General features: G+C 33.3%; 1 protein-coding gene across 1 annotated transcript; it reads right to left on the bottom strand.

Annotated features, from left to right (window-relative positions):
* Positions 1 to 28,209: 28,209 nt before the first annotated feature.
* On the bottom strand, positions 28,210 to 50,556 carry LOC149541528 (chromatin remodeling ATPase BRAHMA-like). The gene is made up of 7 exons (XM_089796753.1): positions 49,871 to 50,556; positions 32,505 to 33,605; positions 32,245 to 32,341; positions 30,668 to 32,136; positions 30,081 to 30,488; positions 28,847 to 29,024; positions 28,210 to 28,750 (listed from the first exon to the last, which is right to left on the bottom strand). The coding sequence occupies exons 1-7, from the start codon at positions 50,099 to 50,101 to the stop codon at positions 28,428 to 28,430; spliced, it is 3,807 nt and encodes a 1,268-aa protein (XP_089652879.1). The 5' UTR covers positions 50,102 to 50,556; the 3' UTR covers positions 28,210 to 28,427.
* Between the last annotated feature and the right edge of the window lie 21,533 nt (positions 50,557 to 72,089).

Below are 72,089 nucleotides of genomic sequence, written 5' to 3'. Positions count from 1 at the left end.
ATATAGAAACATGTGCATAACACATACATAAGTTACATAAAAGATGAAGACATCAAAAGATCAATAAAATAGACGTCTACATTAAAAGATCAATAACATACATGTGCATATATCTAGAGAATATAATGTACCCATATTAAATGTATAAAAATAGATCATGTAGATCAAATGTCTGGAAATAACATATATAAAACATCAAAATCTCCATATAAGCATGTATCTTGAAATAACATATAAAACATCAAAGTGTCCATATAAACCATGTATCTGAAAATAACATATAAGACATCAAAGTGTCTGGATATAAAATCATATGGAAATAACATATAAAATATCAAATTGTCCATATAAATATGTATCTAGACATAACAAGTGTGTAGTAAAATAAAAGGCCACATATGATCTAATCAGCTACATCCCCCCTCCTGATCCTGGGCCTTGTCCCCAAAAGGGTCTATTAGCTGCATCTGAACCCTGTGTCAAATGATAACAAGTGAGCCATTTAATTATGTGTACAGACAAATTATATCAAGATCTACATTTATATAAATCAAATATATATATATATATATATATATATATATATATATATATATATATTGTAACATACCTGGGACTCACGACGTGTAGGATCTGTCGGCACTGTCTGCAGATCAGCAAAACGTAACATACTATCAGTCAAACCCTATAACACATACACAAACACACACATATACATTAATTTAAACATATAGACATATTATTTACTATAATCAAAATAAATCTAAACATATAGAGATATTTACCGTAGCATTATGTAATGCTCTGCCGATCTGACTGATATTTGAATCATGTAATGAAAAAATAGTATCAGCATCCAAGTCAATAGTGCGGCCCTGATCTGAAATCATGGAAGTAAATAGACTAGGCTGTATGGTGCCACTGAGATCCTGAGTAGGGGGGGGGTGCTGTAGGGTCCTTAGTAGCTGGGGCTGGTGCTGTAGCCTAGGCCTGTGTAGCAGTAGGAGTAGTAGAAGGTGCAGGAATGTCCTCCTGCCTCTGGGATTGTTGTACATGACCAAATATGTCTAATCTGAGAGCTCATGTCACGAAGTGGAATCCCTGAGAGTGTAGATAATGCTCGATATGCATCTAAAAGATCAGATGCTAAATATGATGCCAAACGATGCAATGCATCCACCTCTAAGACTGCAGAAATGTCTACAGGAGAAGGTATGTCTGCAACTCCATAATCATCATCAACAGGTGTGCTAGATGATGCAGCTGTGGGAGTGGTACCTCGAGACCGTAGCATATATCGACTACATCGATAAGAAGAAATCTCGTGTAACTGTGTGGCGACGGTGGCGATGCTCGAAAAAATCTGTGTCCTAATTGTGTCATCAGGAACACTCTCACCTGCAGTAGCCATCTGTGGACCTCTCGGCATAACCAAAAGGTTTGGACCCACCATTGCCCGTTTGTTAACAGGCGCAGGAGTGTCCGCGGGTCTAAATCTATCAGAAAGTCTCCCCTGACCCTACCCAACATGCCGTGGATAATCTGTATAGTCAACATCATAGTGTAAATGAAATTCTGCAAACAATTGTTTGCAGAAATATAGGGGGAACTCATCCTTCTATGGCCATCTATGATGAGTAGCCAACCAACGAGGATACATCAATGGTGCAACGAGTGGATCAGTACACTTCGTCGCAGAGTAGCCTCTGACTCTACGACGATGTGCATAAGATGGAAACATAGTTTTCACCATGCTGGTGGAAACCTCAGTATCAATCTGTGTGTACTTCACAGTGCCAGTGACACTGTGAGATAAAGAAGAATAAAATGTCTCAATGCTTATATCATCAAAAGGGTTGTATGATTCAACTGTTTGAATCATACGAAATAACTCCTCTCGCATCGCTATAACCTTCTCCCTATTAGGGAGGGTGGTAGAAGAGGAAAGCGAGCTATCCAAAACCTGCATAGCATGAGATAATCTCGCCATTGTATCTCTAAATAACTGTTGTCTATCATGGGTGGAGGTCGCTCTACGTGCTATACCAGACTCAACATTCTGACCCCCACCACGAACACTAGCATCCCCTGAGGATGCAGGAGCACGATCCCCAGAATCGGATGCCATAGTGTATATGTGAAAACAAATATGAGAATATGAATGTGAAGCTACAATCTAAGTGATAAATATCTAGAGATCTGCACATGCATATATATACAAATATAAACATACAAGTCTATTTAAATTAAAATAATTAAAAGTTAAATTTAATTTGAAACACATGTACATATAAATACACAACATTAAATGTATGGTGCTAAATGAACAATCATGTAACATACATATGTATTTTAGAACAAATTATCTTAGAGACCATATCTAATGTACATTGTAACGTGCTCATGCAAATGTGAAAAATAAATATTCGTACATGTACATGTATATGCAATAAAAATAAAATAAAATTTCTTGATTAAATGATAACTAAGTGCACACATGTACATACATGCAATAAAAAAATATAATTCTTGACTAAAATCTAAATTTTGATGTAAATGCTTTGATGATTATGGGGAGTGTAGATGAGAGTTAGGACATAGGGATAGAAAAATGTGTTACTAGATAAGTAAATGAGTTTAGTTAGCAAATGTTAATTTACAATTTAGAACTCATGACTTAATTTACTAGTTTGAATTAGAGTTAAGAATGTTAATAAAGTAAATGGGATATAGTTTTATTAAGGTTGATAGTAAGGTCAGTCTATTATGTGCTAGTTTAAACATATGAATACCTATTACAACCTATAACAGACGTAATGACCTAGTAGGAGTCCCTAGGTCCCCTTAACATATATATGGATAAACATACCTAGAAATGTATCATGAGGTCCTATTACGACTCCTATGTCCCCTTAAGACACACATGTATCGATAACGTATTGAAAAACACAGTTGACATAAGTGATCAAGTAATGTGTTGTTTGGTAATGTAAGACTCATTATTACCTGACAATACCTATTATGTGCTAGTAAACATATGAATACCTATTACAACCTATAACAGACGTAATGACCTAGTAGGAGTCCCTAGGTCCCCTTAACATATATATGGATAAAAATACCTAAAAATGTATCATGAGGTCATTATGTGTCATATGGTAATGTAAGAATCATCATTACCTAATAAGACCTATTATATCCTAATAATACATATTAAGATTTATTAGAACCTATAAAAAATAGTATGATCTATTATGACTCCTATGTCCCCTTAAGACACACATGTATGGATAACATATTGAAAAATGCAGTTGACGTAAGTGATCAAGTAATGCGTTGTTTGGTAATGTAAGACTCATTACTACCTGACAATACCTATTATGTGCTAGTAAACATATGAATACCTATTACAAGCTATAACAGATGTAATGACCTAGTAGGAGTCCCTAGGTCCCCTTAACATATATATGGATAAAAATACCTTAAAATGTATCATGAGGTCGTTATGTGTCATATGGTAATGTAAGAATCATCATTACCTAATAAGACCTATTATATCCTAATAATACATATTAAGATTTATTAGAACCTAAAAAAAATAGTATGACCTATTACGACTCCTATGTCCCCTTAAGACACACATGTATGGATAACGTATTGAAAAACGCAGTTGACGTAAGTGATCAAGTAATGTGTTGTTTGGTAATGTAAGACTCATTATTACCTGACAATACCTATTATGTGCTAGTAAACATATGAATACCTATTACAACCTATAATAGACGTAATGACCTAGTAGGAGTCCCTAGGTCCCCTTAACATATATATGGATAAAAATACCTAAAAATGTATCATGAGGTCGTTATGTGTCATATGGTAATGTAAGAATCATCATTACCTAATAAGACCTATTATATCCTAATAATACATATTAAGATTTATTATCTAACCTATAAAAAATAGTATGACCTATTACGACTCCTATGTCCCCTTAAGACACCCATGTATGGATAACGTATTGAAAAACGTAGTTGACATAAGTGATCAAGTAATGTGTTGTTTGGTAATGTAAGACTCATTATTACTTGACAATACCTATTATGTGCTAGTAAACATATGAATACCTATTACAACCTGTAACAGACGTAATGACCTAGTAGGAGTCCTTAGGTCCCCTTAACATATATATGGATAAAAATACCTAGAAATGTATCATGAGGTCATTATGTGTCATATGGTAATGTAAGAATCATCATTACCTAATAAGACCTATTATATCCTAATAATACATATTAAGATTCATTAGAACCTATAAAAAATAGTATGATCTATTACGACTCTTATGTCCCTTTAAGACACACATGTATGGATAACGTATTGAAAAACACAGTTGACATAAGTGATCAAGTAATGTGTTGTTTGGTAATGTAAGACTCATTATTACCTGACAATACCTATTATGTGCTAGTAAACATATGAATACCTATTACAACCTATAACAGATGTAATGACCTAGTAGGAGTCCCTAGGTCCCCTTAACATATATATGGATAAAAATACCTAAAAATGTATCATGAGGTTGTTATGTGTCATTTGGTAATGTAAGAATCATCATTACCTAATAAGACCTATTATATCCTAATAATACATATTAAGATTTATTAGAACCTATAAAAAATAGTATGACCTATTACGACTCCTATGTCCCCTTAAGACACACATGTATGGATAAGGTATTGAAAAACGCAGTTGACATAAGTGATCAAGTAATGTGTTTTTTGGTAATGTAAGACTTATTATTACCTGACAATACCTATTATGTGCTAGTAAACATATGAATGTACCTATTACAACCTATAACAGACGTAATGACCTAGTAGGAGTCCCTAGGTCCCCTTAACATATATATGGATAAAAATACCTAAAAATGTATCATGAGGTCGTTATGTGCCATATGGTAATGTAAGAATCATCATTACCTAATAAGACCTATTATATCCTAATAATACATATTAAGATTTATTATCTAACCTATAAAAAATAGTATGACCTATTACGACTCCTATGTACCCTTAAGACACACATGTATGGATAACGTATTGAAAAACACAGTTGACATAAGTGATCAAGTAATGTGTTGTTTGGTAATGTAAGACTCATTATTACCTGACAATACCTATTATGTGCTAGTAAACATATGAATACCTATTACAACCTATAACAGACGTAATGACCTAGTAGGAGTCCCTAGGTCCCCTTAACATATATATGGATAAAAATACCTAGAAATGTATCATGAGGTCGTTATGTGTCATTTGATAATGTAAGAATCATTATTACCTAACAATAACTAGTTGTTAAAATGAACATCATCAATATCTAAGTGTGGTTCATTCGATTAGTAGAGGGCCTATGTTAGGGTTAGAATGTGGTATGGGTTATGATTGTAGTTAATATAAGGTTATGTTAGAAGGTATATTTTTGTATATTTTAACCTAATGTTTTTGTATATTTTAACCTAATGTTTTTTTATATTTTAACCTAATGTTTTTTTATATTTTAACCTAATGTTTTTCTACACTTTTAACTAATGTTTTTCTATATTTTACCCTAATGTTTTTCCTAATATTTTTCTACACTTTTAATTAATGTTTTTCTACATTTTTATCTCATGTTTAACTACATTTTTGCTAACAAATTAATTTAAATACCATTCTTAAATAATCTAAAATAATTTAAATAATTTAAACATATTAAAAAATAAATAATTTAAAGCATTCCACTCACAAAATACGTAAAAAAAAACTATTTTAAGTACGATTAACATCTACTAATCAAAAAATACATTTAAAACTATTAAAAAATAGGGAGGGAAAAACCACCAACCAGTTATGACCGAAACCCTTAACCCGCTCTCCAAACATTCAGGAACCGCAACAGTAACAATGATAGCCGCTAGAGGTTTGCGCCGAGTTTTATTCCGTGTCGGGGTTTCGGCCGTAACCCTTTCGATCGAACCAGTTTTGGCCGAAACGGTACATGGCACGTAGACACGCGAAATCGCCACGTGTGTACGGTCGGATCTGTTACGGCCGAAACGTTACAAGATATCACAAAAGGTTACACAAGTTTGTGCTTTTACCCCGTATGGCTACCCATAACCCACCATATAGCTCTACTACTATCGTATGACCTGCTCCAATCTACCATACGACCTATCCCAAACTACTGTACAACTTCAGCCATCACCATATGGACATCCTTCTTGGACCGTATGGTCACCCCTTTCTCCTCCTGATTCCACTGTAACTAATGTACTAACTACCTGAGGCATTGGAAAAACTACTTGAGGCACGCAGGAGAACTACCTGAGGCACTAGAAAGACTACCCAAAGCATGGAGGGAGAACTACCCAAAGCATTTGCTAGTGAGAGCACACGACAAGGCTACCTAAGTAATTTCCTATAGATCGAGATCACCTACAAGCCGAGTTCACCTTAGGAACATTACATCAAGGGTGTTACCTTTAAATCAAAGCATCCACTTCCTTTTAGATAACTCTTTTGAAGCAACTAAACCAAGTATGAATTGGAAGAAATCTAAGCTCTTATTCCAAAATTCTCAACAAAGTATATAGAGAGGTATGGTAAAAAAAATTGACTTAAACAAAGCAAACTTCTCTATGAGATTTCCAAATATCACTCTTTGCTAGGATTAAGAAGAAATGCTACTAGGAGAACTTAATTAATAGTTGCAAAAATAAGAAGGGGCTATGAAATGTAAATGACTCACATCAGTCAAAAGATTATTAACATTAAAATTAGTTTGTCAATTATCCTAGTGTTGTTAGAAATAGGAAATACTAGGGGGAGGGGGAATCAATATTGCAACACTCTATATATTTCAAAACTTAGCCATATGCATCCACAAATAATAGTATTGAAAAGTAAAGAATGCAAAAATAAGAAAATCATAACACCATAATTTGTTTTTGAGGAAACCTTGGCCAAGAAAAAATCCCAATAGGGATGGTACCCACAACAATATACTATTCAGAAACTTCTTTGTTAGGAGTTTAGGCCGTCCTAGGAGTTATTACATACATCTAGTACATTATTCCTTGCAAAAGGACTAGACATTGTTAGAGGTCTCAACCCTATTAGGAGTAGCTCACAGCTCTACAATGATATTTAATGTCTACAATGAGGAATAGATACAATACTTTGAGTGATTGTATTGATATCTCAATATCTTATTAGTCCTTTGTATATCTTGCATCTAATTATGGTCGTACAAAAAAATCTCACATGTAATCATCAAAATATCACCACATCATCATCCATAAAGCTCACATAGCATCAGCATATCATTAGCATACTTTACATGTGAAAATTGATCCCTTTATAAACCCTTTCAAATACTTTGTCCACTCGACCTTAATGATGAAACGCATGGAACATTTTTGAAACTAATTATCAAACCTTGCTAACTAAGGGTTAACATCTAGGATGTCATCCCTAAATTTCCAAGTAATTAAATTAAAACGGCAATTCAATTCCTTAGGCTAGAATTTATGATTTTTTTCATGTATCATGTATCTTGTGATATGAACCTATCTCCATATTCTTAAACCAAAATATGTGTCAACTACTATATTAACACAACAAAACATACTAACATCGTATTCATACTTCATTCTAACTACATTTGAAATTGTGGCTAATAAAACTTACCATGCTAAGTTCACCAAACAAAATAAGTTGACTATCAACAATTTTCCTACTACATACTTAATCATTTTTCATACTTAACCAAAACTGAAACTAATGGTGACTTCAAATGACCTTACTAGATTAATATGTTTCCATCAATGGAAACATTCATGCCCTTATACTTGGTCACTTGCCAACAATCTCCCCCTTTAGCATTTATGACAACACTTAGTGAACATTTGACAAAGTGTCAATGCCAAAACATCCTTCTAAAATACTAATTCAAAAAATTACAAAAATTTGATTTGTACATGCTATGAATGCTTATATCATGTTCCTCTTATTCCTTCTACTTTTATACTTCTATTTTTCACCTCTATACTCCCCCTCTTGACATCAATAGAAAAGGCGAGAACAAAATAAACCATGTACAAGTCAAAATTTTGTTTCCCTATCTAAATTTTTTACAAAAACCTTAAAACATCTACAAAATTTATTTTCAAAGCTACCAAGTCTACATCCCTTGCCTTTTTCATACTTTCTACGACTTCAATTACACAACAGATAGCATATGTTACTACGCATATTACATGAAGGTTTGTTGGCCTGAATGTTTCATAGGTCTTTGTTAAAGCCTCTAACAAATGTATTAGATGTTACATAACCTCTAATTTAGGTGATTGCAAAAAAGAAAATTTTTGTACACTCTTTCTTTCCCCTTCTAAAGTACATCGATTGCCTAAAATATTTTTCTTATTGAGTTGCATGTTTCCACAACAAATTCATTTTACTTAGCACACTCTATGATATTGCTATCAGTATTTAACTGTGTGATTTTTGAGTCAAACTCATTGATTGATATTTCATGAGTAGTGATTCAACATGAATCCGTCTCTCATGAGAATAAATGGAATGCTTAGCACTCATTGGATCTAGGTTGCAAGCTTTGGGTTTAACCATAGAGGAAACTTCATAGTTAAGCACACTCAAGTTGGAGTAGTACTGGGATGGGTGACCTCCCAAGAAGTCTTGATGCTTCACCATTGTGATCATCACCTAGATCTAATGAGTGCTAAGTGTTCCATTTATTCTCATGAGAGATCGATTCATTTTGAATCACTACTCATGAAATATGGATCAATGAGTTTGACTCAAAAATCACATAGTTGAATCCTAATAGCAATATCACAATTTGACTTGCTGTGGAAATTATCTCCTACTTATCAATTGATGAGCTTAAGGGGCTTTCTAATGAATGGTTCATAAGGCAAAACACTTGATTAAAGTTTTTCAAATGGGGTTTCAAGCTTTGGGTTTAACCATGGAAGAAACTTTGTAGTTAAGCATGCTTAGGATGGAGTAGTATTGGGATGGGTGACCTCCCGGGAAGCCGGGAAGTCCTAGTGCTTCACCCTTGTGAGCATCACCTAGATCCAATGAGTTCTAAGTGTTCCATTTATTCTCATGAGAGATGGATTCATGTTGAATCACTACTCATGAAACAGATCAATGAGTTTGACTCAAAAATCACATAGTTAAATCCTAATAGTAATATCACAATTTGATTTGCTGTGGAGATTATCTCCTACTTATCAATTGATGAGCTTAAGGGGCTTTCTAATGAATGGTTCATAAGGCACAACACTTGGTGAAGGTTTTACAAATGGGGTTGCAAGCTTTGGGTTTAACTATGGAGGAAACTCCATAGTTAAGCGCACTTACCCTGGAATAGCATTGGGATGGGTAACCTCCTGGGAAGTCTCGATGCTTCACCCTTGTGAGAATCACCTAGACCCAATGAGTGCTAAGTATTCTATTTATTCTCATGAGAGATAGATTCATGTTGAATCACTACTCATGAAATATGGGTCAATGAGTTTGATTCAAAAATCACACGGTTAAATCCTGATAGCAATATCAAGATTTGACTTGTTGTGGAAATTATCTCCTACTTATTAGCACATTCTTCTACAATCTTTTCTAATTTTATTTCTTTCTCCTTAATTCCTTTGTCCACATCTTTTATATATTTCACAAAATTGGTACAAATAGTATACAATTTATTACCTTCTTCAACAAATTCCATGGTGTCTTTGATGTTCTCGTCAATGACTTAACATCATTCTCAATATTAGCACAAACTTTCAAAAAAATCTCTACAATATATTCCTATTTTGCCTTATCCCTAGAAGATTCTTCAATCGAAGTTAAATGTGTATCAAAATTATCAATAATAATTCTAAAATTATCTACAACATTATTTCCTTCAAATGTTCTTTTACTAGGAAATGCTTTCTACAATATGTCAACTGCCTTACCTCAGATCCCCACGTTTTCTAATTTCTTCTCCGATCTTTCATTGGCTTTAGAAAAATCCATCAGTCATATCTTCATTAGTGCCTCCTCATCAAAATTGTCATTCTTATCCATGATATCAATTGCACTTCTCTTATCACTTGCCAATGGATAAAAGCACAAACCTATGTTACACTTTTATAAAGGAAAATGTCGACAGCAAACAAACTATTCAACTTTAACGATAGAAAAGAGGCATTTTTGCTTAGAATTTGAAGATGATGTAAATAAATGAAATGTGTAAAATTGGATGGATTTTATGCCTATCACTTTTTAAAAAATTGAGCAAGAATTTATGCATTTTTCTATTTTTTGAAGTCCATTTTTAATTGTTAAAAATATGGAGTGTAACTCCCATCAAACAAGAATATGCAAATAATTTTTTTTTTTTTAATTTTAAAATATATTATAGATAACATGCATAGCTAGTGTAGAAAAAAAGAAATATTAGTTTTTTATTTATAGTTTCTTGATTGTAAGTACTTGAAGTCTAACTTATCAGAAATCAACATTTTTTCTCTTGTCAAAACTCCCTTACCAAATCTACACTTTTTGAGAAAATTATATATTCTTGAAGAGGAATCTCTCCTCTAGTGCTGACAATATCTTTTTAAGTTTTAATATGATTCACCAATTTTGTTTCCTTTTTTGAAGTACCATCTTCTCGAATGTTAAAATACCTACTTGCAATATTTTGAAATTATAACATATTATAACTAATCAAAGCACTATGAAATTTATATGATAATGATCTTGAATCTATGATTTATAAAAGGGTATATTTAGTTTTTGAAGAATGTTGAGTTTTGGTGGAAAATGAGATTTGGCCAATGCAAGTTGAAATATCCTCTATTGTGACACAAATATGCAATTTTAACCAAGCAATGTTTGTATAGATGAAGTGGGTATAACTGCGATAATATCCAATACCTTATCCTTGATCTTTGATGTGGTTGTGATAATATCTTGAGTTATGGTGCCCTAGTCTAAAGGTGTGACAGATAGAATGTCACCTTGAGTATTTGTATCAATCATGATAAATCAAGGTTTACCTTAATTAATCATGGTTCTAACCTTTGCCTCGGTAATAATATCATCATTTTTTTACTCTTTCATTTCTTTATCTAGTTCCTCTTATTCTTGAATATCTTCTACTTTTGTGGTAGCTTCCATCATTATACCTTGTATATTATCTTTTGTTAAAGAGTTGCCCATATGATTACCATGGTCTTGATCCTTCTCTTCTAGAGTTGCATCAAGTGTGATGGGTATCTTGATACAAATAAATTGGGTTGCCTCACTATGCTATAAAATTGGTTGACATCTTTTAATTCTTATTATGGTTGTATGATCTACTTTGTGATTGTGATTCCAACTAGTTTATGTGTTGTTACAACTTTCACCTTCTCAATATGTTCATCAAAAAAGAAATTATTGCTTTATCTATCTCCTTTGCAATTTCTTCATATAATCCTACGATGATTTTCACCATTCTTGTCTTAGTTCTCATCGTTGGCCTTGCTTTCTCTAGAATTCTTTTTATTTCTTCAACTCTTACAAGTCTGCATAGCGTGCATAGTCTTTTCTTTGATTCTCTAGACTTCTTCCAATGCAAATTTCCTTCCTACATCAAGCTTATCATAAATAGAGTTTGGTATACGAACATTAATCTCTAATGAGTTTCTTTGAAATTCAAAAGATATATGATAATTATATTCTCAATATTTGCTTGATCATTTTCTTCATACCTATTATAATACTTATCAAGTTTATCTAAATCACCTTCCTTTTCAATCCTTGTGATGATCTTCTTTAAACATAGTTTCCACTTTATCATTTCTTCCTTAATATTGATATCTACAATTTTTGTAGCCTCTTTCTTTGCTATCTCTGTTTCATCCTTCCTCTTCTCTGTTTCTTACTTTATATATCAATCTTTTGATTGGAGATTTTAGCTTTCTTAGGACTAGACCCTTGTGCTTTGGTCTTTTTCCTTGTAGATTTGTTTGCTGCTTGTTGAACTAGTTTTTTAGTCTTAATTGTAGGAGGGGTCCTCGTGGATCTCCTAGTGGCCCTGCAAGGTTGAGATGTGATCTTTACCTATGATATCTCAACTTTACATGTATTAATAACCTCTATATTCTCTTCCATTCATTCCTTTACATGTTCTTCACTTGCACTACCGATCCATGCTTTAACATTATCATTGCTTCCCTTCTTGAGCGTTGTCTACTACTCTTTAGTGATACCTTCTTTTTCTGCAATTTTCTGAACAAATTTCTCAACTTCTCTCTTTCTGGATCCTTTATACAATTCTTCTCTCACCTAATTGAACTTCTCCTTGTGTCTGCCCCATCTCTCTATACTTTTGGTGAAGCCAACATAACATTTACTTATTGCTTAATCATTTCTAAAATAAACTCATAAGTGGTTGACCCCATTTCTCTCTAGGTTCTAGTGCTTCAAGAAATATAAAGTTAGTCTCTACCATAAAATGTACAATATTTGCATACTTCTCACTAATTGATCTTGGAATTCTAACTCTTTGCTTCATCTCTTTGTAAAATCCATTAAACAGTCCAAACAAGTCACTTGTGATATTACCTTTGTATTGCATATGATATTATTTTGTAATCTATTCCATTGTACATTTGTCACTTGTCTAAGCATGAGGATACATGTTTGGAAATTTGTGATTGATATGAAAGAACATATGAAATATCAGTGATCCCAAACTAAAGGGTTGTGATTTTTCATGTTCAATTATCCTTAAGCTTTCCATCAAATATTGTCAAATATATCAAAATGTTCATGTCCCACTACCACCTTTAGGTTGTTTGGACTACTCTTGATAATACTTAATTTTTCCTATTGCCATAGTATATATTGTATCCCAATATCTATGTAATCACTCTAACATCTTGTTGTCTAATATCAGACAAGGTCCTAACACATTTGTCCCATTTAGTTCATGTGTTAATCTCTACTTCTTAACCATTTTGGTCATCACAACTAGTACTAACCTTACATTATCTAGGCATATGACCACATGTATCAACTCATTAGTAATCATAATTAGTTCACCTCCAATATAATAAAACTTATCATGAATCTTACTCAATACTACATTAAGCCACTCTAGTTCATCAAATTCCTCATAACCCATGTACTACAATATGTTTAAGCTCTTTAAATTTTGAAATTCACTTTTAAGGGTTTCATTGTGGTTGTATATCTTAGTCAAATATTCCAAGATATGTTCATTCCACATTGACTCAAATTTATAGTGAATATAATCTCTTATATCCTCAAAATGTAGCACGCCCTCTATGTTTGTGAGAACACACCCTCAAGTTCTTCCTCCATAGACTTAAATGGATGACATTTAAAGTGAAACCTATGTCTATATTTGACATCATAAACTTATGGCTTATCCATGGCTTATCATCTTAATGTAGCAACTATAAATACTTAATAAGAAAAGCTCACAGTTCATTTAAATTTTGTATGATGATCAAAGTAGGACTTGTACAATTTACTTTGAAATCCCTCCACAAACTCTCTAATCTCCTTCTTCAATCTCTCTGAAATCTCTACTTGCTCAAATGGTGAAGATTAAACAAATTTTACCCTTTAAATCCTTCCATCCTATTACAAATGTGTTAGGTCGCATAGTACAAAAGCTGACATGATTAACAATATGTGCTCAAATGTGTAGAAATCACCTATAATATCATATAAAATTTTGTGAACATAGATACATGGTCACATATTTACCTCCCATACCTTATACTAAGCTCATGTACCTTATTAATGTACTTTCAAGGTTTGAAGATTTTATTGGTGAAGTGTTCCATGTAAGGTTATAATGCTTAATGAGGTTGATGACGAGGGTTTAGTTCTTGCAATTGTTTCCCCTTTGTTCTCTACACTAATTTGTGTTTTTTCTTTCAATACCTTTCTACTTCCAATATTATTCTCCTTTATAAATGTTTCATTTATGTTTTCATACTAAGTTGTATTAATGGTACTCTTATTCCCCTTTCCAACCTAATTGCTTCTTTTGACATTAGGTGTAATGCCTCACTTAGGAACCCAAAAGAAATAAACCTAATATGTTATAAAATTTACTGAACTGTTTTTTTTTCTAAAGTTTATAAAACATAAAAGTAACAATGCAGAAGCAATATACACAAACGTAACATTTACACATGCAATTACAATATAGATTTCATTTCTTAAGGGTTCCTTCATGTTCAGTCACATTTAAGATTTTATTATTATTTGTTTAAGTCTTAAGCACAATGTCCATAATCATAAAAAAAGATAACATCTTAATCTCATAGAAAATGCATGAATACAACTGATATAATGAAGTACATCTAATGAATAACATCCACTACAGATGTCGCAAAGTATGCAAGAATAGATACAATTACATTAGAATACAAGATACATGATCATACATATAATTACATCAACTAAATAGAATTCTCCAAGATAGGGATAAGAATGATAAAAGTAAAACTGCATCATTAAACTTCCAACATTTGTAGATCTGAAGGGTACCCAAATGGTAAGAAGTCACTACCACCTAACCACGTGGTTACCTAGTCAAGCTTCCACTCCCACCATGCAAGAAAGGTAATAAATGATCCACATATAGAAAATCAAACCATAAAACATTCCTAGGCAAGGAATCCTAATAGCCAAATCTACCTCAAAGGTAAGACTAACTACTCAAGACAAAAAGATAACCAAACATGAAAGAACACTCATTCAAAACCAACACCACATACCAAGTCAACACACATATATCAAGTATATATCGAGTACCAAAATCACGAGGTAAACTCCACAAAAGATATCCACCTCAATTCAAAAGTACAATCACCATGAATCACCAATCACCATCAATGAAAGTAAAATAAATCCAATCACCATCAATGAAAGTAAACACCAACATTAAATACATCCAACAATAACTACACCACTAGAGGCAAATACAAAAAAAAAAAATATGAAGGAAACTCAGGCTACATAGTATGGAGTGTCATCACATGAGCCAACTCTAAGGTTGCCCTGGTAGTCTCTTAGGACCCCGACCCCCTAGTGACTCTATGCAGAACCAGAATACCCTCTTGTGAAGACAAGGAGACTAGTCATACCTCTCAAGGTATCATCTCATTCTCATCCTTAGTTTATACAAGCACTCAAGGCATGGACAAGGAAAAATCTCTAACTTATCTTTTTAATTTATCTCAAGGCATGGGGAAGGAAAGTATTTTAATTACTATGTCATCACTTGTTACACAACTTACAATGAGTTACCTTGGCAACCACTTTGGGCCCCGACCCTTTTCCAAGCCACTCCTACAGACATGCACCTAGACTACCTTCCTAAAACTCACATAAACCATAGTTGTGTCCCATATCACAACACTCATAATGATCAAATTTGATTCCTTAATAGGCAACCCAAAAATAAGTTGGTTCTCAAAACCCAAGTCACCATATATGCTCACCAAATAAAAATCTCATAAGCATACGCCTCAATTTTGAATCATAAAGTACATCCTGACATCTAGTCAAATAACCATCATAAAAGAAAACTTAAAAAGACATCTCTAGTGCACATTCTAGTTTGGCCAACTAAGTAGTTCACATAAAATTCATCACAAAATAAAACATCGCATTAAAATTTCCAAAATCCATCACAAAGCAAATACCACAAAACCTCAAATAAACACAAATCAAATAATACAAGGTTCCATCAAATGATTTGGATTATATTATTTTCAGAAGTTTTGTTTGATTATAAATAAAGGTTATTTAGTATTTTAATTATCTAAAAAATTTAGAATTAATTATTATATGTTAAATCAATAATATTTAACAATAAAGATAAAACATTATCAAAGTTCATAACATTGAATTTTTATGCATTTTCTCTATGTAAATCAACTGGTAATTAATATGTTATAATCTCATATGGAATGATACGAATCTGCAACCTATATCAATGGAAAGATAATTAAATTTCACATATCTTTCATTACTAATAGTCCTAAAGAAAATTTCATATGAATGGTGTAAAATATGAATCTTCCTAACAACACTATTCAGATTTGAAGGTTGCCAGTTTAGAAGAAAGAGCATAACTTTTGTTTGAATTGTTGGGTCTTTATTAAAATCAAGAAAATTATTCATAATAAACTTATTTATAATCACAAAGAAGATATTTTCCTAACTGTATATTTTGCAAAAGTCATAAGTGATTGTTCGTGTGTCTCTAATTGCAAAATCAAGCTCAAATAGGCTTAGTTTTGGCATGACAGCCAATATTTGACCATGTCTATACAAAACAATCATATATGTTAATAAAATCCAAATGGGTGTCTAAAAGTATCTTTGCATTTTTGATAAAATATACTAAAAAAAATTATAGCAAAATCACATGCTTCAAACCCTCAAGCTGACACACAAGTATCTGCAAACAATTTTTTTCATAATCAAGAAAACAAAAAGAAGACAATCTTTCCAACAAAATTCAAAAAGAGATTTTAAAACCCCTACCTTCAAACACCAATTTGATTTGTTGAGAAGAAGAAGAAGAACCCAAATGTAGACTTTACTCCCAAGCTTTTTTAAAAAATCTTTTATTTCAAAATCTGAATGCATAACTTGTAACTTGTCTTCTAAAATCTCTGTTCTAAATTATCTTCTTGTTCTCCAAAATTCTTCTTCCCCCAAACAGACCAGAATGACCTCTTAATAAATAATAAATAAATAAAATAAAACTAATAAGACTAAAGTTTCTAAAATAAGTAAACTTACAAAAGAAGGTAACTCAACTAAAATAAAATAATAGGTTTTCTTTATTGTTTTATTTTTTTAAAAATAAATAAAATCACTTTAAATCGAGTCTTTTAAATAAAATAAATAAATATTTAATTAATTTAATTTTTCAATTAATTATATATCTTGATATAATAATTCTTCCTTCGATTTAAATAATATTTAATAATTCCAATGGTATGTGATTGATCTAAATATCACAATTAAACCTTTTACGAAATAAATAACATAAACAAATCCACATAAGCAAACCCATTCATAACCCAAACTCAAACAACACACGCAAAGATAAAATCGTAGGTTTAAAAAGGGGTAGAGAGTTAGTTCTGAGTCCTCCTTACAGGACAAGTATTTAGGCAATGGCTAGAATTAGACCTTATCATTATCTTTCCATTCTTACCATTGAGTTATTACAATAGGGCACACTCACCCTAGCAATTCAAGGTAGTCAATGCCCAGCACCTGCATCCTGCATAAAAGATGAGCATGTACATATGCATATATAACTAGACTAGGCAAGCAATGGCAGGGAGTGGTACATCATGTAGATCCCAACTAGTAGGTGGCTATGACTCCCTCCCTTAACCACATCAGACACGTTAGACAAAAAAATAAAATAGACATGCATACCATACACATACAAGTATGGGGTAAGTACCATAATGAGTCACAAGTCAACTCATCAAATGCTCAAATGTAACAATGCATTACTATGAATGTAAAAGAATCATCATGAAAGACATATCATCTGACATCATTATGAAAGCAATCACATTTACTAACTAAAAATTATTAAAATAACAATAACACGTAAATAATCATAATCATTAGACAACACGTGAAATATAATCAACTATGTAATCATAAATGATATTTTCAACTAGTCAAATAACATCATACCATATATCTCTAAAACTAACACGTGTATGAAATAGGCCTAAAAGAGTTCAACATATATAATATAAAGCAAACTACGGGTGGGCATTACATTAAGTGTTCTCACATTGTTTACAAATTCATTTAATCAGTAATGTCTAGTTGTGTGTCCCTATTATTGCAATAATTATAACATGTAGCAACAGAGTTTCCATACCTTGGTCCATTTGGATTTACTTGCAATCTACAATATCAAGTTATGTGTCCCAAGTTATTACACTTGTAGCATGTGAAACCATTGGTTAAAACATTATTGATTCCCAAATGTCTTCTTACAATCATATTAGGCCTTCTATTTGTTCTTCCATTAGGTCGTTAATTAGTTTTCTTGTATTCATGTGATTTATGTCCATAAAGCCAACATTTGAAATAATATCTAGTAAATGGGTTAGCATCTATAATACATTTACCATCTTTCTTCGTGTGCTCATATTTGTTGCATGCTTAACATCTTCCCTAGAATGATCTCTTATGTTCTTTTGGTTCTTTAATATGATATGAGGTTTGATTAGGATATTGCATAGGATCTTGTATAGTTTATATTTTACAATTCCTTAAAATATTCACCTTCTACATATCCAACTCATGTCATGTCTCCTTTAGGATTTTATTGCATTAGTTTCTCATCAATTTTGCTAGTACTTATTGCATAACTTCTCAAGATGTAACTTAGTCTCAAAAAAGATCACATTTGATAATATTAGTGTATTTATCAAGTTCTTTGTACTTAATCTTTGAATCATCAAATTCATATTCTACCTTTCGAAGTTGATCATTCAAATCTTTGCATTCATTGGTTTTACCTTTCAAATCATCTTTAGCTTTTTCTTATGAGATTTTCCTTCTTCAAATACCTTGGCCAACTGAAGAGATTTGACTTCAAGTTTAGGTTTAAGTGTTGTATTTTCCTTCTTGAGTTCAATAATCAAATATGATCTTCACTGTCTAATTTGGACTCCTTGATCTAATCAGCTAGATCCTTTCTTTTTAACTTGAAATGCAAATATGATCCTTAAGCTTCTTAATATAATCTTGTGCATCTTTGAACTTCATCTTTAACCTTTCCTTTTCTTCATTAGCATTGTCTAGATCTTTAAGTGTTGCTTTAAAGTTTCTTTACAAATCATTTGTATCCATCCTCAAGCTATGACACTTCTTTTGAGTAACTAAGATATGATACCAATTTTTAGAAATAGACAATGTTGAGGGGAGGGAGGTGAATCAATATTGCAAGACTTTTACACCAACTAAATATTTTAAAACTTAACAATAAGAATCCACAAATAGAAGTACTAAAAAGTAAAGACCACAACAATAAGAAACTCTCAACATCATGATTTATTTTTTAGGGAACCCTGGCAAAGGGAAAACCCTAGTGGGGATGGTAGCCACAACAATGTACTAATTTGAAAGTTCTTTGTTAGGAGTTTAGACCTTGTTAGGAGTCATTAATTACACTTAGTACGTTAGTCCTTACAAGAGGACTAGACCATGTTAGAGGTCTCAACCCTATTATGAGTTGTAATACAATGGTAGCTCACTACTCTATAATGATATTTAATATATAGAATGAGTAATAGATATAATGCTAAAAGTGAGTGTACTAATATCTCAATATATGGTTAGTCCTTTGTGTATCTCGCATCTGATTTTGTCCATACAATAAAAGCTCATATCTAATCGCCAAAACATCATCATACCATCATCCATAAATCTCTCATAACATTAGCATACCATTACCATACTTCTAATGTGAAAATTGACCACTTTATATATACACTTTGAAACACTTTTAATGAGAATCGTCTTTAACCTTTTGTTTTTTTCATTAGCTTTGTCTAGATCTTCAAGTGGTGCTTCAAAGTTGCTTTGCAAATCATTTGTATCCTTCGAGATTATCCTCCAGCCATGAAACTTCTTCTATGTAACTAAGCTCTGATACCAATTTTTAGAAATAGACAATACTGAGGGGAGTTGGGGTGAATCAATATTGTGGGAATTTTACACCAACTATATATTACAAAACTTAACCATATGTATCCACAAATAATAGTACTAAAAAGAAAAGCATACAACAATAAGAAACTCACAACATCATGATTTATTTTTTAAGGAACCTTGGCAAAGGGGAAACCCCAATGAGGATGGTAGCCACAACAATGTACTAATTTGAAAGTTCTTTGTTAGAAGTTTAGACAATGTTAGGAGTCATTAAATACATTTAGTACATTAGTCCTTGCAAGAGGACTAGACCTTGTTGGAGGTCTCAACCCTGCTAGGAGTTGTAATACAATGGTAGCTCCCTACTCTATAAAGATATTTAATCTATTGAATGAGTAATAGATATAATACCAAAAGTGACTATACTGATATCTCAATATGTGGTTAGTCCTTTGTATATCTCACTTCTTATTGTGGCCATACAATAAAAGGTCATATCTAATCACCAAAACATCATCATATTATCATCCATAAAGATCTCATAACATTAACATATCATTACCATACTTTTCATGTGAAAATTGATCCCTTTATATACCCTTTCAAATACTTTGTCCAATCAACCTTAATGATGAAACTTGTGGCACATTTTCAAAATTGATTATCAAAACTTTCTGATTATCAAAACTTTCTAACTAAGGGTTAATATCTAAGATTTCATCCTCACTTTTCCAAGTAGTTGAATTGACAAGGCAATTCAATACCTTAGGCCAAATTTCCCAATCTCTATCACTTATCATGTATACTGTGATATAAACTTGTCTTCATATTCTTTAACCAGAACATGTGCCAGCTACTATATTTATGCAAGTGAATATACTGACATAATATTTAGACTTCGTTTTGACTATATGTAAAATTTTGGCTAATAAAACTTACCCTACTAAGCTCATTGAATAAAACAAGTTGATTATTGACAATTTTCCTACTATACACTTAGTCATTTTGCATACTTAACCAAAATCAAAACTGATTGTTACTTCAAGCAACCTTACTAGATGAATATGTCTCCATCAATGACAACATGCATGCCCTTAAGCTGGTCACTTGCCAACACATGTATTATATGTCATACATGGGAATTCCTAAGGTGATGGAGGACATGTTAATATGTATCATAAGGAAGTTTTTTTGGAGTAGAATTAAGGAACAACATAAGTGTTCTCTCATATCATAACATTCAATTTGCACTCCTTAAGAGGTTGGGAAGGAAATTATTAGACAAATAAACATAATGAATCTTGTGGGATTGAAACAAGTTTTGAATTTATATACCAAAGGAGAATATAAATGTCTTAAGAAGGAAATGTCTTGACTCAAATGATCCAATACACATTCTCACCACTAGGGACCTTCCCAAAACACTCCCAAATGCTTGAAAATTTGAAACTACATCCTAAACTATAGAGGAATAGTCCCAAAGAATATCGTGTGGGAATTCAAAACCAATACAAGTGCTAGATTAATAAGATTCAACTCCATTCCTAAAGGACTGTTAGACATTGTATGTGATTTTTTTTAAAGATGTAATAAGCATACTAAAAGTTGTGAAATTGACAAGAATCAACATAAACAAATAGACACATAATTTTAAATCACACTATAATTGTATATCTAAGAACAAGATACAAAAAAGCAACCTATGAATAAAATCTAAGCCTAAAAGTGTCATATTATGACTCTAGGTTCTTTAGTCTTACAAGTATTCTTATCAACTACAATTTTGGGTTTCTTTATCATAATGTCATACAAATAACTCCCCCATCCCCCAATAAATAAATAAACAAATCCAAAAAAAAAAGAATATGAAGCTAATTAGATTAGTATTAGTATTTTTGCTTGTTTAAAACCTATGATTCCATGTCTCAATTTTCTTTATACAATTATGTCACTTTCAATAGTCATATTTGTAACCTAAATGTAAATGTTTCATTATATAGGGGCTTTCCTCAGTCAAATCTCAAGTAGGTGTTCTCGCTAAGTTACTATAACAGTGTTAGATGAAATAGATCTTACCCATAGTACTTAAGAGGCAAAATATGAGATAAAATACTTGAATTAAAATGATATTACCTTAGGAATTGATAATGGTGGTGTTGCAATGCTATTTGAGTAATTCGCTCAATGATTGATGCAATAACATGGCATGGAAAGACATAAAAACAATCAATTATAAAAGTATAGTTGCATATAGGTTGTTGTATCTTGCTACACCATAATACTCAACTCTAGATCAATAATACTTTCTCTAGGATGTGCTCAAAATTTGTTAGCATATGATTAGGTAAAAATGGATTGGAAGTAATACTTTTATATAAGGATACCAAGGTATTTCCTATTTTAGGTTAACATCTAACAATCATATCAAAATATATTGATCAATTAGAAGTGGTGAGAGATGACACTTATACACATTTGATTTTGGGCCTTTGTGGGAGGACTGTGGCATTAGACACCCTTTTCCACTAGGGTTGTGGTGCTAAGCACCCTAGTCCACCCAAAGATGGAGCATAAATGGATTTTTGTAGAATAGAAGGTCCTAGGACATATAATCTAGCCACCTCATGAGAATACAATATTATTTTAGTTGATAAGGAACAAAACAACTTAAAATGAGTTAAGAGAGTAGTAAAGCTAAGAAACATATTGTGTTATATTCATTGTAAGCATGTTAGGATTGAAAGCATCTTAAGAGAGTTAGAATAATAGGTTAAAAAAAAAAAGAACATGGTCTAATAATGATCTAAATGACATGTTGGGAGCCATTTGAGAAAGGATCGAAGTCATTGAGACATTGCCAAAATGAGAATTTTTTTATAGGATCTTAGTGGATGAGAGAATGAATCGTGAAGAATGTGAAGATGCATTTATAAGTTTGAAGGATGAACTCAAAAATGGTAAATTCATCTATCCTTGGTTAAGATAGGACGAAAATGAAGACTTTATATATTGAAAACTAAATAAATGAAGATTTTATATATTGAGATAATAATCAATCTTAAAATAGTATGTTTGACCTTTGAGTCAAGTATGTTTTCTATGTTTCAAATAGTAGATAACCCTATGGATGTTAAGTTTTTTTTTTTTTTTTTTATGAATTTGAAGTGGCATGTTGCACTAGGATTACATCTATGATTTTGTGTGTAGGGATAAAATATATAAAATCTCCTAGTGAGATCATGTGGTCACCAATCTAAAGGGTGAGTTCTTATTTGTCAACTGCGCATTGGACTTATTCAAAAGGATCCATAAGTTACACAAATGGGAAACATATGTGAAGGAAAACATTCAAGAGTTGTATTGATTAAATATCCATATTAGTCACATGGAGGATGATATACAAAAAATATTAGTCACTAAATTAGTTTGCATACCTTATTCTAGGATAGGGTTTATTTCATTCCATAGAGAACAAAAAATAACTCACACTCATCATAAAGGATAAGTTCAACTATATATAGTAGAGCATTCACAACAAAGGTAAAGGTGGAAAGAAAAAAGTTATAGAAAAATAAAAAATTGTGCGGAAGTAAACCATTAAATCCAAAGTAATTCGCAAAGCTTAAAGGATGAGTAGACCCCCAAAATAGGTGGATGAAAAAGAAGGGGTCTTGACAAATGTTTTGATAGTGTGATTCATTTTTTGAGTATGCAATTCCAAACTATTCCTACCCATTATTTTTGGTTGATATGTATAAATTTATATATTAAACATATGACTACAGAGATGTACTTGTGAATTATTACAAGCAATACTAATAATTTTTAAATATAGTTTGTTGAATTTATTGGTATTTTGAAGGTTATCCAATTTCTATAATTAGATGCACTATTTCATGCCAGTCAGTTTATTTATATAAATAGTGACAACATTGAGAGCCCGATTCAAATTTCAAAGACTTGGATATTTTTGGGTTTTCTCAAACATACATCTATATTTAGAGTGTCATACCCTTTTAAGAAGAGTTGGGGTATTTTCCAAGGCTACCAACACACTATTTATTTATTGTTGTTCTAATTGTAATGTCTTGTAATCATTTTTAGTCATAGCCAAACCGTTTTTGAGGTTATTAATAATAACCAACTTACTACATAAAAGTTATGTATATTTATTGTAGGATTAATTTTGGCATTTTATGGATTGAAGTAGCCTTAAGCTATTACTTTCAAGTTCTAGTTAAAAAATTGTATAATTGAAGTTTTGTTAGTATTGTTGTGGTATGTTGAGATTGTGAGTAATTTTTTTAATAGAAATTATAATTAATTCTAGTCAGGGTTGTTTAGAAATATGAATCTAATGGGAATCATTTATACTATAAAACTACATATTTTCATGTCAATTTTATTTTATGTTTACAATGTTATTTTCCATTTTGACATTAGTCTAGAATCTACTTGTTAAGTGTCAATTTGTCATGGATTGGTTTTGTTGTTGTCTACACTTTTAACAATTATCAAATTTGCTTGTTAACAAATTACTTTAGTATTGATTAGATATGCTTGTAATCTACTAATAATTTTGATCAAATTTGCATACTTCTCCTGAAAATAATGGAAAACGTGTTGCTAATGAGTTTTAAAATGTTTATTTACCAAGATCTTGGCAATTAAAAAGAACTTTGATTTGGGTTGTTTCTATTTTTTGGTGAAATTCAACGAACATTTATACTTGAGACATGAAGACATTTATTCATGTATACATCATAATTATATCAAATTAGTGCATCAACTAACATCAACAACTATAGTAATCTAAACCAAATATACATCTTGCAAACTAATTGACACATCTTTGATTTTTTTTGAATTATTGAGTCAATTCTAGGTGTTTGACTATGGTCAAAATCACGCCACAAAAAATCCAAGAATATCTTTATATGCCACCAAGTTTTCTTAGAGAAGTCAAAAAAAGTTTTTAAGGATTAGAAATGTCTACATCAAAGCAATAGAAAACTACGTTCTCCAAATTATCTAATAGTCCTTGTAGAGGTGACAATTTTAAATATAATAATCAAACACTAAATTTGATCATAAAATAATAACACTCACATCACAAACAAAATAAAATATACATACTCTCTTTGTTAATTTAATAATCTCATCAAATTAAATTAATACAACTTTTTAATCTAAAATATAAAAAAACATTGCTGCTTAATTTTATTTATTTATTAGTCAATACACTTATTATATAGGAGGTTTTAACAAGAAATATAATGTCTTACCTAGAAAATAGAAGAGGGTAAAAACAAAAAACACATTTACATCTTTACACTTGTGGTATTGCTATCAGGATTTATCTGTGTGATTTTTGAGTCAAACTCATTGACCCATGCTTCATGAGTAGTGATTCAACATAAATCCATCTCTCATGAGAATAAATGGAACACTTAGCACTCCTTGGATCTAGGTAATGCTCATATGGGTGAAGCACTAGGACTTCTCGGGAGGTCACCCATCCCAGTACTACTCCAGCCTATAGATCTTCACACTTGTGAATCTATGATCCATTTCTATCCATATCTGCCCAACCCTCATTTCGTGCCAATGTCATCCCTATCAAACATGTTGACATCATCATGTACAAAAATGCCTAAGTATCAAAATATTTCCCACAATTGACACTCTAGATGGTAAAGCACAATTGAAATTTGAATAATAAATACGAACCTACCCAAACACAAAAGAATGACAGCTCAACCATATGACATAATGTTAAGAGCAGGAAAGAAAAAAAATAGAAACCCACCCAATATTGCAGTTGCTAAATAGCGTTGGAGATCTCCCGTGCAAATCTAATGCCGTCCCTTGTGCACTTCAACTATACAGTTGTTCCCCTTGGGCTTTCCATGTGGACACATGTGGCTAATTGATTGGCTATGTGTTGTGTCGTGTTTGTATGAAGCCTCATGTTTATTGCATTGCTGAATTATTGATGGTAAAGAAGAAAGGTTCTAACTCTTTAAGCAACAATAAAATAATTTATTTAAAAAAACCTAAATTAATTTATTCATTTTGAGTTTTTAAATAAAGCTTGGAATTTTTTTGAACGAAAGTAAGTTTAACTTAGTAGTTAAGATTATAATGAATAAATGATTGCTATAATTTAAGAATAAACTTTTTACATTTAAGAAATCAAAATTATTATTATAATTAAATATGCAACAAATAAAAATTAATAAATCCTAGGATTTATTTCGTAATAGATGAATAATTAATTACAATACAGTAGGCAAAAGTTAGATATTTATTATTGGATGTTGTGAAGTAACAAAACAAAAGTTATCTTGACACGAGTGATGGTAAAATGAAGTAGGAAAGAAAGAAGAAGAGAAAATTAAAAAAATAAACAAGAAAATTGTGATAATTTATATTTAAGTGTTGGTATTCTAAATTAAAATATTATGTTGAGCATCCTCTTTAAAATCATAATACAAATTACTTAAAAATTAAGTCGAAGTTTTACAAAAGAGATTTCCAATGGATTTGATATCTTACATTTACTTTGAATAAGAACCAACCTAAATACATATATGTCACAAATGAAAATTCAGAAAACATTAACTCATTTTTTTTAAAAAGAAGACAAAGAAGAAAAAAGAAAAGAAGAATAAGGTAAAGGAGAAGGAGGAGGTGAAGATGAAGGAGAAGGAGAAGATATTGACGGAGGAGGCGGCATATGAGAAGATCAAGAAGAAGGGGAAGATGAAGTAGTAGAAGAAGAAGAACAGGAAGGTGAATGATAAGAAAAATGAGGAGGACGAGGACGAGGACAAAGAGACCAATACAAGAAGCCAAAAAAGGAATGAGGGGGAGGCAAGAAGAAGAAGGGGATAGAAAAGAAAGTAAAGAAAGAGAAGAAGAAAGAGTAGGAGAATACAACAAAGAAAGAGAAGACATGGAAGGATAAAGTGATGAAGGAGAAGAAGGGGAAGAAAAATATAATAAAAAGAACAAAAGGAGGAGGAGGAGGAGGCAAATTTAAGGAGAAAATGAAGAAAATGACATACAATAAGTAAAAAATTGAGCAAGGAAAAGGAAAGAGAATAACGAGGAGTCAAAGGAGATTAAAGAGACAAAGAAGAAGAACAAATAGGAACAAAAGAAGAAAGGCAATACATCATTTCCTCTTTTTAACTTTATAGTATATTAAAAAAATCTTACTATCAACATAACCATTGCACATTTTTTAGGTACAAATACTAATTCTTAACTTAATTTAAAAAGGCACCACTTTATAATTGAACAAATGCTGAAATTTCTATTAATTATATAACAATGCATATACTAAAAAAATTAATAGAACATGAGGTCACTCATAATTATTATAGACAAATATTTTAAACATATAATAAGAGCCCCAAAAAAATAAATTATTATAATATTTATGCCTATGTTGAGTACTATAAGGAGCTTGAAAATACTTTTTCAAGTCAATGTTTGCTTAAGTTTCAATTTGCATGCAAACCATCCTATCATTAGAGTTCTACATAGCCCCATTTTCCCCTAATTTACCACTTGTGGGGATTCCCATAGGAAATTTGCTTTCCCTTTAGTGAAGCTCTATATTATTTTGTTTTTAAACATCCTATTTAATAGTAAAATTCTAACTTTCTAGGTTGTCGAGAAAATATTGTTGAAATATAAATACTTGATGGATGTCTACATGCTCTTGCATTTAAGATAGAAGATTCCTTTTAAATGATCTTAGTATGACATCATGATGCACTTAATCTATTTATGTAGATATAAGTCTAGGATTATCTATGCATGACATACAAGTTGCATTAGGCTATTCCCATTTTGGTATGGTACTATTCAATGGTAAAGTTTAAATATTCTTTTCATTTACTTTTATGTGTATTTTAATGAATAAGTATTTTATATTGTCCCTCCAGAATAAGGTACATTTTAAATTATAATATTTAAAAAATTAATAATTAATTTATTAAGTTATGCTCATACTTATGAGATTTAGTTTAGTCATTAAGGTCCTACTCATTAATTATTAGTTTTTTTAATCTACAATAATTACTTCTTCATAATCTTGTTTTTCATCTAAGGGTTGAATTTCATTTGTGATGTACGAAATTGTCAAAATTTAAGTAGATAATTTTAGCTATTATTTGGTAAATAAAAAACATCCTTATTTAGAGATGGTGTAGTAGAAGGTAGGTTTGTCAAAATCCACTATGAACACTATGACTTTGGATGTGAGGAAGAATTAAAGTAACTATGAGAATCATGTCTATGAGTAATCCACTAGAGTGCCCTCGTGGCTATGGCTATGCAGAATAAGTTAGTGGAGAGAATAAAAGCAATCTTGATGTCCCCAAAACACCTGATCTAAATCACATAATTTCACATTCTATTTATCAAAAAGATACATACGGTGATCAAGACCCTTAATTTAGAACCAAAAAATCAATAGGATCTACTTTCATGTCACATGCATCACATATTTTACAATTGCAAAGCCTCCCAATTCCTAAACTTTCCAGATATGTAAACCTTTTAGGTCAATGCAAAAAAAAGTATCACGAATGCAAAATGTTCTCACACTAATCACTGAAGACTATGTCTCCTATGGCCAACACCAGTCCTAGGCTTCTTTGAATGGATAGGCCACTGAAGAAAGCATAGAGATTCAAGCTCACTGATTTGCCTCTTTTTACAACAAGAAACTTGACACGGGCAATCAAAAGACAGTCCAACCAATGAGTCGCTAGTATTATGCACCTTAGGAAATATCTGAGCGTTGATCTCGTCTTCCCCTAAATGCTTTTGCGTCATTTTACCAGTAACAAGCAGTGTAGTAGAAGGGACCTCTCCAGCTTCACTAGCTTTCCTTTCCATCCTCTTTTCTGGCATAACTGCTTTTTGACCGTCTGTTCCACTCAAGTCATTGTAATCAAAGGTGCTTTCAAAAGGTTTCAGATAACCAGAATCAAAAACTAAATGATAGTCTTGTTTCATTGATGTACCTTGAAGCTGCTCAGAAAAAGAACTTGAGTGACAATGTGCATATGGAGCAGAAAGGGGACTTGAGTGAGAATGTGCATATGGACTTTGGAATTTTATAGAACTAATATTCAGATCTGGAAAGTTATGAGCCATTTGCTGGGAAAACAGTTCTTGCGATCTTGTCACTTCTGCCTGCATCTGTTTTCAAGAAATAATAATAAACAATATATTAATCCCAGATAAAATCTGTGCATTACAGATATGCACTTTAACAAAATATTATGATACCACTTCAGAATTTTTATGATACCAAATAACATTTTCAAGTATCAACCGCACATCTGCCACAAAGTTTAAAACACTGACATATTCATAGTGATCAAGCTGTTGCATGATCAATTGAGCAATAATAGAATTGGTAATAACCCTGGACCAGCCTGGATTCTTGTCCCCCTCAAACAACTCCAAAAAGCTAGGTGCTTGTTACCTTGCATCCTTTATAACAGATAGAGGAAATGCATTTGCAGGGCATTAAATTGCACGATTGACTCCAACAGAAAATTAGCAATGAAGTATATAACACTGTTAATAACTAGGCAACATCACAATCTATTTTCTCGGTTTTCATCAGAAATACAAATAGTCATCAGACTGTATTACTAGTCACTCAAATCAGAGATCTACATGATATTTATATTTATATATTATGTACAAGTATATACTATATAGATGTACATTTACATAGATATGCGCCAATGCGTGCGAGCACACACAGGCATTCAAACATGAATATCTATCTATCCTGAAAATTGTATATGAAGAAAAAGCTAGATGCTGAAAAGTCCACGAAATATTGCATCAATAAAAGTAACGAACTTGTCATGACATTGGTTGAGACTCCCATCTTTAAGCATCTTATATTGACTAGAAGCATTCCTCAATGTTTCAAGCAGAAACGCAAAACAAATTGTGCAAATGTCTTGTGCAATACAAGTTTCAGTGGAAAAGCTTTTGCAGAAAAGAATTGTCTGGTCGATGTATTTTGCAGAGAGAGGAAGTTAGCTCCATCATTTTTTAAAATGTATAAAATATTGAACATTTCAGTGAGAGATTAACAAAGCAAACCCATGTTATTACCTAATAATTTGGCAAGAAGAATCAGTTTTCAAACATGTAATGCATTAATTTGTATTTGTGCTGAATTTTCTTGCCAATCTTAAGCATCATATTTTACCAGTAGATAATTTACTCTACCTTTTGAGAGTTCAAAAACAAAAGCATTTCACCAGCACAGCTTGAAGACTCGGCAAGTTCTAAGGGTCCATTGAGCTCATAGGATTTATCCATGCAACATGATTGGCAAACTGTATGTCCATCCAGCAACTTGTCTTCACATGTAAAATGTTGCTGCCCTATTAGATTCACATCACATTCATCGGATCCATTATTCAAGGGTTCTCGAATAGAAATTTCTTTCTGGTTAAGTACTGTGTGAAAGCCACAATGAATGGATCTCCAACTCAGATTATCATTTAATTTCCCATAGAAATATGGGCGTAATTTCACTGCAGACCACCTACGGCAATGTGATCCACACCTCTTCCGTTTAACTTTTGTCGGTAAGACTACCCTCTCAGCACTATCAGGTGCCTTTTCATATACCTAAAAATCAAACTTGGTCACAATCCATAGCCAAATGTCCTCCCACTTCTTGACATAAAATTTTAGCTACAGGCAATATGATTTAAATCACAATGAAATACTATAAGTATATATTAATAGTAAATACATTACTTACAAAGAGAAATTCTAGTACTACTATTGGAAACATTAAATCTTACCTTTAATTGGTGGGAGTCTGGCTTTACTTCAAAGGCTGCCAAAGATATGAATTTTTGAGATGATGCTGGTCGACACGACACATATCCTGCATTTGATTTTTCATATTGAGATGATACTTCTGATAAAATATCCTCTCCATCCTTGACATCTTCTCCAAAGAGTAAAAACTTATCATTTGCACCCCAACTTGAACATTTCATAGCTACAGACTTTTGTCTCTGACTTTCCTTGTAAGCGCAATTTATACGAGTCTCTTTAAATACTGCTTCATCACTTGGGTCCTCTTTGTCTATGTAATCTACTGATTGCCTCTCTTCCTTACCTACAGATAAAGCATCCTTCTGTTCTGCACTTGTTTTGAAATCCTCTTGGCATTGATCCTTCATATATTGCCCATTTATATCTTTATCAGGCAATTGCGGCTTATAGTAGTCTCGGACATTGCCAGACAATTGAGTTTGCTGTTCCAACATTTCACAGTAATGGTCAAGATCATTATTTTTCAAAGCTTGCATTCCCTCATTTTGGTCTTTGTCCATCATTTTTGAATACTCCTTCAACATTCTCTCATGGTATTTGGCAAGCCCTCTGTTACGAATATACCTAGCATCTCTACACTTCAAGCTAGTTTCCAGAAACTTTTTACGACCTTGAAAAGCCTCCTTCAATTGTTTTTCATGAATTGCCTTTCGAGAGACTGCAACATTTCTGGCAAGTTTGGTTCTTATACGTTCACAAAAATGCACAAATTTACAATATGTCCTGTCAGACATCAACATAATCTGCTGCTGTTGCTGATCAATTTCATCCCTTAAATGCTTCTGAACATCTAATAGGCGGAGCATGCGTTCTACAATTTGGAGCTTTCGAACAAATTCAACTCTAATTTGCCATCCATTCCGTTTCATTTCCAGCAAATAATTCACTTTCCTCAACTTATCTGCTCTTCTCTTTTCAAAAGCACGAAAGCCTTCTTCGGACAACAATTCCTTTATGTCATATCCCAAAGTAAAAGGACCGTATACATGAGTAGATATTGGAACAGATTCATCTTTTCCCCTACATTGTGGAAAGTCAAAAAGTGGACCAACATATTTTCTTACATTATTTAAATTCATTGGATGTTTTTCAATAGAAGGCCTGGTAAAAATTTCAGTCTGATCAGGAACAGCTATGGAAGAAAATTTCGACATGATAAACTTATTTTCTCCCATATCAGAATTGTTCCCCCTTACTATGTCTAGCTTTGTGACAGCTGGAACATTTTCCTTTGTTCTCAATTGAACATTACCGATCTCTTCTTCTTCATGGCCATTTCCACTAAATGCCATTCCCAGCATTTTCTTCTTCTCACCACAATTAACAGAGAGCTTTTCTGCATTTTTCCTATTAAGCACGATTTGGCTTCTATCTAAATGCATGCGTAGTTGAGCATAGCTGAATTTTTGAGCGGTGACATTCCTTGGCTCTTCAAACAAAAGTAGACTCTCTGGATCAGTTTTTGCTGCAACCAAAATTTGAACCTTTGTTCCATTATTTAAAGCATTTGTTAGTTCTCTACGATGTTTTAACTTACCAGTTGATAGTATTTCGGAAAGAACTTGATCTTCATGTTGAGTAAGAGGCAGTGGCCCAATATGACCAAGTACATCTGTTGGTAAAGTTTGTTCATGCTATAGAAAATTTTTACAGAGTCAGGAAACTAAAACAATAGAATAATTTGCTGTCTTCTATATATGATCGATTTTGTCACATTAGGCATTGAAAAATAATTTTTCGAAAACACAAATGACATTGTTTATTCCTAATTATTTTTAAAAAAAATCATGATCTTACTTTTAGTTGTTTGAATACCAATATCTGAGCCCAAAGAACATTGAGCTGCTGATTTGTGAAACCATAGCCCTGATGGTGTATTTTAACACAGTGACCGAACTGCACTGCCCTATTTCTATTAACCAAACTAATAGGAATTTGATTCAGCAGTTCTGAATGACTGAAACTTTGCATTTCTGGAGTGCCTTGAGGCAGATTGTTTCCAAATGAAATAACTTCTTTAGGAGACAAATCAGGAGAAGGGAGCAAATGATGACCAAAAGATGTTATAGTATTATCATATGCATCAAAAGGCTTGTTGGAACCGAGCCATGTGTTTTTTAAATCACAATCCCCAGCTTCCGGCACAAAGTGACAATCAGCCAATGCAAGATTCCCCATATGTGGAAAGGATTCAGGCATACCACTCGCCACAGAATTCGAGTACATGGCATGATTTTGAACATGCGATGAAGATGAAATATTTTGTCCAATTTGCAACCTGTTACTCTGTTTTTCTGTAATATTTCTGTCAGGATCCTTATGTCTTGCTGCTAGATTGGCTTGAATATCAGGAATAGATAGAGAAGCCTTGACATTTATATCCTGTTCCAAGGCAGAATATACCCGAAGATCTTGTGATTGGGTGGTATTCATCAATTGGGAGGGCATATTGTTTTTCAATTTATAGCAATTTTGTATGTCAAGTAACTTTTCAATGTTGTTGCCCACTAATGGTGTCATCTGTGTCTGTGGAGACTTCAGAAGACTACTTCTACTGGGATCTTGTAGGTTGGTTTGTGTTTCAATCTGCAAAAAGTGGCCTGGTGAGTTGCTAAACATGGACAAGTGTGGAGAAAGTTGACTCACATCATGTACACTAAAATTATTGAGGTGGATGCTCTCGGATGCATTTCTCTGAGCATCCAGGAAAGCCCATTTCAGGTACTCTTCATCTTGCAAACTCTGGATTTTGTCTTTGTGCAAATACTCTTGGGGAGCTGGCTTTGAAGACATTGCCGATGGCTGCATTGGAACACCCTCAAAACTATCTTGGAACTCGTCCGCCTGATGAGCAGGTTGCTCTCGAATTTCTAGTGATTGCCTTATAGGTTGTAGCAACTGCACCACAAATATAAAATTTTAAACCCAAATTATCTCCAGGAAAGCATCACTATGTTTACAGGCTTCAGCTGATTAGGATAATATGATCTCAGCATGGGCATGTTGCCATTTAGAATATAATTTAAAGAACACTTTACATGATCTAGTGTATTTTTGCAAATTCCATGTAAGCCCTTCCAAATTAATTTAACTCATATGGGCTAAACAGTAAAGAATAAAGGAATCTGAGCACATCACAGCATCAGAGCTTCATAATACAACCATCTACAATTGGCAATGAATACTGATACAACTCCAGATATGGATACAGCCATTTTTAAGACCCCCAATATGGATATGGTTAATATGACATTCATGGAAAACATACGCATATATTTAACACAATTTTCATAGTTATTAGATGAGTTAATTAATTTAAATGCAATATAAACACATATTGGTACATAAATGATTATAGGCTGATTTAGCAATTTGCAACATACAAAGATTATGCAAACAATAATGTCAATTAAAATCCAAATTAAAAATAATAATAATAATAATTTTAAATATATTATAATGTTCAAAACACATCTAAATATGTTAAAAGTTTAAAATTTATATATCAAGAACTAAATAAACAATAAAAGCTAAACATCCAAAATAAAAAAAATTCACTGAATAATTTAATTTTAAATCTCCAATTTTTAAACAACATATGAATACAAAATAAAAAATTCATTATTGAAATGTGTAAAATTAAAACTTGCATTTACCTAAAATTCATTATTGAAATTTGTAGTTTTGTTCTTAAAAACAATTCAAAATTGCATGGTTTAATTTCTTTAAGTTTCACATCGAATTCTCAAACTTTTAAAAATCAGATCACAGCATCCAGAAGGTTGGAAACTCAGGGTTTTTTTAGCACATGAAGATATGGTATCAGGCATTTATCCAAGATGTATTGTACCCATATCTGTATCAAGAGCAAGATACATGTGTATGGGGAAGTGCAGGGGATGTGTCTGGATACTCTGACTAACACGAAATCAAGGAATCTCAGAAGAACATCACAGAAATCAAAGCTTCATAATTCAATCATCTAGTAGAGTGGAATCAGAAAATCTTAGAAGAACATCACAAGCATCAAAGCTTCATAATTAACTGTCTCCTACTTGTTAACGTGTGTTTCATGACACTCACCAACATTGAATAAAAAACCAAGTATTATCATCTCTTGAACAAGAAAACTTCAAATGCTAAACAATGTAAAACTAGGTTTACACTGCGAACATGCGATTTGGTGTTGGATATAGACTCAATGAAATGATGCGATATTGTTGATAACACACAAAGGGACTTCCACAATTATTCCTAGAATTTATCAACTCATTCCTCTTAAATAAAAAATGATCTTGCTATAGGGCTCTTCAAATAATCCTAATAAAGATTGTGTTGAAATAAAATGTAAAAGAGATGGGTTTAGGAATCTAATCTACTTCTAACAATGCAAGAATCTATTGCTCACTTAGTGAGACCATATCAAGCTTTGCTTTTCCATGAGAAAATTATGCAAAGATGATGCAATCTCCCAAGGAGATGAAGGGTATTCCCCTTACCCAAATACACACAGCAGAGAATTAAACAAAAAAATTGCAAGATGTAAGTGCTTACTTTTTATTATCTTCAATGAAATGACATTACAACATTCTAGAAATAACCAACAGTTCCTTAGTTCGATTTCATGACTAGATGGATTTTTTTATGGAAACTTGAGTTTTGATGGCACAAATACCAAAAGCCATAACTTTTGACGCAAGTGTCAGAAAATATCATTGGAAAGCTCTCGAAGAGATATAAAACAACAAATATATCAAAGATCTATTTGTCAGTATTTTGAACATTTCTGAAGTCTCTAAGGTCTACAATTTTGAATTTTAAGCTTCATTGGAGAAATTGCTCGGGATGAAAACGTTGATATCTTTCACACCATGGAAGCAGTAATCTGCAAAAAACCTTGATCATACCCAATTAATCTTGAATCCTGGAGCTAGCCATTTTTGCATTGAAAAAATCGTTGACCTAGCTTCTAGTGACCAATATGCATTAAAATCACATTAAAATCCCTAGAAAATGGCAAAAAATGTAAAAAATCATTACAAAAACCTATGAAACCCTGCAAAAAACTCATGAAGTCAACAAATCACTCAAAATAGGGTGATTTCAGGATGGAACTAAACTCTACATGAAATTGGCATGTAATCAATTTGTTATTCTGTCCATCTAGTTTTCTTTCCAACCTCTAAAAAACCCTAAATGGAGAAGCGGGAAGAGCAATGGCAGTCATCATTAAAATTTGAAAAGGCCTCAATCACTCTAAGTTGTAATGGCATGTGAAATAATGCCGAGCAGCTAATGGATTTGCTCTAGACTGTGGTTTCAATATGACCAGAGCTCTACACACGCCTCACCCAATGGATTGTAATGCAATCATATATATAATTAATATTATACACATTTTAAAATTATAACCATTATGCACTTTTATAGATGGCCCTTTAAATAAGAAGCAACGAGCCCCGTAATTTATAATTAATAGCTTCTCAAATATTGAACTATCCCTACAAAACTCCTTTGCCTCAATCACAATGAAAGTCTTCAATCACTTAAAAATGTTTTCCGTTTTTGATAAATTCCTAACAGAGCTAGATTGTTGTCTGATAAATTTTGATCTCAGTTACTTCATAGTTAGCTAATATTTGATCTCAGATTTAGACAATTATTTTGAGACTGCCTTCTTTAAAAGTCTGAAAAGTTTTGATCTCAATTATTTCAGACTTGGCTAATATTTGATCTCAGACTTAGACAGCTATTTGGTGACTGCCCTCATAAAAAGTTAACTGAATATTTGCCTATGTAATCAGCAATATGAATATAAACGAAAAACTGCAATTCATTTTGATCTCAGGCACTTCATAGACTTGGCTAATATTTGATCTCACATTTAGGCAACTATTTGATGACTGCCCTCTTAAAAAGTTAACTGTATTTTCCTATGCATTAAAAATTTGAAAACAAATCACAAAAACTATATTCTACAATTCATCTCAAGTTTCAACCACTCATTCTTTTGCCTCTTTATCTCATCCACTCCTTTTGCCTCTTAAAAGACATGAGCACATGGATCAACCAAAGCTTAATCTCCACCATTGCTTTGAGTTAGATTCTTTTAATTACTCTCTATATCTCTATGCTATCAAAATACCCTTAAGTTTTTGAAAATAAGTCTCTCTTTTTCTATCAATTTTTACACTTATTTGAAAATCCAAATTCTGTTCTTGATTTTTCCCCAATTTTTCTATAAACCTTATAACTTTGGTTTACTGATTAATTTGCCAAAAGATTGGTGTTTTTATCTTTCAAACCATACATGATATTTGGATGATTCCTTCGCCAATCATCTTATTTTTCAATTTCTCTCTTTGGGACCAATTTTCATGTCTATATGACCCTGAATGAGCAAAAGACCTAAAAATATAGCACAACTATTTCATGTTTGTGTCATAGTGCAACTATCATAACGAGATCCAAGAAAACTAAAGAAAACCACAACAAAAGGAAAAATACAATATTTCTTTTTGGGTGATGCATACTATGCCCTAGATGTGATTGCATCACAAGGGTATGCAATTGATTTTCGGTTCACTTATAAACATTGTTACCATGAAATGTGAATCAATAAGGATAAGCAATTGAGGTTAAGCTTTTCAAATGAGTTCAAACAAACCATGCATTGCAATTTGCAATCAACAAACTACAAATGGTATGAACATGGGGGGTTGACCATAACTCAACAACAACTATATTCCATTCACCTATTTCAACTCAACGTAAACAAATCGTAATCTAAAACATGCAAACATCCCAAAACAACACAAGTTCTCACCAAACTTCAATGAGTGTGTATTTACTCTAGCAATAATTCAACAACAATTTCACAATAAGTTTCTTCTACCTTAAAAATTAAATAAGAGATCCTTTATATTTCAATTACAACCAAAAACCCAAATTGATTATAAATCAACAACCAAGATAATACAATGTAATGTTGCAAATCCTAAGTTGATTTAGTTACAACTACCATCTAATCTTCGAAACTTTTGTTAGATACTAACCAATGGAAAATAAAATATCCTCAAAGGCACAAATTGGAGAAAACAGGAAAATTTGATGCCACATATGATCATAATAAATTTTCTTCTAGGATTATGTGCCCCTTATCCTTCTCCTTAATAGAAAATTCGATGAACTTGAACTCAATGATGTCAAGCTCGTCCATTGGTTGACTTGGAATAGTCTCCACCTTATACCCAATCATTGCCTAGTCATTTGTACACATGGAAAAAGAAAAAGTCCATTCTGATCCTCATTCTTGAAATGTAATCATTAAAGATATGAATGAACTAGCATCTTCCAAATGATTTTTCCAAATGAAAATTATAGCCTTGAATAAGGTATTTTTATTTTTTCTTCCAACTCTTCACCATTCACACCTCTATCATTATTCACTTTTTGTCCAATCATTAACTCTATTAAAATAGGACTTTTATCTTGAATATCCTTGACCATTCCTCTTACCTTAATGCAATTTTCTTTAACCTTCTCAAAATTTCCTTTCTTAATACTACTGCACAATACCAATGATGAAATTCAAATGCTTGATTTGCTTCTATTACATTTCCTTCCATCATAGTTTTCTTGATATATTATTAATGCATGTAAGCATCAGGTAGTCTTTTCTTGGACAAAATGAAATTCTTCACGCAATGCAAATGGGACTTGAATCCTATCATAAACGATTACAATTGTCTCATAAATTTGTACCAATTCTTCAACAAATTCATTTCATATATCAAAAACATTTTACCGATTATTTTGTTGCTTGTGTTATCAACTTCATTTCTTCTAAATCTCCAATTAATTCCTTTGAAAGTGTTGCAAGAAGGATGAATGTTTCCAAAACTTGTTTAATTGGATTCATCAAGTGCCATACATTATCTCTCAAATCCTTGACTTCTACTTTACGTTGATTCTTCTTTCTCCATTTTTCCTTAATTGTTTTTAGAGATTCATCTAATTCCTCAACCTCCTACTCTTCTGTCGTTGGCCCCAAATCAACAATCACAACTTCATAACCTTTTGGAGTAATTTCTCATTTTCCCTTGTTAAGTTTTGGAATTGCAACTTGCAACTTGCATCTTTACTAATCTTAGAATGTTTCTTTGCTAGCTTCTTTTCTATAGCCTTACCAATCCTCAAAGTGATTCACTGGATTAGTCTCTACTATAAGCTTCCTATTCTTTACCTATTCAGAAATTGTGGATTGCTCAACATCTTCACCTAATTCTTCAAAGATGTTACAATTATTTGCATTGAAAAATACAAGCCAATGAACGAGTCACTCTTGACTTTTGCCTTTTTTTGTGATGGTTCTTCACTCAAAATTTCTTTTCTTTTTGTTTTCTTAGCTTTTTAAGTTTTGGTTTTAATTTTTCTTTCCTTGCTAATTTCACCTTCTTGTCTTCTTCATTCTCCTTCAGCACTGGTTTCTTATTGCTCTTGGGACACTTCATCCTTGAAAATTTGTAATTGTAAGTCTCCCATCAAATCACGAGTTAAAAAGATAATTCTTTCTTTCAACTTATTCAATTGTTAATCCATTCGGCTTTACTCTTTTCCTCCTGAAAGCGACCTTGAACATAATTTTTACATCATTCTCAAGTTGATCCTAAACAAGGTACAACTAGTAAACTCTAACCATCTGCATTGATAATCTAGAACACATTGTCTTTCTAATTTCAAAATCATCTATGGCATTTGCTACTTGTATTTTTTTCCAAAAGCTTGTCTGATCTTATGGTGAGGATCAAAATTCATCCTTGATACATAGGTCACAAGGGAGCAAAATTGTAACTCTTGCTTGGATCCCTCAATCCCTTGTATTTAAGGATGTGTTTCAATTGAATTTCCTATAATGATTGGAAAAGACACCACAACTTTGAGATGAGTCTACTTATTGCAATATTTTTTGGCTTCCAAGAAGTAGCATCAAGATATCACACAAAAGTTTCAAAATATTGCAAAGAACTTAGTAAAATATCAACACTATTTCTCGATTTGATCACAATAAATAGAAAACTTGTCGCTTGTGGACCTATCATAGGCATAGATGGCCTAGAAAAAGGTAAAACACATTTTTTTTATTAGAAAAACAGATTTGGAGAGGAAAGAAAGGCAAAGCAGAGAAAGAAGGTTCCATCAAGATTGGGAGAAACAAATTTATTATTGGAATTTTTTTGAAGTTCCTAATATTTTCCCGAGAAGTTCTCGACTTATCTACGATATTTCTTGCTGTCTCTTTTTTTGCCCTTGGCAATAAGTCGCCGATAACGATATTTTGAACTATGATTTTGACAATGTACATTGAGAAGGCGTCATTTGTCCTTCTAAAATGAGGGACATTGTGAAGTTGTAGTTGATGGTAACATTCATACATCTTCAATTATCTTTCTCCACTCCCAACTTGTCCCTTATATGTCAATCCTCTATATCTATAACATCTTATCAACATGTAGACAATGTATGAACTCAAATACAATGATCAAGAGTGTTCCAAATTCCTCAATCAATTATCACAATTGTAACTAATTATTTTGGCCCAATTGATCATTTTTACACTGGATTTTATCTCCTCAACAAAGTAAAACATTCGTGGCTCAAAGCAAGAAGCTTGAGGGCATCCAAGAACTTTGTTTGAAAAGATAACAAGATCTCCAAATTCTTCCCTGAAGTAGGAACTAAGAATTTTCTTTGGAATTTAGGAAGGATACTTTCTTGGTTGCAACATTTGTGTATTCTTGATAATCTCCATACAAGAGTTAGGTTCATCATTGTACACCCTCTATTGATAACCAAATGCCTCTATAATAGCCTCCTCCAAAAGATAAGCCAATACTCTACCATCTACAGCTATCAATTGCCTTCCCTCACAATTGTACTAACTAGCACATTCCACCATCAACTTGGTACGTTGTACTGCAAGAGGAAAAGCAACAGCTTGCACAATCTTGTTCCTCACCATTTTTTTGGCCATCTTGTACAAATTGTACCTATATATCTGTTTTCTAAATTCCACCATATTGATGTGTCCAAGGTTGGTGTCTTTGACCTTCTTCCATTTTGAAATGATCTTGGACTCTTGGAACATTCCCTTGAAATCATACTTCATTTGGGCCTATTGATCCTTTCATGGAACTCTTTCAATCTTGTCACCTGACCTGTACATCTACAAGGAAAACCTTGTATCACGACTACAAATGGATCCTTCTTAGGATAACTTCAAGTTGCCTTATAAGAAAATGATTATTTAAAACGTTGCATTTATACTTCAGATTAAGAGTTTGAAAAACTTTTACCAAGAAATCAAAGTGTTGCAAAATATATTCAGATCTTCACTAAATAACTCATGAGGTTAATCTCCAAAAATATTTTACATCCCTATCAAAATTCCTTCATTTTTCCTCATACCATGAATAATTTTACACAAATCCTGTTTTTATTTCCGGCTAGTTGGAAATTATCTTCCTATCTTTTGAAAATGTTCAATCTTCTGATGCATATCTGCTCTTAATTAGAGCATAATTTGCTCCTGTTTCAGATTATATTTGCTCCATTGCTGGAAATATTCATCTATTTCTGACTTTCTTTGTTACTTTTCTTTATATCTTCCCTAGAAATCATACTATCCTGATTTAATTTGCTGCCTTCTTGCTATAAATCACACTTGCTGCTAGAAACTTGCTTTCAAATCTGACTAATTTTCGCCCTTATCTGCTTGAGACTTGAAATGATATACTTGAATCTTTTATATGGCAGCCATATTTGAATTTGCAATTTTCTGAGTGTGAGCCGGCCCTCTAGACATTACAATTTCATTTTTAAATTGCAAATTCCCTATGCTAAGTCGTCCCTCTGTGTTTTTTGCATTTTATCTTTCCTTTCCTAAAGGCTTTTCTATTCAATTTGGATTACCCTCATGCAAGGTTGATTTTTAGCCGGAAGTATTAATGCAAGGTAGATTTTTAGCTGGAAATGTTAATGCAAGGTTGATTGCTTATGATTTTTCTTCGTTGCAAGTTTGGAATTTTTTATTTTTCTCACTCGGCAATTTTTTCCAAGTATTGAATCAAAATTTCTTCCACATAGCACTTCCATAAATTTCACATCATCTTGATCACATTTTGACATCATTTGAACTTTGCTCTTCAAAATTTGGCCTTCCTTTGACAAATTTTTATGCTTATTCATGGGTCGAAAACTTAGGTAGGTGACTTGATCTTACCCTTAAAAAAAATTCAAACTAAGATACTAGGATTACTGCCAAACCAACTAAACCTAAGCTGAATGAATAAACTACAAAGAAAAAGAGGGGTTCCCCATTTGCAACAAGGCAATGTGCGAAAAGGTCACAACACTACTTTTATTCCATATACAATTTGCAATCAGTCCATAATATCTTCAAACCATACCTTCAAAGGAAGATCCCTCTTTCCTTTTATTTGTTTCTTGGAGAAAAGTTCAGGTATCATATTAGTTGTGAAAAAATAGTACAATTATGGTCATCCACCACAAAGATCAAAAGGATAAGTGCAATGCTAAACTGTTAAATGGTGCAGAAGGAAACCGATGCATGAGCACTCCTGCAAACTTTAAGTGTACTGCATAATCGAACTTCTAACAAACAAGATCTAACTTCCTTATTACGTTTAAATGAGCTGGAAGATAAAAGTCATACACATATTGGCCATATACATTACAAACATGATAATATGGACTTAAAAAGGTGGTATCAGAATATAGCATTGGTCAGAAGAATGGACCAGTGAATCCTACATTTATCCACAACCATGTTAAAGACACAAAGTGTCGACATATTTCTTTAAACTAAGACAAGAGGCATTTTTCTGATTGATGAGTACTTTGTTGACTTCTGTGCATGATAAGGTTGCAGCTCCCTTGAGGTTGGCCCTAAGCTTTTGTGCACATATTCATTGAGGACATGCCAGCACTTGTTGTTCTCAGCTCCTGCTGGTAACAAATCAAGTGTGTAAGCAACATTCTTTTACTTTTTCTCTTCCTCTTATGACAGTAGATTTTGCATAATTTTTATTTTGTTTTATATTGCAGTGAGTAGTCCTGCAGATGCTAGATATAAGTTTCTAGTCATATTAGGAGACTTTATCATCAGCATTCTTTGAACTTTATTACCACTCCTGAATGATGATGTTGATTATATGCTGGGAGTCCCCTCCAATGTGGAAATGTTCTCATATTTATTATAACCACTATCATGTATGTATCTCACATCTTGGCATAGTTATTGGATTATTCAATTTTCAAATGTACTAGCTGTAGAGAACAAAAGTTTCTTCATTGAAGTTGTGGATGACCTCATTTACCATTCAAGGATACCTAATAGAGTTCCCATCAATATTCAAGTTTTATTGGGAAGTTGTAATTTCCAATTGCCAATCTTAGCAACACAGACCAATAGACATTTGTAAGGAAAAGGAATTATCCATAGGTTCCAAAAGAGAGCTCTGTGCCATACTGTGAAGATAGTTTGTATTATATTACAATGTTCCACAGTATATCAAATTAAACTACATAGTTTACAGTCAATCTACAATGGCCCCAGCATTTATCTGAGTTCTAGACATGGGGAGATAGTAAGAAACAGTTTCAAGGATGGCAAAAAACTTCCAGGATCTCTCGGGCAGTGGGAGGAGTGCAGGGGGGTAGCTTTCATTGACAGACCCCAAGCAATGCATATATCTCCAGCATGGTAGCCATGCCATCGTGAAGAATATAGAACTAACCCCCCCCTCAAAAAGAAGAAATAATATGGATACTTAATTTGGAATGATGATGCTTATTTCAACAACGAATAGTCTGTTTTCACAATTTTGGGATGTGTTTTCTAATCAGGTCTATACACATTATTATACTGTATTAATAATATAAATAAAATAGACGAAAAATGTTAACAAGCTCTGAAAATGCACTTAGGATAAGTATAGCTCCTTGTGATGCATGGGAAAAGGGAGCCTAGACCAAACTCTGTATTAATCTATGTCAATTCTTCTCCAATACAACATTAGAGAGATATAAATGGGCCTCATTGTCCTTGAGGAAGAGTCAAACTATCTGGGAATTCACATTCTATTTGTGTGTTGTATGTGAACAAGTTTAACAGAATGCATAGGATACAAAACAGAAAGAGAAAGAAAAAGCATATCTTGAAATGAGAAGCCGGAAGGAACCTGAATCCAGAATTTGGAGCTAACTGGACAGGACTATATGGCTAGGTGCTAGTGTCCCAACACTGCGCAGACAAGAGTCAGAGATAGGAATGAAGCCGGCTAGAGTTAGAGTCCTAGACACCTATCACTAAAAACAGGAGAAAATCTAGAAGGATATGAGCACAGGGAACTAGTTTCCTTAGGGTTTGTGTGCTTCAAAGTCTGCTGTTGTCTGTTACTGTCCAATCTGTCCATTTGTGCCATTGTCGCAGTCTGAAACTCTCAAACCTGCAGTTGCACACATGAATGGTCAAAACTTTTGTTGGTGTTCCAACCTCCACAACAATGATGTCGATGATGATAAAGAGTACATATTCTAAGGGAGCAAATGCAAAATAAAAAACATAAATGATTAAGATTACCTTAGGTATAAAACCCTTGAATCCAACACAAGGTGATGATAAAGCTCCCTTTTAAACTCATGCAAGCGTCAGTAAACGGAATCATTTTAACAATAAATAGGAAAAATACTTGTGCACATACCGCAGTATGCTTGATGGTTGATCTCTTGGTAATTGCTTTAAACTTCTTAGCTTGATTGAATTTTAAAATAATTTCTTTAGTTAGCCAAACTTTTCCAAATGAAGATGGGAGTCAACTTTACATGCAACTAAAAAATTTCATAATAGCTAATTGGGTTGAGGCCATCAAAAAGGTCATGCCCGTTAAGAGCGGAAGGACAACATTTGATCTTTGAAATTTGGGACCAATTGAGCAGGACATTTGCACTAGACGCTGGAGTCCTGGCCTAATTGGAGGTTCAAAAGGCCAGACATGAAAGGATTTGATCTAGCATGTCAATCTGAACAAGATAGACACATTCTTGCATAATCAGACACATCCGCCAAAACAGGTGTTGAACCTAGCTTGGTCTGAGTGGTAACAATTTAGCATTTACAGTGCTACACTTCGTTTTATATATTACAGAATCCCTATTTCTTACTATCTGCAGTTCAACTATTTTCATGTATTTTGGCTCCAACGCTGAAAGCTTCAAAGATTATGTAGTTCTTCAAAAATGCTCTTGACAGGCATTTATAAATGTAAATAATAAATATTTTCTATCAACACTTATTTTGGCATATTATGATGTTTTATCAGAATTCAACTGTCTAAATTTTTAGTTGAACTCATTGACTGTATTTCATGAGTAGTGGTTCACACAAACCCAACTCTCACAAGAAAACTACATTTTAACTATTTTTTCAACATAAAACCATGCAAATCATCTAGAGATGCCTTCCCATTCCCAGTACGATTGAGAGCATCATTGCATAACCTCAAACATACCAGTGATCTGTGAGGAACTTTTCTTTCCTGGGATGCTGCCTAGACCCATGAAGGCGCAAGCCCCTGATACAGTGATCAACTCATATTCAATGAGTATTGTTTTACTATAACCCATCTCTCATGAGCATTTACAACTTCTCTGGCTCAAACAGCTCTTCACTTATGAGTTTCCCCCACATCCAAACCTTTGTAGCTTGCCACTCTACTTGCAAAGTATTTAGAGAATGTTATATATTTGATTCCTTACATAGTTCCCTAGCCCTTCCTCTTATATGCAAGTGGTGTTTCAGGTATGCATTAAGATAGCTGGTATTGTTTTCAGTATGTCAAATGATTCACAAGAACACATCTTGCATAAGCATGAATGGTCCACATAGCACCACTTATTACATCTAGGTGCTTCTCATAGGGATTAAACATAACAGCTTCCCTACAAGTTCATCAATCCTAGTACTACTTTGACTAGAGCACTCTTAACCAGGGATTCTTCCTTACAACCTGTTGGCCCACAGTTGCTGTTAAATCAAAAAACTGACCCTTTAATTTCTAATACAAACACCAGAGTTAACAAATCCATGAGAGGTCATTAGTCAGTGTCACAGGAGGGCACTGATCAGTACATAATAGTCCCCCCCAACCCAATGTTCTCTGGGGGGATTCAAATCCAACACCATTGGCTCTAATACCATTTGATGGCCCACATTTGTCGTTAAACCAAAAGGTCGATCCATTAATTTCCAATACAAATGCTAGAGTTAAAAAATCCACAGGAGGTGGTCAGTCCATGTTGTGAACCCAGACGTTGATCATTGTTCAAAACAGCCAAACCCCACTTATATTTGCATCCCATTTACAAAACATGCTAAAACTATGATGCCTTATTAAAAAATTCATCCTATTAGTGGTATTTCCACAATGCATGATTATTGGTATTCAGCTCTCTAGTTTCAAGTAATTCTACATCACCACATATTTCATGAGTGATTTCACAAAAAACCCACCTTCTATGAGAGTTATCCACTTGCCACACGTTGCATTTAGATGATGTTCACAAAGGTAGAGCATAAGGACTATTAAAAGGCCAATCATAAAAGTACTACTCTAGTCAAATGGGCTTAACCTATAAAGTTTCCCCCACAGTCAAATTTGCCTAGCTTGCTATCCTATTTATAAACCTTATCAAGTGTACATTCCTATAAACCATTTATTGCAAAGCTCCGTAACCCCTTCATTAATATACAAATGGAATTTATGCAATATATCATCATCAAACTATCTAGTATGGTTTTGATATTCAACTTCATATTTTGTGAGTCAATCGACATTAACCTATATTTCACGAGCAATGATTCTAAAGAATCCATCCCTTACAAAGTTATGAGTATGTATAGTCCACTTGGCATTCATTGCATTAACACAATGGTGATAGTGAAAAGGTCACCAATCAAATTACTATTATAACTTAAGTGTACTTAGCTATGAAAACCCTTGTAAGAAGCATCTTTAACATTGGTGAGGGATCCAATATGGAGGATTACTTGGTGTCTTTTGTCCATTAATTACAGGCAAGCTTCATTGGTGATATCTTCAGTTTACATGGAGCTTATTGCTGCATCAGCCCAATGAGAGGTCGGTTGGAGAGTTTTTAGGAAGATTATTTGCTGCTCTTACTCCCATTGCTGGTTGTACCTTCAATCTAGCTGGCCATACCACCTGGGGTGCGGTGTGGGGTTTTCTGGGGATTAAAATTGGAGTTTGCCATCAAATATTTCGCTTGGGAGGGCCACCTAGGGTTCCTGCAACATTGCATTTCAATTTTATCAGCAAAGTTCCTAGTAGCGACATCCATTGTTAGGAGCTTTCTGTAGCTGGTTGCAAGAACTGTATTTTATCATAGTCAGTCAGATTTGCTAGGTATGTTTGTAATACCTCTGTAATGTAATTTATGAATTCAGTTGTTCATATCTTTATAACATATTATAACTTCAATTCTGCAATTAAATCTGAATTCTAACAGTTTGTAAGGTTTACTAAATATTGTTATTTTCCAAAAAAAATTCATTGGTACAAGCATTACCACTGTCAAACAAATCTTCTGCACATCTCTCTCTTTCCATATACATTGCCAAACAGCAAGCAAAAAAAAAAGTGTCTATATTAAATTATTAATACCTAAGTGGCACCTGTTGGGGTGACATATACAGGTGGACGAGAGATCAACCATCCTCATTCTATTCTAACTCAAGTGCACTCAACTAAGGAGTTTCCCCTACAATCAAAACCACATGGCTTCCTACCTTATTTGCAAACCTTCAGCAAGTGTTTTGCCTTGTGGACCATTCACTATGGAAATCCTTGGCTCTCTCATTTGCATAGAAGTTGTGTTTTTGTAGTGCATTAAATTATATGGCATATTTGCTATGTTCTAGATTGAATCATATTACACAAGTAGTTCACACTGCATCAAAATGATAGCAACCACAATACAAGACAATGGTATCCACCAAAAAGGTGCAACATATGCTGATAGTAATGGTGATACTTGAGAAAAGGCGGTACTACATTAACCTGGTGACGTTGTCAAAAAACAGGGAACCTCCTAGGATTGCAGGAATGCATAATCCAGCAGAGAAACTTGGGGAGATTTCAATGTTTTACTGATGACTTTTGGAAAAAGTTGTCATTCTTTTGTTTCAATTTTTTATTTATAAAAATTAAAAATCAGTCAGTCTGAAGGTAACTTAGGTGATTGGAGAATTTGGACAGCAATGATGAACCCTACAAAATAGATCAATCATGGCTCTTTTCTAATACCAACTCCTCTGTCTAATTCTTTCATCAAATTTAATTCATTTAAATTTTAAAATTAGTATCCAAGATCAATTCCCCAAAACAAATTAAATAACTGCAAGACAAAACAGATAATAATATGTACTGAAATGTTGGCTGAACACGGTAAAGACAGATACCAGATGGATAAAACTAAAGACATATATTTATGTAAGAAATATCTTCACTCGAAACCCTGCTGAAGGAAAAAGATTAAATAACTGAAAAAAAGAACCAAGCAAAATTTTCTACACTGAAATGCAAAAGGAACACGGCCATATACGTCATAGACATGTAGTAAATAAGAATAATATATGAAAATGCACCACCCCGCCCCCACCAAAAAAGAAAAGAACAAAAAAATCAAAGAGAAATGACAACGGCATTGATAAAATCCCAGAAGAGAGCCCACATAGACTGTGTTACTCAAAGATAAATACTAAATGTATAAACAACTTATGACCTATACTTTCTGTGTTACTCAAAGATAAATACTAAATGTATAAACAACTTATGACCTATTCGAAAGATAATCAATCTTAAATTTAAGAATACAAAAGAAAATCCCACACCCTGAAATACAAGAGGAATGTTAACGCCCTTTAAAGACACAGACAGAAATCGCATTAATTTAATATAAATAATAATCTATCTTATTTACTACATTAACATATATATTAAAATCCTCAAATCGGTGCAAACGGAACATGATTGAATAATAAAAATCTCGGCCTGTGTGGCAGATACATATACTTAACGTAAATAAAATACCTCATTAAATAAATACCAAAAATGTGAACATCGGAAAACAGACTAAAAAAATAAGATAATGTGATACAACCCCCAACAAAATTAAAAATGTACCAAACCAGCTACAGCATACCCCACAAAACTACAGTGTAACAGCCAATTAACATCAAATTCCGAGAGCCCTTACACACAAGTAAATTTCAAGGACGTTTCGACACACAAATATATGTCACACGGCAGATACGCAGTGTATATACATCAAAGGGATACTCAATACATCAAAGAGCAGATACTCGACGTATATATATAAACGTACGTATTAAATCCTGGACCACTTTCACACTTGAAAGATAATATTTGTCTGCAAGCGATTGCTGTTGCGTTAAAAAATGTGTAGATGCGAATTTTCAACGGAATTTTAACATAACGAAGCTGCTGCTGCTGCCGCCCGTATATCGCACGGCAGATAGTCAATGTATATACATCAACGTGCGTATTTGCATCCTTGACCATTTTCACGTTTGAAAGTATACTTAATGTTATTTATCCAAGGTCAGTTGCGTTAAAAAATGTGATGATGCGAAATTTGCAGGGAATTTCTACACTGCGGCGCTGCTGGTGCTGCTGAACGTATGTTGCACGGCAGATACTCAGTGCATATACATCAAGTGGCAGATACTCACTGTATATACATCAACATTCGGATTTACACCATTCACTGTTTTCCCACCCAAAGATACTTCACATATACGCAACAGATCTATTACGTTCAGAAACGTGCAAATGCGAAATTTGAAAGGGATTTTATCATTGCAAAATGCAAAGCTTATGCTGCTGCCTTGACCGTGTGGGGTCTCAAGCAGTCTTACGTCCCCTTCAGCAAACAGAAACAGTAAAAGCAGAAAACAAGTACGAGACAGAGAAAAAAAAAAGCAGAAAGAATGTTTGCTACAGACGAGACAGAAACGCCGTCAATTGAAAATTAATCCTTACCTGATGGAAATTCAAATGACTCTGCTCTTCCTGCTCAAGCTTTTCCTGCTGCTGCTGATGCGGACGGAGCTGGCAGTTCCAGCGTGGCATATTAATTGCCCCGTCAGAGAAAGACCAGCCAATTGGATTGCAAGCTGTTTGCTGATGCGGAAAGATTGCAGTGGCTAAGGAGGAAAATCCGACAGAGCCGTCATCGCCGTCATCGCCTCCACAGCGCTGCTTGTGCGCCATTTTTCAAAAAGCATACGTTATTAAAGCAATTTGTTTCTCAAATTCGAAATTTTTTATGCCGTAATTTTGACGTGAACATCTTCCTGGGGATTGAAGAAAGACAGACGTGTATGGTTTATTGTTTAGTATGTCGATTTTTTCTCCGCAAATTATGTTCGATGGTGGTTTCCTTTTTCTGGGACCCTCAAAACCCCAGAAATACTGTTATTGGGCAATGCGAACGACGGATAGATGATGAAATTTGTAAACTAATCAAAATTAACAAAGCTTTCTCTAAGATCTGCAGACACTGACGGCTGATTAGGGTTTGGAAATGGGTTTCTTAATGGTAGGTAGTACTAGGGTTTCTGCAGGTTCGAACACTGTAGCTCCTTTTTTGTTGTCATTGTCCGCCGCTTTTTTATGTATTATATGGAGGGATGGACTCAGATGTCAGGCCTGGATTTAACAGCTAGGCATGGGGGAGGGGATTACTCATGGCATAGTTAATATTCATTTATTACTAGTCCCGCGGAGACTATTGTTTTCACCTAAACTTTTGCACATTAGTTTGCATCGGAATCTGTGTCTATGAAATATTAACTAAAGTTTCTGAAGTGTATGGTGTATTTATTTATTTATTCAGATTTTCTGAGAAAGACCATATATCAAGGGCTCTCGCGTGCAGGGCTAGAAGGATGGCATCTCACGTAGGGCAAGAGGAAAGTAATAAAAATTAAAAACAGGAAAACATATGAATACAGAGAGGTAGTGGCACAGATATTTTTGTCGCTCTCATGTAAAAGAGATTCACTATCTGGCAAAATTCACGGCAACTAACCAAATCTGGATTTGCCGTTTAGTAATAGCAGGTCACTGCTACGCGTTTAACTGGAAAAAATTGCATGCGCCTGTACAACGAAGTATGCTAATGGTTTGGTGAATTGTTTGCGGATGATACTATTTTTTCGATATTTTTATGGTATGCTAATGGTTTGGTGAATTGTTTGCGGATGATACTATTTTTTCGATACTTTTATAATATACAAAGTATTTTAATTAAGGGAAGTGCTCTATAACTCTTTCAATTAGATTTTAAACGAGATTTTAAACAAAAGTATTTTTTAATCTCGCCTTTAAAGATCGAAATCTGTGGCTAAGAAATATTAACCAAAGTTTCTAAAGTGTATGGTGTATTTATTTATTTTTTCAGATTTTTTGAGAATATATATTTTTTTAATTGGTACTTCATAATTTTACGGGTTTTTATATATTTTTCATTTAAGAAATTAATAATTTTTCTAGAACCAATATAAAACAAATATAACAAAATATTTGTGCAATGTTAATGTTTTTACATGTCATCATTAAATGATAAGTGGTTTCCTCCATCATTAACAACAATTTTGAAGGAGCATCACACTCTCAATTAGAAATTTTAAAGTTTGTGAGGATTAATATTTTTTGATTAAATTATTTTTTCTATTAGATATAAGAGTTTCAGAAAATACAGAGCAATCAAAGTACCACCACAAAAATCAACAAAGAGGCCAAGCCTCACAAAGGAAGAACAAACTCAACTGTACCACATAACAAAAAGAGGAGAAGGACTAATTAACTAAGAACATCATAGTAATTGACCACCCAAGCAGTCCAACCAAAGGGACCCTCCATCCAAACGACGTTTTTACGTTCTTGAATCTGCATCAGCCTAAATAAATCTTCTTTTCTAACATTCACTTTCCTACTGATTTCTCTATTTAGCCCAATGCAAGCGTGCTCAAAAGCTTGCAGATCATCCAAGGTTCTACGCCATTGGTATCCATGCTTCAACTCGTAGTAGAAAAAAGCAGCATGCCCATCGTGAAGGAACCTTCTCATCTTGTCCCGCTCGATCAGCATAGTAGCCTGCACCTGCAAAGAAATTTTAAAATAAGTGAGTTTTCGAAAAAATTCAGTAAGATCCCTTGGCTTACCTTGGTACCTTTCCTCGTTCCTGCACTTCTAGATCTGCCAGAGAATGTTAGATGACAATATATTCCAAAATAAATTGGTATGTTTGATTAAATTATTACTAATATTTACTTATTTTTATTATATTAATATAATAAACTAATTCTGTTGTACATTTGGATTAAATATTAATTTACTTTATATTATACATTCTATTATATATATATATATATATATATATATATATATATTGTAAGAACCCCAAATAGGCTCTACGCTGATCACTGTTTGTTTCCCTGGGTGTAATGATTGTTTTTGGTTTGTTTTTTGAATGTTTTAAGTTGTTTTTGGGTTTTTGAGTTGATGAAAAGAAAATACAAATATTGAAAACTAATCTTACCTAAAATTATAATTCAAATTTGATTATAATGCTAATCAAATTCATTTATTCAGATGGCTCCTAATGTATGTACAATACTTATTGCTGGAAGAATACATTAAAAACATCATCATTAATAGTTGAAAAAAACCTGATTTTTGTCTCTAATACGCAACCACGCTGCTGGTTGCTTCATCCTTGGGCAGCGCCTATCAAAAACCGCAATATTAAATCTTTGATTTTTAATTCACTGTAGCACTGTACTGTTCACAGCACTGTAGCGCACTATTCACGACGGCACTGTAGCATGTTACTATTCGCGGTACTGTAGCGCACTGTTCACGACACTGTAGCGCACTGTTCACGGCACTGTAGTTGCTGTTATAACCCTGTCTAACTTGTAAACAGATTCATCCAATTCTTTCCTACTAAAACACAATATTGACTCCAGAATGAAGTCAACTCACAAGCAAAATTCAAGTGATATTTCACACCCTCAAATTGCATCAACTCTGAAGATACTACGTTCTCCATAGTCTGAATTCTTCTCAAACTTGTAGAAATGTGATGATCCTTACTATAAAGGTTGCTGGAATAGCCGATTCCCATTGGTTGTCATGGTCATGCACACCAAAAGCGCACTTTTTTGTCACCTCATTGTTTAATAACCCGATCATGGGGTTTGTCAAGAACAGCGAATCTATTCCTTTCAATAAACACAGAATCTCCTGTTCCTCTCTTTGCCTCCTTTACTGTATGACTATCCCTGGCCACAACATGAAGTTCATAAGTACCATCATCAACATCTGAACTTATTACAACATTCTTTGTACGACTATATGACAAATATGATCTTGGCCCTTGAAACAGGCTCGCAGATTGGTATTAATGGAATGTCTTTTCGAGTTGACTGCAGTTCCTGCTGGTTGTGATTGATGAGAACAAATGCGGATTCAAGACAAGGCGATTCCTGCCTTCCACAAAGCCTTTCAAGCATCACGAGTAGTTGTTCCCCCTCGTAGGCTAGAGCAGCCTGATTATGAGACGCCAATAATGGATCTCAGACCAGTGTTAACCAATAAGGTGCCAGGAGTAATGCGTAGCTTACTATGGAGAGGAAACCACACCCGCAGAGATGCCCTATCAAGATTATTCAGTAATTGTTCACACATTAGTCAATATGGAGATCGCAGGTATATGGTGCAAGACGTTTAGCCAAACTTGCACACAAAACTCCACCAGGTCTCTAACTTGCACTCTCCCTTTGTTTGGTGATTCCGACCTTTAGGGATCCAACACACCAGCATTACATGGGTGCATGATGATACTCCGCTAATGGATGCGGCCCTGCGACTTGGAAATTCTTATTTTTTTGCCTTCCGGAATTGACGCCTGCTTGTGTTGTCTATCGTTTCAGCTTAGTCTTCACAATCCGTCGGGTCTGCTACTTGAATATTCAGAGCCGATGGATCTTAGTTTTATCTACCCTCATTCAGTTTATCGCTGCCACCAGATATTATGTGCAAATTAATATGATTCGCAACTTGCGAATGGAGCCCGATAGTTAAGATTCAATCCAACTGTTATTAGAACTTGTGTCCTGAGTCGTGTGTAAATAAGCACGTGTTTGAAACATGCTTCTCGTCAACTTCGAAAGTTCACGAGTTGTCCCACAGGATTCGACAAACTTTGCTGCTTCCCTTACCTTGATGGTCACCTAGTTAAGTGATATCAAAACCTTTCTCCTTTAATCAGCAATCGAACTTCTTCTGAAACCCGCTCGATACCAGACTCCTCAATTTTGCTATTAACCTGATAATCTGTACCAAATCCTTCCAAAGGTAGTGCTGCACGAACCACAAATTTGCCTTAAGCCACAAATAGATGCCCTGATGAAATGACTGAATGTCACCTCCAATCTGCAATGATTCGGATGATATTTCACACCCTCAAAATTGCGTACCAATTGAGAGTTATCGTTCTCAATGGCCAGTTGTGACAATTGTAGAAACCCTAGGTTCCACAATGCACCCGTGATTGAATCACAATCTGAAATCAAAAGAGAGATAAACAACTGCTTGATTCGAATGGAGCCCCGGGGTGCCTATTTATTCTTTTCTCTCCATCCTCTCCAGAGACTTCTAGAACATTTTTGATCTTATCCCTCAAGTGACTTTATTAAATATTTTTATAATCCAAGTCACTTTATTAAATATAAAGTTATCTTTTAATATTTATTCATTTAATTAAAATAATTAATTAGTCGTCCTTAGAATATTCATTATTTTGGACAACCAGATTAATTAAATTAATTAAATTGAACTGTCACCAAAAATTGGGGACATGACAAGAAACCCTTGTTGCCACAACTTCAAGAAATTTCACAAGGCAAAGTTTTTAAGCAATTCTCATAACCTGCTCTTGAAGGAAGACAAGGTTTGTTTATAAGGACTCCTCAACTCTAGAATGAGTCTCCACACTCAATGTGGGATAAAAGATATAATAATAACATAAAAAATGTTATTATATTAAAACTTAGAAAACCCTTTTAAATTTTTCCATAAGCTTGGACCCACAATTAATTGAAACAATGGCCCCTTTTATGATATCATGACCCTCACTTAAGTTATATATTATAACTTAACAATATAGGCTCAAAACCAATAATGTTTATTTTAACTAAATAAACATTAATATCTCCATTATTACTCAACATTTTTTAATGTCGTTTGGACTGGGAGCTAACATGATAGAACTGCATATGACCATACCCCTTTTCTAAAAATAGCAGGGGTTTATCTTTATAACTCCAAAACTGCTAAAAATAGCCTAACCAAGCCAAACTCAAAGCAAAAGTCATCATAAACAAACTTTGGCAACCCAGATGAGTACTCTGCTCTGGTCCTCGGAGGATCTCCACACCAAGGTGACCCTCTATCCAATCTTATTAGCCTATGAGGGTCTCTGATAGGCTAATCACCAACTAAAGTGATGTCTCTAGCTAGAAGGGGACATCACACACACACACACACACACACACACACACACACACATATATATATAGTTATGTTATATTTTATTTGATATTTAGATTTATATATTTTAAATTAAATTAACTAATTAATAATATATTTAATTTTTTAATTTAAATTTAAGTTATTAGTATTTGTCATGATATACTATTTATTTTTTTACATGATAGTTTCATTAGATATTATCTTTACATTTTAACTAGTTATTAAATTATTTTATTGTAGATAAACATTTTCATATTTTAATTTCTTTCTCTCTTCGTATGCTGATATTATTTTTTCCCAAAATGTAATATATAATCAATATGATGGAATGTGCAACAATCTTATACATAATAAATTATGGTAATTTATTTTGAAACATAAAAATAAGGAGTATCAAAAATAAAAATAACTCCTCCATTATTAAAAAGATTAAAAAAGAATCATTAAAAATTGAAATATATTTTATGTTCATTGATTACGGATAACATAAGCAATTTGTTCACTATTTCAATCTTTTATTCTAATCAATTCACTATAATTTTAAAAAGGAAAATAAATTTATGTATATTTTTGTTAATTTAAAAATTAGTTAATTTTTTTTTTAATAGTGAAGTAATTATGTATATTTACATTATCTAAAAAATAATTCTTAATTGACTTTCTCCATTGCACACGAGAGTGTGATTGCTAGTTTTATAGTATTGTGTGAATCAAGCATTGGCTCTTACTCTTGGCACTTACACTTTTTTTTAGTAAATATGATATATAAAATTTTCACTAAACAATTTAAAGATAATATATTTACATTAAAAAAATTATTAAATATTTATATTATATTAAATGGTCAAAAAAAAGTGTTATTGTGGTACACATTATACATAATTTTTTTTTCCTTCACAATTATTTTTTTAAAATTTTTTTATGGTGAAACATTATGTTTATATTAATAATAACTGGTTACCATTTATGTAATAAATTAAATTTTTTTGTTACAATATTACCCTTGCAAGTCATTGCATAAAAATATATTTGAAATTTGAAATATTAATTATGTTTTGAATTCTAATTTAATTATTAAATGTAGTAAAATATTATGGCATGCACCATTTTGATGCCTCCATAAACATTCCCCTTCATAGTCAAATTATAACATTAACAATTAGCACTCATTTTGCATATATATGACTCTAGGAGAGGTGTAACATTGGGCCTTCTCCAAAGGTCACAATTTTAGTACTACTCCAACTCAAGAAAATTTCTCAATGGTAAGCCCACTTGGCTTGTTATCCCATTCACAAAAAAATTAACTATATTATACTTCATCAAACATGGGTTAATGAGTTTGAGTCAAAAACTAAACTTTGATAGTAATATTCATTATTTATGAGCATGATTAAATTTTTTACCAATTTTAGTTGAGAGGTGAGGCCCACCATACTTCCAATATTTGTAAATTATAGTTTTTGCATAAGGTGGGACTCATGCTATAACATAGCTCTTGTTTAAGTGTGTCTTTTATATTCATTCACAAACTAATGGGTGCATATTTTTTTTTGTTATAGTGGCCTTTTGCATTGCATTATGGTAAAAAACTACACACAATCAAATTTAGAAATTATAACTCACATTGCAGTCTTATCAATAAGTTATTTTATATTGTTCACCCATAATGTATATTGTATTGGTTGTGAATATTTTCATAAGCAATATAGTCTTTGATAAAGTGTTCCTCTATTTCCACCATTCCTTTGCTGCAAAATGTACATAGCCTTTCTTCCCACCCTTCTTTATGAACCTTCCATCTACTTGTTTCACGACGTAAATGATGAGAGCAAGTTCTCAGTTGAGAAATAAAGATTTTTGCCTTTCCTTTTATTCCTGATCCTAAATATTCTTTGTCCCCACGTTCCCATGTGGGATTAAATTCTTTGATGTACTACGCGTATTTTCTACCTACTTGATTTGTCCACGTGGCAGTCTTGAACTTCTTTAACACTATTTTTTTCCCTCTATATCAGTGTCTGGGCACTCTTAGGAATTGATGTTCCATTTGTTCAACCACTTGTTTTTCCTCTTCCATGTTTTTTCCATCGCTCTAATTCTTAGTCAACCACCAATTTGGGTCACTATTGCATATCCAAATTTTCAACTTGTTTAAAGTAGCTTAGTAGGCAAATAATTGTCGAGGCCTCCATCAAGAACATGCATGCCTTTGTTAAAAGAATCTCATTAGGAACCACTGATTTGACTTTGAGGTTAGTAGTAATAAAGTGTTTTTGTATCCTCTTTATTTTTTTCCATTTGTGGTTTGAAACAATGCTTCCCCAAACTTCACATCCATACAGAATTATCAAGACCACCAAAAGACCAAATAGGGTTTGTCTCATCTTCCAATCCCATAGCTCTGCTTTCCTACACCTATTCTGAAGAAGGTAAGAGGCCTTCCATCCACCCTGTATTCATTTTGATCTACAAGTCTCCCAACTTAATCTATAATGGAAGTTGATTCCTAGGTATTTGTACTCTTCCACAATTTCTAATGAGTTGCCCTCAAATATGAATGTATGTTGTTGCTCTTTCTTTTTCAAAGAAAAGATCATGACTTTAGTCTTCAAGGTGTTTACCTCCATCTGTACCTCCAAGCAAAAGGCTTCTAAGTTATTATATGCTCCCTTAATCCTTGGATAGTTTAAGCAATAAGGATAAGGTCATCTGCATAAAGAAGAAGTCTTATCACATAGCTTGCTACTTGAATGCCTTCTCCATTGGCTTTATTCAACCACTCTTCTCAATTCAAACTCCAAAAAAAGTAGGTGACAAAGGACACCCCTGCTTGATTCCAATGTCACTCCCAAAACATTATGGCATGCCTTCTTTAGTTTTGTTTTTTTCTTTAACCCTTTCATACAACTTATGAACAACCTTATATTCTTTTGGTACTTCCAATTCTTCCATCCTATGCCATAACTTATCTTTAGGGATGGTGTCAAAGGCTTTCGTAAAGTCTACGAAGCAACAAAAAGCTTCATCCCCCCAGTTTCTCCCACTCTCTCTCAATGAGATATTTAGAGCAATACATCGGTCAATTGTGCAGTGTTTTGGTCTAAAACTAGCTTGCCCCTTCGCTCTTTTCTTCTCTTTTTCAGCCTAGCCACTGATTCTACACTCTAACATGCTTCTATAGAGTTTGCCTAAAAGAGGACTCACCATTATAGTGCAATAGTTTGAGGAATTGTTGATGTGGGAGCATGACTCTTAGACTATATTGTTTTGTCTAACTACTAAAAATCATCATTAAACTATTTTGATTTTTTAAAATAATTTTCATTGATCTTCCATCTTCATATTTTTTCACATTAAAAAAATTAAAATGTACGTATTGAGTTTTATTTAGGGTGAACCCACAATAATGGGTTCCACTTTAGTGGGACGAACAAAAATGAAAAAAATTGCAAAATGAGAAATTGAGTTTACCATATGTTCGCGCGAACACACTTATTGTGTTCACACGAACATATATGATAAATATATTTGTGCAAACATGATTTGCATGTTCACACGAACATACGTTCATGCGAACATGGTAAACGTGTTCGCGCGAACACCATGTTCGCACGAACATGCAAAATAACAAAAAATTTAACCTTTTTTTCATTTTATTTTTTCGCTCTTTTGACTACCATAATTGCAGGAGAATAATCTCCTACTGTAAAATAAAATAATGTCAAAATGTGTTGCTCGAAGCAAGCTTTCCAATGACTATAATTTTATTACATAATTTAATCATTAAGACTTTCAAATATGAGTTTAACTCATTATAGGTTCATTACCGATTGAACATCAACCAACTTTGACACCTCGGGAAAATTAGTAAATTAGGTCAATTTTTTTTTGAAAACTATGGAGGCACTGGCTTATTGAGATACCTTTCTATTAAAAAAAAAAAAAAAAAATGGTTTATGATAAATTGACTTCAAATTATCTGTGTCAAACAGAACGTATGTCTGAATTACAGTTCATGTCACTTCAAAACTTCATAAACTATACAATATTCAACCAAAATAAATCAAACCAAATGCATCCTCTGGATATTGATGTTACAAATCTAACGTCGAAAGAATTAATTCATTATCATTTCTAGAAAAACAGTTATGTGTGTCAAACGGACTGTTACTTTTTAAAATATTGAATTTTATTATGTACCACTTTTCGGAGGAGATAAAAAAATTTGACATAAATAATGTTTTTTTTTAGATTAAAAAATATGGTTACAAAGTAGGAACAAAGTACTCAAAATCACTAGTTTATGTCATCTCGAAATTATTTATAGTTTTGGAGATATAGTCACTTGAACGTGACGTTTGTTGCAAAAATATTGATTTCACTATCAAAATTGGTCAAAAAGTGGAACCCATTATTGTGGGATCACCCTTTATTTTTAATTAATTAATGGTAATATGTTTGCAAGATAAAATTTGATAATAAGGTTGTAGCTATTTAATGTGTATGGTGAATGACATGGTACATAGTGCATGTAGTGCCTCTCCCATTTGATTTCTATAAGTCATCTTGATGGATGCAACCTTGTTGATCTCTCCTTAAAATGGGATCATGATTGGGACCATAAGTGGTCTAGACCCTTGAGGTGATTGGATTTATGTTATTGTATCAGTTGTTTTGATTATGCTTATGGTTGATTTATGAGATTATGATGTGTTAGATGGGTCATTGAGGTTTGTGCTAGTGGTTACTAGGATCGACATGGTATCATGATGTTGTTCCGTGATTACCCTAAGATGTATGCAAAGATCATACTGTGTATTGTTACTCTACTACACTAGACTAGGTTCCTACAACAGTGGTTAGTCATGTTTTTTACTGTGTTCGCTTATGTGTTTTAAGTGCCTTTTTAAATGTTGTTTAGACAACCATTATTAACTGCTTAAATAATTAGAAATGGATTGTCCATGTTGGATTCCTTAGTTATGTGTTGTGGATATTTACGTGGTTGTACTTTGATCTAAGAGATACTTGTTGCTCATGTTATGTTTACTTTTGAGATGACCTGAGGGTTGGATCTCATAACTTGATTCACTATCATAGATACTATACTACTAGACTGTTCAATTTATCATATTTGCATGCAGATGCCATTTTGAGATGACAGTTTGTCTATGATGATATCTGGTATTTTGGACATATCTCTGATTTGGTTATACATGGATTTATGCTATGGTGATTTACTTCATTCTTTCTTTGATATTCTCTATGCGAACGTGAGTGATGTAAATGGATTATTTTAGTATATTTGAATAAATGATTAAATTGGGTATTTAATGTATTTATTGCTTTGGCTAAGTTATTATATGCAATTGCACTTGATCGTGTACTTTAGTGTGCAAGATTTATATCCCTGGCAATGGCACATGGAGTTAGTGATCCAACCATTCATATTTTACCAATGTCATCCCTGTATGGTTGACGCATCCTTATTTTAATTGTTTATCAATCCTTTGAGTGATTATTAAATTTGAACTCATTTGTATTATGTGATTGGACCAGTGAGCATGTCTGTGCATTTAGAGTTTTGCATTGTCACAAAAGTTGTTAAGGAAATTTTTGTGTTTTTGGGCTTTTAATTTTGTTAAATTTAATTTCTGGCAGCTTTGCCATAGATGAATTCTTATTACTAGGAATAGCCTATTTTCATTTGGGTTGATTTGGGGTTTAACTAGGTTGGTTGGTTATTTGACCTAATTGATTATTCACTCGAAAAGTGAATAAGTATCCAAAAAGGAATTTAATTCCTCACTTCCCACTTTTGAATAAGAGAGTTGAGAGTAAAACCCCAAAATCCTCTTCATGAGGAAATACTGTTTTGTTCATTGTGGGAGCTACGGGTGCAGGATCAGTCTCATTGGATCCAGCTCAGGGAGACCTTGGATTGCCATGATTTTTGGCTACTTCTGTGAGATTTTTATTTTATGGTTCAGATTCCCATTTTGCTCTTTTGGTTGTGAGGTAGGGCTCTCCCATTTTATTGTTTCTACTATGTTTCAACTTCTATTTTTGGTAGTTGTTTGTTAGGAGGCTAAGAACTAGTGTTCCCCTTCGTTTCTATATGCTAGCTCTACCCAGTTGGGCGGGTATGAGCATTTTCCTATTTTTTGAGATGAGGGTTTGGCGTTTTGTATCATTATGTTGGCCAATTTTGCATATGGACTCTCAACCCAGATTTTATTTGATATTTGTGGCTTTTGTACCATAAGACCAAATGGGTTTTAATTTCAAAGTTTTTGAGTTTTGAGGTTTTTTGCCTCGGTTTGCATGTCACCTAATTTTCTCAAATTTTCTTGGCATGATGTTGGTCATGGACTTGGATTATCCATAGGATATCAGTCAAACCATTATTGCACTTTTATGTTGCATTGGGATGCATGTTGCATCCATACTCCTGAGTTTGTGTTCAGTTGAGTGATTTTATACCTGGTGCTATTGTTTCTTTTGGACCCTTGTTATTGTTTTGTGGACACTAGGATTTGTGTAGAATCCATACTCCTAGACTAAGGCTAGTTGAGTGAGTTCATGATGTTTGGTCTTGCTGCATCATTGAGATTCATGTAGAATCCATACTCTTGGATTGAGGTCAGTTGAGTGAGTTCATAATGTATGGTTTTATTGTTCTTTGGGATTTGTGTGGAATCCATCTTCCTGAGCTTGTTTTTGGTTGAGTGTTATTTTGCTTGTGTTCTCATACAATCCTTGTGTTATGATCTTTGTGATACTGGTGCACCACACATGAGTACATGCATGTACATTTTTCAAGTGACTTGAGAGGCCCGATCTTCTAAGGTACTTCTGGGAGTTATGACCATTGGAGTTGGGTTGGGAATATGCATGCCTACGGGCACTCATCATTGGATGAGCATGGGTATGGTAGGGTAGCATATGGAGGGGCTTCTATCTTGTAACCTGGTGACTATTTCTTGTTGGTTGTCAGAGGAAGTTTTATATTAGTGATAACTAAATTAAAATACTAGGTGGTAATAAATATAAGATGATTAAAATGTTGTGAAGAGTACCTTCCTTTGGGAAAAGTTGCCACCTAGATTGTGCGCCTTTCATTGGGGAGTGCAGCTGCCAATACGAGCTTGGGCTTGTCGATGCCAAGCGACTCTCCATGATGTCATCCCCTACTTAGTAGCCCATTGAGTGTCTAACTAGGACCTATAGTTTATGCATTGTCTATGATCTTGGTTTCATTCATCATACTATCTAGTGTGAGTGTTAGCCATGGATTTTTTTTTATGTGTGTTTGTGGTTGGATCATTATCTCCATCAGCACAATGGGAGTGGCCCCATGGGTTCCATGTGTTTGGGAGGCATAACTACCTATACCACTGTTGCAGATCAATGTATAGAGATGGTCTACTATCCCAGTGTGACCATTGTTGGATGTTTTCACTTGGTACTTCAAGTTCTGCAGTATGCTTTCTTGTGATTTATGCTTTCATTGGAATGTTTGTATATCATGTTTAGATGATGTTTGTATTGATACATTTCCTTATTATGATGTTTAGCATATGTTAGATGATGAGTTTGATTTGTAGGATTATCTTATGCTTTACTTCTAGCATGTTAGATTTCCTTCTTTTTATGTTGTAGCACATTTTAGTAGTGACATCCTCATAAGATATGATTGACAATCTGGTCGATAGTTTGGGATGTTACGCGCAGGGGATGTCTATGACCCACGATGGTCTTATGACGCTATTACGGTTGGGAGGAACCGTGTACTTAGTTTGGTTGTTCAGTTATTGTGATGTTATTTCAGTATATTGTGATGTTGCTTTCAGTACGTTCTTTTACTACTGTGTTTCAAATGGTAGGATGTAGTTCCTTCTTGCAGTTATGGTGTTTGAGTGTTTTGTACTTCAACTATGGATCCTGTACTCCTTGGTGTGGAGGTTTGATTTCTTATTTTATCCCTTGTTTTGGTCCTTAGAGTAATTCTTTCTTTCACTGAATGACCATGCATTAACATTGGGTGATACATTAAATTATCACACACTTAAAGGAGAAGAATCATGTGATACTGGAAAGTATCGCACACCCATGTAAACTCTATCATATGACACTTTTTTGTATTGCATGCCTCTTGGAGAATGGTTGTATGATACTTGTAAAGTATCGCACACTTTCTTGAGAAGTGTCACCCAAAACCTGATTGTATTGCATGCTTTCTTTAGAAAGGTCATACGATACTGGAAAGTATCATATTGTGCTAATTTAAAGTATCACATGTGTTTTGGAAAAGCCTATCTGGGTGGATAGCAGACACTTTTTGGTTTGGTTGAAAGTTTTCAAGAGGTGTTTTGGCCACCCTCTATGATGTTCTTGAATCCCTTGGTATTGGATTTTGAATTTAGAATGTTTTCAGATTCAATATCATTTGCATTCTTTTGTGGTTAGTTGTTTTGGTCAGTAGTGACGTTTGGAGATCTGTCAGTGTTTGGATGTTTGTTTAGTCTTATGTTGTGATCTTTGTGATCCTCATATGTTGTATGTTTTGGGCATCCATGCTTGTTTCAAAAAAAAATCTTAGCTTATATTTATCCTTGTTCCAAGGATCTCCGGGGGGGACATTACAATGCACATGTGCTTGAAAAATTATCCATTGGATAGTTATGGCTAGTTATTTTCACCAAGGACTGAGGGGTGTCTATTTCAAAGAATTTATGAAGGGCACAATCTCAACCTTGTCATTTAAAAAAGTTGTAGCCTTGCATTCAACAAGACTTGATCCCTATTTAGCTCATTAAGATTTTTTCTTCTTAACAAGTAAGAGCTTAAATGAGTACTAGAATAGTGAACAGATATGAATATTTATAGTTCCCTCATTTTTTTGGAAGTTTATTAGAAAAGTGAGATACTAAGGACGGGTGAATCAAGATCACTTACACTTTTATCCTTCAAAGCAAATAACAACTTAACTATATTCACCACTTAATTTATCTCATATCTAGATCGTGAATAACATGACCTTAAACTTTGAAATACTTAAAAAAAGTCTAACTACTAATCACACCCATAAGTTTAAAATTAAACACATGACACAAAAGATTTTGATTACTCAGAAACCCTCCAAGGTGAAGGTAAAAATGGGGTGGGGATGACACCCATAAATCTTCACTAGTGTAGTAACAAAGTTTGCTTGTTAGGGCTATAAATGTGATCACTTCTGATCATCTACCCTATAAGGGGTCTACCCTATTAAGAGCTTTACAAGACTATTAGGTCTCTAGACCTTGATTAAAGGATTTAAAACTTACAATGAAGTTAGCACTCTTTTAGGAGATTTACTTAGGCTTGTTAGGACCACTTTGTTAAGATATTTACCCCGAATCACTTGCTAGAATGTATAAGTACCCGATCCTTTGGTATGCACTCACAACACTGATTATGAATATTCTCTTTCCACTCTCGAGTCTGATATTCTATCTGATATATCTTTTCTCTACTCTTCACTACTTCACTTAGTCACTAAACTCTATTACTTGAAAACTTCACTTGTAGCCTCCAAAATATAATTCATTTGCATATGCATTCACAACACTTTACATCCCTCATGAAAATAGGGTTTGTATCTACCCTAAAATAGGCATCTATAGAGTCTTCTAGAACATAATCAACAATATGGATGTTTCCCTTTTTACCTCTTAATCTATTAGGCTAACTTTCCTTGATAGAGATTAGTGATCCATGCCAAAATGTTTAACAAACAATCATTTAATGTCATTTACATGTAAGCCCAAAATGGTTCATCTTAATATTGTGTGTCATTCCAAACTTATCCAAACAATGTTACTAGGCACATACAATTTCTACTACTCAATCATAACTATTATGCCTGTTGACACTCAACCTCAACTAGCTCAGCTCCTTCTCTATGACTTGGCATCAACTCACTCTACTTTACTTGACATTCACTGAACTCGGCTTGCATAAGGATACTTAGTGATCATAGACTTGCTCGGCTCCTATAGAGCTCAACATATACAACATTATTTATAAGTTTAACAAATATATAACTTGACCTATATAGAGTGACTCGATCACAGTGATGAGCGAACAACTCTGCCTTTTATATGACTAAGTATGTGATGCTAATAAACACCAAAACTAGAGAGATCAACAATCTCCCTCTTTGACATTAGTGGCAAAAACACTTTGTCATGATTACATTGTTACAATATAATCCAAAAATGATAGTACTCCCCCATGCCTATGACTCAGTCCATATAGAAATACAAAGAACTTTTACTTTACATCATATTCACATACACATTATGTTAGAGTAATTACATATTTTCTTATTAACTCTAATTTGCTTAAGCTAAACTTCAAGCATCTAATAATTAATTCTTTTATTAATTATTATGATGCAACCTAGGTTAGACCCTTTTAGGGTTTCAATCTCCTGTATAAGGATGATCTCTCTTTATAATTATTAACTGATTAATTCACTTTTGATAGTAACAATCTCACTTTTTGCTCATCAAGAATGTATCATCTGTGGATCTGGGAATACTAGCCTCCGTAGCTTTCTGCTTCCCCTTTCCTATGATGGGTGTTTGCATGCAGGTGATTCTTGGGAGTTGTGGGGTTGATCTTTCATCAACTTCAACATGGTAGTAGAGCTTCAGATCTTCATGCCCCTATTTTGTTTATGATAAGTTTGGCTTGGCTTTCATATCTATGCTTTTTTTCTTTTTCTTTTAGAGGATTTTAGTTTCCAAACGATTTTAGTACTGAATCTAGGGGGTCACTAATTTTTGGGTCACTTTGAACCCAAACAGACATCACCATTGAACTCAGAGCACCCAAAAACCTCTATTTTCATATAAAATTTGTTCAATATGGACACAATTGGATTTTGAGGCCAAAACATATTGCATTGAGATTGGGCACATTTCTCGAGGTGGTAATTTTTTGATTTTTCCGATGTAGATCGAGATTTTTCACACAAAAAATCAAGATTTTTTGGGCATGCAAATCAAGATTTTTTGGTGTGCATATTGAGATTTTTTAGCACACAAATCGAGCTTTTTTTGCACACAAAAATGAGATTTTTTACGCAGTCTAAAATTTTTGGCATGCAAATCGAGATAAATTTTCTACAAAATTGGCATGCTTCTTGAGGTAATTTTTGGTACTATTGTGCACATTTTTGAGACATTTGGCATGGACCTCGAGGCAGTAAAAAAAAAATTGTTTTGCCCTTCCAACGCTCTTTTTGACCTACATGTGGTTTATTGACCATAACTTGCTCATCCAAACTCCCTTTTTTGCAAATGAGATATCTTTGGAAAGTTGATTCCAAGCCCATTGTGATGGTGTAGTTTATTTGGATTTTTTATGTTGATTTGTTTCTATTTTATGCAGTCAAAGTCAAAGGTTCTATTTTGCATTCCAGGAGACATATCTTAAGACATTATATTTTCTAGATTCTGCTCCAAGCACATCCCAGTCAACTTTTTGCTTTTTTGCATTCTAGTGGATATCTTGGTTATTTCAAGTCTGGAGATCAATTTTGTTGTTTCAAATGATTTTCATGGGTTGTATTATCTATTTTATTAGCCTTATGTCTCTTTTGATCTTTATTGACATCCTTTTGTAGTATTTTTGCAAACGCATTGAGATAAAGTGTCACTCTATTCCATTTCGGGATCTTCCACATCTTTGTGTTTTGTTGTACTCACACTACATTGTAAAGTGCCTTGGGGGGTTTCATGATGGCCATATTTTCCATCTTCCTTTTTCAAATGAATTTTCCTTCCACAACATTAGCCTCATGATGTGTCGATGACATGTGCCATTATAGGTGTTTGTACTTCTTTTGCACTCTTGATGTTTCTAGTTCTTTTACATTTAGTTTCAATGTTCATGTCTTACCTCTCAACATTATGGGGGGTTATGTTGGTTCTATTTCTTTCTTGGTTCAATGGAGTGAGCTATGTATTCAGTATTTGATCCTATTTACTAGGTGATTGTAGTGGCTGGATACCTATGCATTTTGGTGTGATGGATCATTTACCATATAGAAATTCTTTCATTCCTATTTTTGGAGACCATGAAGATACCTTCCATCTTTGATTGATTAGCTCTTCTAACTTAGTCTTCTCTACTTGGTCATTTTCTATACAGTGGAAGTTTTTCAGATCAACAGTTTGGCAATGTTTGTAGCTTCATGCTTTAATGGTGTTCTTCATGATTATCTTTTGTTCCTATCTTCTAGGACATTCTTTAGTCCTTCACTAGTTTCTTTCAGCATGTTTTCCATCTCTTCTTGGAGTAGGGTTTTTCCCATGTGGTTTTTCCTATTTCTCCTCTTTTTAGAGATTTGGTTGTGCTTGGATACCTCATTAGGCCTTTGTTTTCCGAGACCCAAATTTAATTTTTGCAGTAGTTTCTAGGTTTTTAGTTATCCCCAAGTTTATCTTAAGGGGGTGTGTCACAATAATTAGATATTTCCTAATTAACTCTAGTTTGCTTAAGCTAAACTTTAGGCATATAATATTTAATTCTTTTATTAATTATTATGATGCACCCTAAGTTGGACCTTTTTAGGGTTTCAATCTCCATTATAAGGACAATCTCTTTATTATTATTAACTGATTAATTCACTTTTGATAATAGCAAATCTCTCTTTTTGCTCATCAAGAATGTCTCATCTATGGATTTGGGAATACCAACCTCCATAGCTTTTTGCTCCTCTCTTTCTGTGATAGGTGTTTGCATGTAGGTGATTCTTGGGAGCTACAGGGTTGATCTTTCATCAACTTCAACACATTACGTATATTATATGACTCAAATAGTTTGATGTAGCTTTGTAGTACCTTTGATATGTCTTCTATTGTCCATTTATTCTCTGAATGTCTGAATGTTATAATTTTTATGTTCCTTCTATCAAATCTTCTTCTACCCCCTTGATTTTTTCACTCATGTCTTCTTTTGGGGTTGGGAGGATGGAATTAAACCATACTTATCAATAAATGGCTTGTGAGTTTGGATGATCATGGTAAGAGCATGATCCCATGTGGTTCTAACTGATTCCAAATTTTGAATCTTGATGTCCAAATTCACAACCAAGTCAATCAAACTATCAACAATAGAAATATTATGAGGTGATTGTACTAGATCCTTTGCTAAAGCTAACTCACATTGCATTACCTCCAAATGAGGTATTAACATAGACTGTATGGAGAAAATTGTATCCCTCATTCAATTATTTGTTGTGTGCAAAAAATAGTTGGTTGCAATGCATTGAACTTGATCCAATAGATTCAGAGATAGAGTCACCTGAAGATTTTAAATCAGCCTCAATCTTCTGATTATTAGCTTGAAATTCATTTGTGAATCTGGGCACATCACAAAGAGTATTGTATAGATCTCATATTTTCTTCACAAGTTTTTCAAGATTCTATACTAGTGCCGACAGTTTAACTTTCCTCAATGTAATTACAATAGATATCTTTTCAAGTACTTTCTTCTCAAACTTCTTTTCAGACCAAGCCATCAGTTTTTCATTTGTTTCTATATCCTCTATTTTTACCTTGTCAACAATTTGTACTAACTAAGAGATAATAGGGGCTTGTACATCAATATGATGAATGTCAAATGTATCAACAAATATATCTTTTATATCATGCAACACTTTCCTCTGTTGTTGCTCTCTCTTCATTTCTTCTTTCCTTTTCTTTCTTGCCAAGATATCTTGCAAGATATTTGTCTACTCAAATGAAAGATTCTTCAAATCCCAATCTAGAAATTCAACCACTTCATCCAAGGTAACATATTTACCTAAAGAACTTATCCTTTTCTTCTTCCCTTTGCTCTTCTTGGGTGTGTTGTTGCTTGACACAACTAAGGTTGAAGTGGGTGAAGAGGTTTCACCAGTCAGTCTATCTTGAGTATCAATGCTAGAGGCAATAAAAAAAACACTTGGCATGATTTGTATTGTAGGGACTTGCACCTATTGTGTAGATGTGGAATCTAAAATAGCTGGGGGTGGAGTGTGGGCTCTTACACTTGGCTATGTCTGTGATAAATTCATCTTATTTTCTTCCTTCTCCTTTTCTTTTGGCCTAGTCTCCTTAATTCCCTCAAATAGAGTTCTTGAGACTTGTGGTCCTTGTTGACTTGTAGTGAACTGATCTACTTGAGACTCTTTGTCATGATCTTTCTTTTCTTCTAGTGCCTTTGGTACCTCACTGAATTCTTTTCTTTTTCTGGCTCCTCGACATCAATTACTAATGTTTTTGTCTGGGATGATTATTGGAGTTGTTGTATTTTTTGGATTTATGCATTCAAATAAACAACTTGAACTGGTGTCTCTCCTATATTAGAATGTCCCTTTATTTTCTTCAATATCGGAGTGTTAGGTGTGGTTGAATGAATAAGGGATACATTACCCTGCTCTTGTGAGCTCGACACACTTGTGTCTTCTTCATCAATATGATCATCCTCTATTGTTATAGTGTCTTTGTCACTCTCCTTGACCTTCAATCTGATAGGTTCTTCAAGTGTGTCTAGGTCATTGTACATATCTTGCTTATTATCCAATTCAACATCTTCAATACCCTTACCTTTATCATCCTTATGAGTTTCTTTGTCTCTAGTCAAACAAAAAGTGCTCTTCCATATATCATTTCACTTTGTTTTACAACATCCTTAATCTTATGTTGCAAAACCAAAAATTCTTTATATTGGGAAGGAATCTATTTCTATAATTATCCAAAAAAATAATGATTTTCTTATTTGATAATTCAGACATTATCTTTGCTAGTGCTCCTTCTCTAATCTATCTTTCAATCTTTATTGCATGTTGTCATTTGGCATCAATTCTATTATACAACTCATTGGGTATATTGTTACCTATCTCTAAAGGTATAGTTTTGAACTTAGCCATCACGTGTAACATGACTTCTTCTACCTTAGTCTTTTCTACTGCACTTAGTGTTTCGTACTTTATGAACTTAAAACCAAATATGCCTGCAAAATTCCCAATATTGTCACATACCTCATCAATTGATTTGGGATTTGTATGCATTGCAACTCAATAGTGACTAGGTTCATTTGACTCTATCTTGTTTTCATCTTCTTCATCATCATCTTTCTGGCCAATTAATTTTCTTCTCCTCTGTTTAGGATGACCATTTGTGGCTGACAATTTTCTCTTTGAACTACTTGTGTCACTTGAACTTTCTCCTAGTTTTGGAATCTTAGCAACCCCTTTTCTCAAAGGTGGCTCGACACTTGCTATTGTAGCTTTCGTGGTTCTTGGTTAGATTGGTGCAAGAGGAGAGAGGGGTTTAGGTATAGCATTCTTTAAAGATTTCTTCACCTTAATCTTTATAATTGTGACTTTCTTGGCCTTCTTTGCTTGTGGTGAGACAAGTGCTAGGGCTTTACCCTTCTTCTATGCACTTTATTCCTCTTCCCCTACACCATCACTATTTTCTGTACCTTCTCCAAGACCTTGTGTAATCATTAAGGGTCCTTCACCTTCAACCTGTTTCCCTATTTTCTCTTCTAGGTCTTTTATCATGTGCTTCCTCTTTTTGTTAGATGAAGCAATCTTGTCATCTATTGTTATCCTTGCTTTTTCTTCCTCATATTTTCCAAAGGTCTTAGCCTTTTCATCAATCTCCTTAGCATGCAATGCATTGATTGTTGCACTAACATCATCAATATCAATTTCATAAGAAAATGGTTTAAGCCAGTCTACTCTTGGCTTAACTACCTAAACATATGTGTAATCACTGTCCACTAGAAAAACACATCTTTGTATTACTTCTCTACTAAGAATGTAGGAATACATGTTCTTCTTCTCATCTTCTATTTAAACTCATCAAAGTATCCATCCAATACATTTTCAAAACTATCTCCTAGATTTGCAATATATTCACTTATCTATCTAGTAACAGGCTTCTCTTTCTCCCAAACAACATTACCAATAGTAGGAAAAATAATTTTGAACATAAAAGAAGATGCATATTATCAATGATCCAAACTTACACATTAATTTCTTCATTTTTCTAACTGATAGAAGATTCCTTTCCAATTGTAGCCATTGGAGCTTGACAGGGTCATACTCATGATATTTCTTCACAATTTTCCAAGCTTGATCTACTGCCATACATGACACTCTATTCAGTCATCTTGACTAGTAAAATTTGTGTAAAATCACATGTACAAAAAAGTCTATCAATGGATTTGTAATGCTTGAAATTGACATGCCATGACCATTCCACTTGGCCTTAGTGTTTTCCTCAATAGCATATTTTATTTGGCATCTCATGGTCTTCTGCTTCTCAAATGTAAGATACTTTGTGATAGTATGTATAATCTTATTTGTGATTTTCATCAGCCCATTCTCCAGACATAACTCCATATCATGAATTTGACTTAGCACTACTTTAATACATTCAATTTTGAAATTTATTAAAAAATCCAAGGTGAGTGTTAACCCTTTCTTCTCCATAATCTTGAGTTCATCTTTCAAAATTCCTTCATCACACAATTTTTGATATGCCATTTGAATCTTGTAGTCTCTAACTTTACTAATCTTACACATTTAACAACTTTGTACATCTTG

The sequence above is a fragment of the Cupressus sempervirens genome, chromosome 8 (genome assembly GCF_028749045.1).
Source record: "Cupressus sempervirens isolate cs-2001-9-10 chromosome 8, ASM2874904v1, whole genome shotgun sequence".
In the NCBI taxonomy this organism is placed as follows: Eukaryota; Viridiplantae; Streptophyta; class Pinopsida; order Cupressales; family Cupressaceae; genus Cupressus; species Cupressus sempervirens.
The sequence above is the reverse complement of the archived record's forward strand: the minus strand, read 5'-3'. Positions and strand labels throughout refer to the sequence as shown.

What these genes read in the sequence shown, in the direction of transcription:
- LOC149541528 (XM_089796753.1), bottom strand. Translation starts at nt 50,101, where the DNA reads ATGGCGCACAAGCAGCGCTGTGGAGGCGATGACGGCGATGACGGCTCT. An exon ending in TGGTATTCAAACAACTAAAA is followed by an intron (nt 32,342 to 32,504) that starts GTAAGATCATGA and finishes AATTTTCTATAG; the next exon opens with CATGAACAAACTTTACCAAC. An exon ending in TGTTTTTGAACTCTCAAAAG is followed by an intron (nt 29,025 to 30,080) that starts GTAGAGTAAATT and finishes TCTTGAAAACAG; the next exon opens with ATGCAGGCAGAAGTGACAAG.